Source organism: Zeus faber, assembly GCF_960531495.2.
Source record: "Zeus faber genome assembly, chromosome: 7".
Taxonomy (NCBI): domain Eukaryota; kingdom Metazoa; phylum Chordata; class Actinopteri; order Zeiformes; family Zeidae; genus Zeus; species Zeus faber.
Window position 1 is genome coordinate 35,150,692 of NC_137203.1, and position 72,089 is coordinate 35,222,780.

Below are 72,089 nucleotides of genomic sequence, written 5' to 3' on the forward strand. Positions count from 1 at the left end.
TTCTTTCCTTCAGTCGTTCAATCTTTCTTTCAATCTTTCTTTTTTTCAATCTTTCTTTCAATCTTTCTTTCATCCTTTCTTTCAATCTTTCGTTCAATATTTCTTTCAATCTTTCTTACTTTCAATCTTTCTTTGTTTAAATCTTTCTTTCAATCTTTCTTTCAAACTTTCAATCATTATTTCAATCTTTCATTCTTTCCATCTTTCTTGCAATCTTTCTTTCAATTGTTTAATCTTTCAATGTTTCTTTCATTCTTTCTTTCAGTCTATCAATCTTTTTTTCAATCTTTCTTTCATTCTTTCTTTAAATCTTTCTGTCCGTCATTCTTTCTTTCAGTCTTTCTTTCAATCATTCAATCTTTCAATCTTTCTTTCTTTCAATCTTTCTTTCAATCTTTCTTTCATTCTTTATTTCAATCTTTGTTTCATTTTTTCTTTCAATCTTTCTTTCAATCTTTCTTTCAATCTTTCTTTCAAACTTTAAATCTTTCTTTCAATCTTTCTTTCAAACTTTCAATCTTTATTTCAATCTTTCAATCTTTCTTTCAATCTTTCTTTCAATCTTTCAATCTTTCTTTCATTCTTTTTTTCAATATTTCAATCATTCAATATTTCTTTCATTTTCTTGCAATCTTTCAATCTTTCTTCTATTCTTTCTTTCAATCTTTCTTACTTTCAATCTTTCTTTCAATCTGCCTTTCATTCTTTCTTTCAGTCTCTCAATCTTTCTTTAAATCTTTCTTTCAATCTTTCTTTCAAACTTTCAATCTTTATTTCAAACTTTCAATCTTTATTTCAATCTTTCAATCTTTCAATCTTTCTTTCAATCTTTCAATCTTTCTTTCATTCTTTCTTTCAATATTTCAATCTTTCATTCTTTCTTTCATTCTTTCTTTAAATCTTTCAATCTTTCTTTCATTCTTTATTTCAATCTATCTTACTTTCAATCTTTCTTTCTTTCAATATTTCTTCCAATCGTTCAATCTTTCTTTCATTCTTTCTTTCAATCTTTATTTTGTTATTTCTTTCAATCTTTCTTTCTTTCCATCTTTCTTTCAATCTTTCTTTTATTCTTTCTTTCAATCTTTCTTTTTTCAATCTTTCTTGCAATCTTTCTTTCAATTGTTTAATCGTTCAATCTTTCTTTCATTCTTTCTTTCAATCTTTCTTTCATTCTTTCTTTCAATCTTTCTGTCTGTCAATCTGTCTTTCAGTCTTTCTTTCAATCATTCAATCTTTCAATCTTTCCTTCAATATTTCTTTCTTTCAATCTTTCTTTCAATCTTTCTTTCATTCTTTCCTTCAGTCATTCAATCTTTCTTTCAATCTTTCTTTTTTTCAATCTTTCTTTCAATCTTTCTTTCATCCTTTCTTTCAATCTTTCGTTCAATATTTCTTTCAATCTTTCTTACTTTCAATCTTTCTTTGTTTAAATCTTTCTTTCAATCTTTCTTTCAAACTTTCAATCATTATTTCAATCTTTCATTCTTTCATTCTTTCTTTCAATCTTTCTTTCAATCTTTCAATCTTTTTTTCAATCTTTCTTTCATCCTTTCTTTCAATCTTTCGTTCAATATTTCTTTCAATCTTTCTTACTTTCAATTTTTTCTTTGTTTAAATCTTTCTTTCAATCTTTCTTTCAAACTTTCAATCATTATTTCAATCTTTCATTCTTTCCATCTTTCTTGCGATCTTTCTTTCAATTGTTTAATCTTTCAATGTTTCTTTCATTCTTTCTTTCAGTCTTTCAATCTTTTTTTCAATCTTTCTTTCAATCTTTCTTTCAATCTTTCTGTCCGTCATTCTTTCTTTCAGTCTTTCTTTCAATCATTCAATCTTTTAATCTTTCTTTCTTTCAATCTTTCTTTCAATCTTTCTTTTTAATTCTTTATTTCAATCTTTGTTTCATTCTTTCTTTCAATCTTTCTTTCAATCTTTCTTTCAATATTTCTTTCTTTCTTTAAATCTTTCTTTCAATCTTTCTTTCAAACTTTCAATCATTATTTCAATCTTTCTTTCAATCTTACTTTCAATCTTAAAATCTTTCTTTCATTCTTTCTTTCAATATTTCAATCTTTCAATATTTCTTTCATTCTTTCTTGCAATCTTTCAATCTTTCTTTCATTCTTTCTTTCAATCTTTCTTACTTTCAATCTTTCTTTCAATCTGCCTTTCATTCTTTCTTTCAGTCTTTCAATATTTCTTTAAATCTTTCTTTCAATCTTTCTTTCCAACTTTCAATCTTTATTTCAATATTTCAATCTTTCAATCTTTCGTTCAATCTTTCAATCTATCTTTCATTCTTTCTTTCAATATTTCAATGTTTCAATCTTTCTTTCATTCTTTATTTAAATCTTTCAATCTTTCTTTCATTCTTTCTTTCAATCAATCTTACTTTCAATCTATCTTTCTTTCAATATTTCTTCCAATCGTTCAATCTTTCTTTTGTTATTTCTTTCAATCTTTCTTTCAATATTTCTTTCATTCTTTCTTTCAATCTTTCAATCTTTCTTTCATTCTTTCTTTCAATCTTTCTAACTTTCAATTTTTCTATCTTTCAATATTTCTTCCAATCTTTCAATCTTTCTTTTGTTATTTCTTTCAATCTTTCTTTCTTTCAATCTTTCTTTCATCTATCTTTCAATCTTTCTTTCATTCTTTCTTTCAATCTTTCTTTTTTCAATCTTTCTTGCAATCTTTCTTTCAATTGTTTAATCTATCAATCTTTCTTTCATTCTTTCTTTCAATATTTCAATCTTTCAATCTTTCTTTCATTCTTTCTTTCAATCTTTCAATCTTGCTTTCAATCTTTCTTACTTTCAATTTTTCTATCTTTCAATATTTCTTCCAATCGTTCAATCTTTCTTTCATTATTTCTTTCAATCTTTCTTTCTTTCAATCTTTCTTTCCAACTTTCTTTCAATCTTTCTTTCATTCTTTCTTTCAATATTTCTTTTTTCAATCTTTCTTTCATTCTTTCTTTCAATCTTTCTTTCATTCTTTCTTTCAATCTTTCTGTCTGTCAATCTTTCTTTCAATATTTCTTTCTTTCAATCTTTCTTTCAATCTTTCTTTCATTCTTTCCTTCAGTCGTTCAATCTTTCTTTCAATCTTTCTTTTTTTCAATCTTTCTTTCAATCTTTCTTTCATCCTTTCTTTCAATCTTTCGTTCAATATTTCTTTCAATCTTTCTTACTTTCAATCTTTCTTTGTTTAAATCTTTCTTTCAAACTTTCAATCATTATTTCAATCTTTCATTCTTTCCATCTTTCTTGCAATCTTTCTTTCAATTGTTTAATCTTTCAATGTTTCTTTCATTCTTTCTTTCAGTCTATCATTCTTTATTTAAATCTTTCTGTCCGTCATTCTTTCTTTCAGTCTTTCTTTCAATCATTCAATCTTTCAATCTTTCTTTCTTTCAATCTTTCTTTCAATCTTTCTTTCATTCTTTATTTCAATCTTTGTTTCATTTTTTCTTTCAATCTTTCTTTCAATCTTTCTTTCAATCTTTCTTTCAATCTTTATTTCAATCTTTGTTTCATTCTTTCTTTCAATCTTTCTTTCAATCGTTCTTTCAATCTTTCTTTCTTTCTTTAAATCTTTCTTTCAATCTTTCTTTCAAACTTTCAATCTTTATTTAAATCTTTCTTTCAATCTTTCTTTCAATCTTTCAATCTTTCTTTCATTCTTTCTTTCAATATTTCAATCTTTCAATATTTCTTTCATTCTTCCTTGCAATCTTTCAATCTTTCTTTCATTCTTTCTTTCAATCTTTCTTACTTTCAATCGTTCTTTCAATCTGCCTTTCATCCTTTCTTTCAGTCTTTCAATATTTCTTTAAATCTTTCTTTCAATCTTTCTTTCAAACTTTCAATCTTTATTTCAATATTTCAATCTTTCAATCTTTCGTTCAATCTTTCAATCTATCTTTCATTCTTTCTTTCAATATTTCAATGTTTCAATCTTTCTTTCATTCTTTATTTAAATCTTTCAATCTTTCTTTCATTCTTTCTTTCAATCTATCTTACTTTCAATCTATCTTTCTTTCAATATTTCTTCCAATCGTTCAATCTTTCTTTTGTTATTTCTTTCAATCTTTCTTTCAATATTTCTTTCAATCTTTCTTTCTTTCAATCTTTCTTTCAATCTTTCAATCTTTCTTTCATTATTTCTTTCAATATGTAAATCTTTCAATCTTTCTTTCATTCTTTCCATCTTTCTTGCGATCTTTCTTTCAATTGTTTAATCTTTCAATGTTTCTTTCATTCTTTCCTTCAGTCTTTCAATCTTTCTTTCAATCTTTCTTTCAATATTTCTTTCTTTCAATCTTTCTTTCAATCTTTCTTTCATTCTTTCCTTCAGTCATTCAATCTTTCTTTCAATCTTTCTTTTTTTCAATCTTTCTTTCAATATTTCTTTCATCCTTTCTTTCAATCTTTCGTTCAATATTTCTTTCAATCTTTCTTACTTTCAATCTTTCTTTGTTTAAATCTTTCTTTCAAACTTTCAATCATTATTTCAATCTTTCATTCTTTCAATCTTTCTTTCAATCTTTCTTTCAATCTTTCAATCTTTTTTTCAATCTTTCTTTCATCCTTTCTTTCAATCTTTCGTTCAATATTTCTTTGAATCTTTCTTACTTTCAATCTTTCTTTGTTTAAATCTTTCTTTCAATCTTTCTTTCAAACTTTCAATCATTATTTCAATCTTTCATTCTTTCCATCTTGCTTGCGATCTTTCTTTCAATTGTTTAATCTTTCAATGTTTCTTTCATTCTTTCTTTCAGTCTTTCAATCTTTTTTTCAATCTTTCTTTCAATCTTTCTGTCCGTCATTCTTTCTATCAGTCTTTCTTTCAATCATTCAATCTTTTAATCTTTCTTTCTTTCAATCTTTCTTTCAATCTTTCTTTCATTCTTTATTTCAATCTTTGTTTCATTCTTTCTTTCAATCTTTCTTTCAATCGTTCTTTCAATCTTTCTTTCTTTCTTTAAATCTTTCTTTCAATCTTTCTTTCAAACTTTCAATCATTATTTAAATCTTTATTTCAATCTTACTTTCAATCTTTCAATCTTTCTTTCATTCTTTCTTTCAATATTTCAATCTTTCAATATTTCTTTCATTCTTTCTTGCAATCTTTCAATCTTTCTTTCATTCTTTCTTTCAATCTTTCTTACTTTCAATCGTTCTTTCAATCTGCCTTTCATTCTTTCTTTCAGTCTTTCAATATTTCTTTAAATCTTTCTTTCAATCTTTCTTTCAAACTTTCAATCTTTATTTCAATATTTCAATCTTTCAATCTTTCGTTCAATCTTTCAATCTATCTTTCATTCTTTCTTTCAATATTTCAATGTTTCAATCTTTCTTTCATTCTTTATTTAAATCTTTCAATCTTTCTTTCATTCTTTCTTTCAATCTATCTTACTTTCAATCTATCTTTCTTTCAATATTTCTTCCAATCGTTCAATCTTTCTTTTGTTATTTCTTTCAATCTTTCTTTCAATATTTCTTTCATTCTTTCTTTCAATCTTTCAATCTTTCTTTCATTCTTTCTTTCAATCTTTCTAACTTTCAATTTTTCTATCTTTCAATATTTCTTCCAATCTTTCAATCTTTCTTTTGTTATTTCTTTCAATCTTTCTTTCTTTCAATCTTTCTTTCATCTATCTTTCAATCTTTCTTTCATTCTTTCTTTCAATCTTTCTTTTTTCAATCTTTCTTGCAATCTTTCTTTCAATTGTTTAATCTATCAATCTTTCTTTCATTCTTTCTTTCAATATTTCAATCTTTCAATCTTTCTTTCATTCTTTCTTTCAATCTTTCAATCTTGCTTTCAATCTTTCTTACTTTCAATTTTTCTATCTTTCAATATTTCTTCCAATCGTTCAATCTTTCTTTCATTATTTCTTTCAATCTTTCTTTCTTTCAATCTTTCTTTCCAACTTTCTTTCAATCTTTCTTTCATTCTTTCTTTCAATATTTCTTTTTTCAATCTTTCTTTCATTCTTTCTTTCAATCTTTCTTTCAATCTTTCTTTCATTCTTTCTTTCAATCTTTCTGTCTGTCAATCTTTCTTTCAATATTTCTTTCTTTCAATCTTTCTTTCAATCTTTCTTTCATTCTTTCCTTCAGTCGTTCAATCTTTCTTTCAATCTTTCTTTTTTTCAATCTTTCTTTCAATCTTTCTTTCATCCTTTCTTTCAATCTTTCGTTCAATATTTCTTTCAATCTTTCTTACTTTCAATCTTTCTTTGTTTAAATCTTTCTTTCAAACTTTCAATCATTATTTCAATCTTTCATTCTTTCCATCTTTCTTGCAATCTTTCTTTCAATTGTTTAATCTTTCAATGTTTCTTTCATTCTTTCTTTCAGTCTATCAATCTTTTTTTCAATCTTTCTTTCATTCTTTATTTAAATCTTTCTGTCCGTCATTCTTTCTTTCAGTCTTTCTTTCAATCATTCAATCTTTCAATCTTTCTTTCTTTCAATCTTTCTTTCAATCTTTCTTTCATTCTTTATTTCAATCTTTGTTTCATTTTTTCTTTCAATCTTTCTTTCAATCTTTCTTTCAATCTTTCTTTCAATCTTTATTTCAATCTTTGTTTCATTCTTTCTTTCAATCTTTCTTTCAATCGTTCTTTCAATCTTTCTTTCTTTCTTTAAATCTTTCTTTCAATCTTTCTTTCAAACTTTCAATCATTATTAAAATCTTTCTTTCAATCTTTCTTTCAATCTTTCAATCTTTCTTTCATTCTTTCTTTCAATATTTCAATCTTTCAATATTTCTTTCATTCTTCCTTGCAATCTTTCAATCTTTCTTTCATTCTTTCTTTCAATCTTTCTTACTTTCAATCGTTCTTTCAATCTGCCTTTCATCCTTTCTTTCAGTCTTTCAATATTTCTTTAAATCTTTCTTTCAATCTTTCTTTCAAACTTTCAATCTTTATTTCAATATTTCAATCTTTCAATCTTTCGTTCAATCTTTCAATCTATCTTTCATTCTTTCTTTCAATATTTCAATGTTTCAATCTTTCTTTCATTCTTTATTTAAATCTTTCAATCTTTCTTTCATTCTTTCTTTCAATCTATCTTACTTTCAATCTATCTTTCTTTCAATATTTCTTCCAATCGTTCAATCTTTCTTTTGTTATTTCTTTCAATCTTTCTTTCAATATTTCTTTCAATCTTTCTTTCTTTAAATCTTTCTTTCAATCTTTCTTTCAATCTTTCAATCTTTCTTTCATTATTTCTTTCAATATGTAAATCTTTCAATCTTTCTTTCATTCTTTCCATCTTTCTTGCGATCTTTCTTTCAATTGTTTAATCTTTCAATGTTTCTTTCATTCTTTCCTTCAGTCTTTCAATCTTTCTTTCAATCTTTCTTTCAATATTTCTTTCTTTCAATCTTTCTTTCAATCTTTCTTTCATTCTTTCCTTCAGTCATTCAATCTTTCTTTCAATCTTTCTTTTTTTCAATCTTTCTTTCAATATTTCTTTCATCCTTTCTTTCAATCTTTCGTTCAATATTTCTTTCAATCTTTCTTACTTTCAATCTTTCTTTGTTTAAATCTTTCTTTCAATCTTTCTTTCAAACTTTCAATCATTATTTCAATCTTTCATTCTTTCAATCTTTCTTTCAATCTTTCTTTCAATCTTTCAATCTTTTTTTCAATCTTTCTTTCATCCTTTCTTTCAATCTTTCGTTCAATATTTCTTTGAATCTTTCTTACTTTCAATCTTTCTTTGTTTAAATCTTTCTTTCAATCTTTCTTTCAAACTTTCAATCATTATTTCAATCTTTCATTCTTTCCATCTTGCTTGCGATCTTTCTTTCAATTGTTTAATCTTTCAATGTTTCTTTCATTCTTTCTTTCAGTCTTTCAATCTTTTTTTCAATCTTTCTTTCAATCTTTCTGTCCGTCATTCTTTCTATCAGTCTTTCTTTCAATCATTCAATCTTTTAATCTTTCTTTCTTTCAATCTTTCTTTCAATCTTTCTTTCATTCTTTATTTCAATCTTTGTTTCATTCTTTCTTTCAATCTTTCTTTCAATCGTTCTTTCAATCTTTCTTTCTTTCTTTAAATCTTTCTTTCAATCTTTCTTTCAAACTTTCAATCATTATTTAAATCTTTATTTCAATCTTACTTTCAATCTTTCAATCTTTCTTTCATTCTTTCTTTCAATATTTCAATCTTTCAATATTTCTTTCATTCTTTCTTGCAATCTTTCAATCTTTCTTTCATTCTTTCTTTCAATCTTTCTTACTTTCAATCGTTCTTTCAATCTGCCTTTCATTCTTTCTTTCAGTCTTTCAATATTTCTTTAAATCTTTCTTTCAATCTTTCTTTCAAACTTTCAATCTTTATTTCAATATTTCAATCTTTCAATCTTTCGTTCAATCTTTCAATCTATCTTTCATTCTTTCTTTCAATATTTCAATGTTTCAATCTTTCTTTCATTCTTTATTTAAATCTTTCAATCTTTCTTTCATTCTTTCTTTCAATCTATCTTACTTTCAATCTATCTTTCTTTCAATATTTCTTCCAATCGTTCAATCTTTCTTTTGTTATTTCTTTCAATCTTTCTTTCAATATTTCTTTCAATCTTTCTTTCTTTAAATCTTTCTTTCAATCTTTCTTTCAATCTTTCAATCTTTCTTTCATTATTTCTTTCAATATGTAAATCTTTCAATCTTTCTTTCAATCTTTCTTTCTTTCAATCTTTCTTTCAATCTTTCTTTCATTCTTTCCTTCAGTCTTTCAATCTTTCTTTCAATCTTTCTTTCAATCTTTCTTTTTTTCAATCTTTCTTTCAATCTTTCTTTCATTCTTTCTTTCAATCTTTCTTTCAATCTTTCAATCTTTCTTTCAATATTTCTTTCAATCTTTCTTACTTTCAATCTTTCTTTCTTTAAATCTTTCTTTCAATCTTTCTTTCAAACTTTCAATCATTATTTAAATCTTTCAATCTTTCAATCTTTCTTTCAATATTTCTTTCAATCTTTCTTTCTTTCAATCTTTCTTTCAATATTCCTTCCTTCCTTCTTTCAATCTTTCTTTCAAATTTTCTTTCAATCTTTCTTTTTTCAATCTTTCGTTCAATCTTTCTTTCATTCTTTCTTTCAATCTTTCTTACTTTCAATCTTTCTTTCTTTCATTACTTCTTTCAATCTTTCAATCTTTCTTTCAATCTTTCTTTCATTCTTTCTTTCAGTCTTTCAATCTTTCTTTCAAACTTTCAATCTTTCTTTCAATCTTTCAGTCGTTCATTCTTTCTTTAAATCTTTCTTTAAATCTTTCTTTCAAACATTCAATCTTTCTTTCAATCTTTCAATCTTTCAATCTTTCTTTCAATCTTTCTTTCAATCTTTCAATATTTCTTTCATTCTATCTTTCAATATTTCAATCTTTCAATCTTCTTTTCATTCTTCTTTCAATCTTTCAATCTTTCTTTCATTCTTTCTTTCAATCTTTCTTACTTTCAATTTTTCTATCTTTCAATATTTCTTCCAATCTTTCAATCTTTCTTTTGTTATTTCTTTCAATCTTTCTTTCTTTCAATCTTTCTTTCATCTATCTTTCAATCTTTCTTTAATTCTTTCTTTCAATCTTTCTTTTTTCAATCTTTCTTGCAATCTTTCTTTCAATTGTTTAATCTATCAATCTTTCTTTCATTCTTTCTTTCAATATTTCAATCTTTCAATCTTTCTTTCATTCTTTCTTTCAATCTTTCAATCTTGCTTTCATTCTTTCTTGCTTTCAATTTTTCCATCTTTCAATATTTCTTCCAATCGTTCAATCTTTATTTCATTATTTCTTTCAATCTTTCTTTCTTTCAATCTTTCTTTCCAGCTTTTTTCAATCTTTCTTTCATTCTTTCTTTCAATCTTTCAATATTTCTTTCATTCATTCTTTCAATCTTTCTTTCCAGCTTTTTTCAATCTTTCTTTCATTCTTTCTTTCAATCTTTCAATATTTCTTTCATTCATTCTTTCAATCTTTCTTACTTTCAATTTTTCTATCTTTCATTATTTCTTTCAATCTTTCTTTTGTTATTTCTTTCAATCTTTATTTCTTTCAATCTTGCTTTCCATCTTTCTTGCAATCTTTCTTTCAATTGTTTAATCTTTCAATGTTTCTTTCATTCTTTCTTTCAGTCTTTCAATCTTTTTTTCATACTTTCTTTCATTCTTTCATTCTTTCTTTCAATTGTTCTTTCATTCTTTCTTTCAATCTTTCTTTAAATATTTCAATCTTTCAATCTTTCTTTCAATCTTTCTTTCAATCTTTCAGTCTTTCTTTCATTCTTTCTTTCAATATTTCAATCTTTCAATCTTTCTTTCATTCTTTCTTTCAATCTTTCAATCTTTCTTTCATTCTTTCTTTCAATCTTTCTTACTTTCAATTTTTCTATCTTTCAATATTTCTTCCAATCGTTCAATCTTTCTCTCATTATTTCTTTCAATCTTTCTTTTGTTATTTCTTTCAATCTTTCTTTCTTTCAATCTTTCTATCCATCTTTCTTTCAATCTTTCTTTCATTCTTTCTTTCAATCTTTCTTTCATTATTTCTTTCAGTCTTTCAATCTTTCTTTCAAACTTTCAATCTTTCTTTCAATCTTTCAGTCGTTCAATCTTTCTTTCAATCTTTCTTTCAATCTTTCAATCTTCAATCTTTCAATCTATCTTTCAGTCTTTCAATCTCTCTTTCAAACTTTCAATCTTTCTTTCAATCTTTCAGTCGTTCAATCTTTCTTTCAATCTTTCTTTCAATCTTTCAATCATTCAATCTTTCAATCATTCATTCTTTCAATCTTTCTTTCTTTCAATCTTTCTTTCATTCTTTCCTTCAGTCTTTCAATCTTTCTTTCAATCTTTCTTTCTTTCTTTCTTTCAATCTTTCTTTCAATCTTTCAATCTTTCTTTCAATATTTCTTTCAATCTTTCTTTCTTTGAATCGTTCTTTCAATCTTTCTTTCAAACTTTCAATCTTTATTTCAATCTTTCAATCGTTCAATCTTTCTTTCAATCTTTATTTCAATCTTTCAATCTTTCTTTCATTCTTTCTTTCAATATTTCAATCTTTCTTTCATTCTTTTTTTCAATCTTTCAATCTTTCTTTAATTCTTTCTTTCAATCTTTCTTACTTTCAATTTTTCTATCTTTCAATATTTCTTCCAATCTTTCAATCTTTCTTTTGTTATTCTTTCAATCTTTCTTTCTTTCAATCTTTCTATCCATCTATCTTTCAATCTTTCTTTCATTCTTTCTTTCAATCTTTCTTTTTTCAAACTTTCTTGCAAACTTTCTTTCAATTGTTTAATCTTTCAATCTTTCTTTCATTCTTTCTTTCAGTCTTTCAATCTTTTTTTCATTCTTTCTTTCAATATTTCAATCTTTCAATCTTTCTTTCATTCTTTCTTTCAATCTTTCAATCTTTCTTTCATTCTTTCTTTCAATCTTTCCTACTTTCAATTTTTCTATCTTTCAAAATTTCTCCCAATCGTTCAATCTTTCTTTCATTATTTCTTTCAATCTTTCTTTCATTATTTCTTTCAATCTTTCTTTCTTTCAATCTTTCTTTCCATCTTTCTTTCAATCTTTCTTTCATTCTTTCTTTCAATCTTTCAATCTTTCTTTCATTCTTTCTTTCAATCTTTCAATCTTTCTTTCAATATTTCTTTCAATCTCTATTTCTTTCAATCTTTCTTTCCATCTTTCTTTCCATCTTTCTTTCATTCTTTCCTTCAGTCTTTCAATCTGTCTTTCAATCTTTCTTTCAATCTTTCTTTTTTTCAATCTTTTTTTCAATCTTTCTTTCATTCTTTCTTTCAATCTTTCAATCTTTCTTTCAATCTATCTTTCTTTTTTCAATCTTTCTTTCATTCTTTCTATAAATCTTTCTTTCTTTCAATCTTTCTTTCAGTCTTTCAATCTTTCTTTAAATCTATCTTTCAATCTTTCTTTCAATCTTTCAATCTTTCTTTAAATCTTTCTTTCAATCTTTCTTTCAAACATTCAATCTTTCTTTCAATCTTTCTTTCAATCTTTCAATCTTTCTTTCATTCTTTCTTACAATCTTTTTTTCATTCTTTCTTTCAATCTTTCATTCTTTCTTTCAATATTTCTTTCAATCTTTCTTTAATTCTTTCATTCTTTCTTTCGCACTTTCAATCTTTCTTTCAGTCTTTCAATCTTTCTTTCATTCTTTCTTTCAATCTTTCAATCTTTCAATCTTTCTTTCATTCTATCTTTCAATCTTTCAATCTTTCTTTCAATATTTTTTTCAGTCTTTCAATCTTTCTTTAATTCTTTCTTTCAATCTTTCAATCTTTCAATCTTTCTTTCATTCTATCTTTCAATCTTTCAATCTTTCTTTCAATATTTTTTTCAGTCTTTAATACTTTCAATCTTTTTTTCTTTTAATCTTTCTTTCAATCTTTCACTCATTCTTTCCTTCAGTCTTTCAATCTTTCTTTCAATTTTTCTTTCAATCTTTCTTTCAAACTTTCAATCTTGCTTTCAATCTTTCTTTCAATCGTTCTTATATTCTTTCTTTCAATCTTTCATTCTTTCTTTCAATCTTTCAATCATTCTTTCTTTCATTCTTTCTTTCAGTCTTCCAACCTTTCTTAAAATCTTTCTTTCAATCTTTCTTTCAAGCTTTCTTTCATTCATTCTTTCAGTCTTTCAAACATTCAAATTTTCCTTCATTCCTTCTTTCAATCTTTATTACTTTCAATCTTTCTTTCAATCTTTCAATCTTTCTTTCATTCTTTCATTCTTTCTTTCAATCGTTCTTTCAATCTTTCCTTCGATCTTTCAATCTTTCTTTCATACTTTCATTCTTTCTTCCAATCTTTCTTTCAATCTTTCAATCTTTCTTTCATTCTTTCAATTCTTTCTTTCAACCTTTCAATCTTTCTTTCATTCTTTTTTTTAGTCTTTCAATCTTTCTTTAAATCTTTCTTTCAATCTTTCTTTACAACTTTCAATCTTTCAATCTTTCTTTCATTCTATCTTTCAACCTTTCTTTCAATCTTTCTTTCTTTAAATATTTTGATCTCTCAAACATTCTTTCTTTTTATCAGTCTTTTTTTGTTTCTTTCATTCATTCTTTCAATTTTTCTTACTTTCAATCTTTCTTTTTTTCAATATTTCTTTCAATCTTTTAATCTTTCATTCATTCTTTCATTCTTTCTTTCAATCTTTCATTCTTTCTTTCAATCTTTCAATCTTTCAATCTCTCTTTTAATCTTTCTTTCATTTTTTCTTTCAGTCTTTCAATCTTTCTTTCAATCTTTCTTTCAAACTTTCATTCTTTCTTTCAATCTTTCTTTCAATCTTTCTTTCTTTTTTCAATCTTTCTTTCAATCTTTTTTTTCATTCTTACTTTTAGTCTTTCAATCTTTCTTTAAATCTTTTTTTCTTTAAATCTTTCTTTCTTCAATCTTTCTTTAATTCTTTCTTTCAATCTTTCAATCTTTCAATTTTTCTTTCCATCTTTCTTACTTTCATTCTCTCTTTCTTTCAATATTTCTTTCAATCTTTCAATCTTTCTTTCATTCTTTCTTTCAATCGTTCTTTCATTCTTTCTTTCAATCTTTCATTCTTTCTTTCAATCTTTCAATCTTTTAATCTTTCTTTCATTCTTTTTTTTCATTCTTACTTTTAGTCTTTCAATCTTTCTTTAAATCTTTCATTCTTTAAATCTTTCTTTCTTTTAATCATTCTTTTTTCAATCTTTCTTTCAATCTTTCAATCTTTCGATCTTTCAATCTTTCTTTAATTCTTTTATTCATTCTTCTTTCAGTCTTTCAATCTTTTTTTAAATCTTTCTTTCAATCTTTCAATCTTTCAATTTTTCTTTCATTCTTTCTTTCAATCTTTTTTACTTTCAATCTTTCTTTCAATCTTTCTTACTTTCATTCTCTCTTTCTTTCAATATTCTTTCAATCTTTCAATCTTTCTTTCATTCTTTCATTCTTTCTTTCAATCGTTCTTTTATTCTTTCTTTCAATCTTTCATTCTTTCTTTCAATCGTTCAATCTTTCAATCTTTCTTTCATTCTTTCTTTCAATCTTTCGTTTCAAGCTTTCTTTCAATCGTTCTTACTTTCAATCTTTCTTTCTTTCTTTCAGTATTTCTTTCAATCTTTCAATCTTTCTTTCATTCTTTCTTTCAATCTTTCAATCTTTCAATTTTTCATTCAATCTTTCTTACTTTCATTCTCTCCTTCTTTCAATATTTCTTTCAGTCTTTCAATCTATCTTTCATTCTTTCAATCTTTGATTCTTTCTTTCAATCTTTCAATCTTTCAATCTTGCTTTCATTCTTTTTTTTCATTCTTACTTTTAGTCTTTCAATCTTTCTTTAAATCTTTCATTCTTTAAATCTTTCTTTCTTTCAATCATTCTTTTTTCAATCTTTCTTTCAATCTTTCAATCTTTCAATCTTTCAATCTTTCTTTAATTCTTTTATTCATTCTTTCTTCCAGTCTTTCAATCTTTCTTTAAATCTTTCTTTAAATCTTTCTTTCAATCTTTCAATCTTTCAATTTTTCTTTCATTCTTTCTTTCAATCATTTTTACTTTCAATCTTTCTTTCAATCTTTCTTACTTTCATTCTCTCTTTCTTTCAATATTCTTTCAATCTTTCAATCTTTCTTTCATTCTTTCATTCTTTCTTTCAATCATTCTTTTATTCTTTCTTTCAATCTTTCATTCTTTATTTCAATCTTTCAATCATTCAATCTTTCTTTCATTCCTTCTTTCAATCTTTCAATCTTTCAATCTCTCTTTTAATCTTTCTTTCATTTTTTCTTTCAGTCTTTCAATCTTTCTTTCAATCTTTCTTTCAATCTTTCTTTCAAACTTTCATTCTTTCTTTCAATCTTTCTTTCAATCTTTCTTTCAATCTTTCTTTCAATCTTTCTTTCTTTTTTCAATCTTTCTTTCAATCTTTTTTTTCATTCTTACTTTTAGTCTTTCAATCTTTCTTTAAATCTTTTTTTCTTTAAATCTTTATTTCTTTCAATCTTTCTTTGTTTTTTTCAGTCTTTCTTTCATTTTTTCTTTCAATATTTCATTCTTTCTTACAATCTTTCTTTCATTCTTTCTTTCAATCTTTCTTTCTTTCAATCTTTCAATCTGTCTTTCAATATTTCTTTCAATCTTTCTTTAAGTTTTTCATTTTTTCTTTCAATCTTTCAATCTTTCTTTCATTCATTCTTTCAGTCTTTCAATCTTTCAGTTTTTCCTTCATTCTTTCTTTCAATCTTCATAACTTTCAATCTTTCTTTCAATCTTTTAATCTTTCAATCTCTCTTTCTTTCAATATTTCTTTCAATCTTTCAATTTTTCTTTCATTCTTTCATTCTTTCTTTCAATCGTTATTTCATTCTTTCTTTCAATCTTTCAATCTTTCTTTAAATATTTCTTTCGATCTTTAATACTTTCAATCTTTCTTTCAAACATTCAATCTTTCTTTCAATCTTTCAATCTTTCAATCTTTCTTTCATTCTTTCTTTCAATCTTTCTTACTTTAAATTTTTCTATCTTTCAAAATTTCTTCCAATCGTTCAATCTTTCTTTCATTCTTTCTTTCAATCTTTCTTTTGTTATTTCTTTCAATCTTTATTACTTTCAATCTTTCTTTCAATCTTTCTTATTTTCAATCTCTCTTTCTTTCAATATTTCTTTCAATCTTTCAATCTTTCTTTCATTCTTTCATTCTTTCTTTCAATCTTTCATTCTTTTTTTCAGTCTTTCAACCTTTCTTAAAATCTTTCTTTCAATCTTTCTTTCAAGCTTTCAATCTTTCTTTCAATCTTTCTTTCAATCATTCTTAGTTTCAATCTTTCTTTCTTTCAATATTTCTTTCAATATTTCAATCTTTCTTTCTTACTTTCATTCTTTCTTACAATCTTTCTTTCCTTCTTTCTTTCAATCTTTCTTTCTTTCAATCTTTCAATCTATCTTTAAATATTTCTTTCAATCTTCTTTAAGTTTTTCATTTTTTCATTCAATCTTTCAATCAATCTTTCATTCATTCTTTCAGTATTTCAATCTTTCAGTTTTTCCTTCATTCTTTCTTTCAAACTTCATCACTTTCAATCTTTCTTTCAATCTTTTAATCTTTCAATCTCTTTTTCTTTCAATTTTTCTTTCAATCTTTCAATATTTCTTTCATTCTTTCATTCTTTCTTTCAATCGTTATTTCATTCTTTCTTTCAATCTTTCAATCTTTCTTTAAATATTTCTTTCGATCTTTAATACTTTCAATCTTTCTTTCAAACATTCAATCTTTCTTTCAATCTTTCAATCTTTCTATCATTCTTTCATTTTTTCTTTCAATCGTTCTTTCATTCTTTCTTTCAATCTTTCATTCTTTCTTTCAGTCTTTCAACCTTTCTTAAAATCTTTCTTTCATTCTTTCTTTCAAGCTTTCAGTCTTTCTTTCAATCTTTCTTTCAATCTTTCTTACTTTCAATCTTTCTTTCTTTCAATATTTCTTTCAATCTTTCAATATTTCTTTCTTACTTTCATTCTTTCTTACAATCTTTCTTTCATTCTTTCTTTCAATCTTTCTTTCAATATTTCTTACAATCTTTCTTTAATTCTTTCATTTTTTCTTTCAATCTTTCAATTATTCCTCCATTCTTTCTTTCAATCTTTATTACTTTCAATCTTTCTTTCAATCTTTTAATCTTTCAATCTCTCTTTCTTTCAATATTTCTTTCAATCTTTCATTCTTTCTTACAGTCTTTCAATCTTTCTATAAATCTTTCTTTCAATCGTTCTTACTTTCAATCTTTCTTTCTTTCAGTATTTCTTTCATTCTTTCATTCTTTCTTTCAATCTTTCATTCTTTCTTTCAATATTTCTTTCAATCTTTCTTTAATTCTTTCATTCTTTCTTTCAAACTTTCAATCTTTCTTTCATTCTTACTTTCAGTCTTTCAATTTTCGTTAAATCTTTCTTTCAATCTTTCTTTCAATCTTTCAATCTTTCAATTTTTCTTTTATTCTTTCTTTCAATCTTTATTACTTTCAATCTTTCTTTCAATCTTTCTTACTTTCAAATTCTCTTTCTTTCAATATTTCTTTCAATCTTTCAATCTTTCTTTCAATCTTTCATTCTTTCTTTCAGTCTTTCAACCTTTCCTAAAATCTTTCTTTCAATATTTCATTCTTACTTCAAATCTTTCTTTCATTCTTTATTTCAATCTACATTTCTTTCAATCATTCAATCTTTCTTTCAATACCGAACCATTGTCTCATCAAAGGTGAATGGTTCAGAATGCTGCAGTACATAATATGATGATTAATATGATGAACTATTATGTGCTCCATAAGTGTTTCTCACAGAGTTTTAGGCCCATCTAACATGTATTTTTCGAGTTATGATCATTTTCAGACAGTCATTACTCTGTGTGACAGTGTCAGACAGTTTAAATACTATGATGAACAAGTATGTGCTGCTAAAGTGTTGCTTGTCAAACAGTTTTAGTCCCATACAACATGTATTTGTCGAGTTATGATCATTTTCATCATAGTGTGCACATGTGGGAAAAAACAAATTTTCAACCGATTTAAACGTCGAAAAGGCGAATTGGTTAAACGCTTCAGTCATTACTCTGTGTGACAGTGTCAGACAGTTTGAATACTATGACTAACTAGTCTGTGCTGCTAAAGTGTTGTTTGTCAAACAGTTTTAGTCCCATATAACATGTATTTGTGGAGTTACGATCATTTTCAGAACTTTTGATGGTTTGCTGTCTAGCTGAATTAGAGAAACACCGAACCATTGTCTCTTCAGCGGTGAATGATTCAGAATGGTGCAGTACAGCATAGAAATTTGATTAATTTGATGAACTATTATGTGCTTCTTAAGTTTTTTCTCACAGAGTTCTAGAACCATCTAAAATGTATCTGTGGAGTTATGATCATTTTCAGAACTGTGGACGGTATGCTGTCTAGCTGAATTAGAGAAACACCGAACCATTGTCTCTTCAGAGGTGAATGATTCAGAATGCTGCAGTACAGCATAGAAATGTAATTAATATGATGAACTAGTCTGTGCTGCTAAAGTGTTGTTTGTCAAACAGTTTTAGTCCCATACAACATCTATTTGTCGAGTTATGAGCAGTTTCAGAACTTTGAACGGTTTGCTTTCTAGCTGAATTAGAGAAACACTGAACCATTGTCTCATCAAAGGTGAATGGTTCAGAATGCTGCAGTACAGCATAGAAATTTGATTAATATGATGAACTATTATGTGGTCCATAAGTGTTTCTCACAGAGTTTTAAGCCCATCTAACATGAATTTTTCGAGTTATGATAATTTTCAGAACTTTGGACGGTTTGCTGTCTAACTGAATTAGAGAAACACCGACCCATTGTCTCTTCAGAGGTGAATGATTCAGAATGCTGCAGTACAGCATAGTCATTTAATTAATATGATGAACTATTATGTGCTTCTTAAGTGTTTCTCACAGACTTCTAGACCCATCTAACATTTTTTTGTGGAGTTATGATAATTTTCATCATAGTGTGCACAAGTGGGGAAAAATGCATTTTCAGCCGATTTAAACGTCGAAAAGGCGAATTGGTTAAAAGCTTCAGTCATTACTCTCGGTGACAGTGTCAGACAGTTTAAATACAATGATGAACTAGTATAAGCTGCTAAAGTGTTGTATGTCAAACAGTTTTAGGCCCATATAAAATGCATTTGTCGAGTTATGATCATTTTCATCATAGTGTGCACATGTGGGAAAAAACGCATTTTCAGCCGATTTAAACGTCGAAAAGGCGAATTGGTTAAACGCTTCAGTCATTACTCTGTGTGACAGTGTCAGACAGTTTAAATACTATGATGAACAAGTATGTGCTGCTAAAGTGTTGTTTGTCAAACAGTTTTAGTCCCATACAACATGTATTTGTAGAGTTATGAGCATTTTCAGAACTTTGGACGGTTTGCTGTCTAGCTGAATTAGAGAAACACCGAACCATTGTCTCTTCAGAGGTGAATGGTTCAGAATGGTGCAGTACAGCATAGAAATTTGATCAATTTGATCAATATGATGAACTATTATGTGCTCCATAAGTGTTTCTCACAGAGTTTTAGGCCCATCTAACATGTATTTGTCGAGCTATGAGCATTTTCAGAACTTGGGATGGTTTGCTGTCTAGCTGAATTAGAGAAACACCGAACCATTGTCTCTTCAGAGGTGAATGATTCAGAATGCTGCAGTACAGCATATGAATTTAATTAATTTGATGAACTTTTATGTGCTTCTTCAGTTTTTCTCACAGAGTTCTAGACCCATCTAACATGTATTTGTGGAGTTATGATCATTTTCAGAACTTTGGACGGTTTGCTGTCTAGCTGAATTAGAGAAACACCGAACCATTGTCTCTTCATAAGTGAATGATTCACAATGCTACAGTACAGCATAGAAATTTGATTAATATGATGAACTATTATGAGCCCCATAAGTGTTTCTCACAGAGTTTTAGGCCCATCTAACATGTATTTTTCGAGTTATGATCATTTTCAGAACTTTGGACGGTTTGGTATCTAGCTGAATTAGAGAAACACCGAACCATTGTCTCTTCAGAGGTGAATGATTCAGAATGCTGCAGTACAGCATAGAAATTTAATTAATATGATGAACTAGTCTGTGCTGCTAAAGTGTTGCTTGTCAAACAGTTTTAGTCCCATACAACATGTATTTGTCGAGTTATGAGCATTTTCAGAACTTTGAACGGTTTGCTGTCTAGCTGTGTTAGAGAAACACCGAACCATTGTCTCTTCATAAGTGAATGATTCAGAATGCTGCAGTACAGCATAGAAATTTAATTAAAATGATGAACTATTATGTGCTTCTTAAGTGTTTCTCACGGATTACTATGCCCATCTAACATGTATTTGTGGAGTTATGATCATTTTCAGAACTTTTGACGGTTTGCTGTCTAGCTGAATTAGAGAAACACCGAACCATTGTCTCTTCAGCGGTGAATGATTCAGAATGCTGCAGTACAGCATAGAAATGTAATTAATATGATGAACTATTATGTCCTTCTTAAGTGTTTCTCACAGAGTTCTAGGCCCATCTAATATGTATTTGTTGAGTTATGATCATTTTCATCATAGTGTGCACATGTGGGAAAAAATGCGTTTTCAGCCGATTTAAACGTCGAAAAGGCGATTTGGTTTAAAGCTTCAGTCATTACTCTGTGTGACAGTGTCAGACAGTTTAAATACAATGAATAACTAGTATGTGCTGCTAAAGTGTTGTATGTCAAACAGTTTTAGGCCCATTTAAAATGTATTTGTCGAGGTTTGATCATTTTGATCATAGTGTGCACATGTGGGAAAATACGCATTTTCAGCCGATTTAAACGTCGAAAAGGCGAATTGGTTAAACACTTCAGTCATTACTCTGTGTGACAGTGCCAGACAGTTTAAATACAATAGTGAACTAGTATATGCTGCTAAAGTGTTGTTTGTCAAACAGTTTTAGACCCAAATAAAATGTATTTGTCGAGTTATGATCATTTTCATCATAGTGTGCACATGTGGGAAAAAACGCATTTTCAGCCGATTTAAACGTCGAAAAGGCGAATTGGTTATAAGCTACAGTCATTACTCTGTGTGACAGTGACAGACAGTTTAAAAACAATGATGAACTAGTATATGCTGCTAAAGTGTTGTTGGTCAAACAGTAAAATGTATTTTTCGAGTTATGATCATTTTCAGAACTTTGGACGATTTGCGGTCTAGCTGAATTAGAGAAACACCGAACCTTTGTCTCTTTATAGGTGAATGATTCAGAATGCTGCCGTACACCATTGAAATCTAATATGAGGAACTATTATGTGCTTCTTAAGTGTTTCTCACAGACCTCTAGGCCCATCTAACATGTATTTGTGGAGTTTTGATCACGTCAGAACTTTGGACGGTTTGCTGTCTAGCTGAATTAGAGAAACACTGAACCATTGTCTCATCAAAGGTGAATGGTTCGGAATGCTGCAGTACAGCATAGAAATTTGATTAATATGATGAACTATTATGTGGTCCATAAGTGTTTCTCACAGAGTTTTAAGCCCATCTAACATGAATTTTTCGAGTTATGATAATTTTCAGAACTTTGGACGGTTTGCTGTCTAACTGAATTAGAGAAACACCGACCCATTGTCTCTTCAGAGGTGAATGATTCAGAATGCTGCAGTACAGCATAGAAATTAAATTAATATGATGAACTATTATGTGCTTCTTAAATGTTTCTCACAGATTTCTATGCCCATCTAACATGTATTTGTGGAGTTATGATCATTTTCAGAACTTTTGACGGTTTGCTGTCTAGCTGAATTAGAGAAACACCGAACCATTGTCTCTTCAGAGGTGAATGATTCAGAATGCTGCAGTACAGCATAGAAATTTTATTAATATGATGAACCATTATGTGCTTCTTAAGTGTTTCTCACAGACTTCTAGGCCCATCCCACATGTATTTGTGGAGTTATGATCATTTTCATCATAGTGTGCACATGTGGGAAAAAATGCATTTTCAGCCGATTTAAACGTCGAAAAGGCGAATTGGTTAAAAGCTACAGTCATTACTCTGTGTGACAGTGACAGATAGGAATTATGTAGTTTTTGGGATGTTTTTTGGTGTTGTATATTTTGACGTTCTTCGACCTAGTATTATGTAGTTTTTGGGATATTTTTTGGCGTTGTATTTTTTGACGTTTTTCGACATAGTAATAAATTGTTTTTGGGATATTTCTCAGGGTTGTATATTTTGACGTTTTAGGGACATATTTTGGCGTTGTATATTTTGACGTTTTTCGACATAGTATTATGTCGTTTTTGGGATATTTTTTGGTGTTGTATATTTTGACTTTTTTCGACGTAACAAGTATGTCGTTCTTGGGATTTTTATCTGGGTTGTATATTTTGACGTCTTTGGACATATTTTGGCGTTGTATATTTTGACTTTTTTCGACGTAACAAGTATGTCGTTTTTGGAATATTTATCTGGGTTGTATACTTTGAAGTATTTGTGACATTTTTCGGCGTTGTATATTTTGACATTTTTCGACATAGTATTCTCTAGTTTTTGGGATATTTTTTGGAGTTGTATATTTTGACTTTTTTCGACATAGTATAATATGTAGTTTTTGGGATATTTTTCGGCGTTTTATATTTTGACGTTTTTCGACATGGTATTATGTCATTTTTGGGATATTTTTTGGCGTTGTATATATAGACGTTTTTCGACATAGTGTAATAGGTCGTTTTTGGGATATTTTTTGGCCTTGTATATTTTGACTTTTTTTCGACTTTTTTTGGATGTCGTTTTTGGCTTATTTATCTGAGTTGTATAATTTGAAGTATTTGTGATATTTTTCAGCGTTGTATATTTTTACGTTTTTTGACATAGTATTATGTAGTTTTTGGGATATTTATCTGGGTTGTATATTTTGACGTTTTTCGATATAGTATTATGTCGATTTTGGGATATTTTTTGGCGTTGTATGTTTTGACTTTTTTCTACTTTTTCCGTATGTCGTTTTTGGGATATTTATCTGGGTTGTAAATTTTGAAGTATTTGTGATATTTTTCGGCATGGTATATTTTTTTACGTTTTTTGACATAGTATTATGTAGTTTTTGGGATATTTTTTGGTGTTGTGTATGTTGACTTTTTTCGACATAGTATATTATGTCCTTTTTTGGGATATTTATCTGGGTTGTATATTTTGACGTTTTTGGACATATTTTGGCGCTGTATATTTTGGCTTTTTTCGACATAGTTTAGTATGTCATTTTTGGAATATTTATCTGGGTTGTATATTTTTACGTTATTGTGATATTTTTCGACGTGGTATATTTTGACGTTTTTCGACATAGTATTATGCAGTTTTTGGGATATTTTTTGGCGTTGTATATTTTGACGTTTTTCGACATGGTAATAAATCGTTTTTGGGATTTTTATCTGGGTTGTATATTTTGACGTTTTTGGGACATTTTTTGGCGCTGTATATTTTGACTTTTTTTGACAAATATAGTATGTCGTTTTTGGGATATTTTTCGGCATTTTATATTTTGATGTTTTTCGACATGGTATTATGTCATTTTTGGGATATTTTTTGGCGTTGTATATATAGAAGTTTTTTGACATAGTGTCGTACTTTGGGATACATATGACATACTGGTCGTTTTTGGGATATTTTTTGTTCTTGTATATTTGGACTTTTTTCGACTTTTTTTGGATGTCGTTTTTGGATTATTTATCTGAGTTGTATATTTTGAAGTATTTGTGATATTTTTCAGCGTTGTATATTTTGACGTTTTTCGACATAGTAATATATCGTTTTTGGGATTTTTATCTGGGTTGTATATTTTGACGTTTTTGGGCATAGTATCATGTCATTTTTGGAATATTTATCTGGGTTGTAAATTTTGAAGTATTTGTGATATTTTTCGGCGTTGTATATTTTGACGTTTTTCGACAGAGTATTATGTAGTTTTTGGGATATTTTTTGGTGTTGTATATTTTGACGTTCTTCGACATAGTATTATGTAGTTTTTGGGATATTTTTTGGCGTTGTATTTTTTGACGTTTTTCGACATAGTAATATATTGTTTTTGGGATATTTATCTGGGTTGTATATTGTGACGTTTTTGGGACATATTTTGGCGTTGTATATTTTGACGTTTTTCGACATGTAGTTTTTGGGATATTTTTTGGTGTTGTATATTTTGCCTTTTTTCGACATAACAAGTATGTCGTTCTTGGGATATTTATCTGGGTTGTATATTTTGACGTCTTTGGACATATTTTGGCATTGTATATTTTGACTTTTTTCGACGTAACAAGTATGTCGTTTTTGGAATATTTATCTGGGTTGTATATTTTTACGTTATTGTGATATTTTTCGACGTGGTATATTTTGACGTTTTTCAACATAGTATTATGTCGTTTTTGGGAAATTTTTTCGTGTTGTATATTTGGACGTTTTTTGACATAGTATTATGTCGTTTTTGGGATATTTCTCTGGGTTGTATATTTTGACGTTTTTGGGACATATTTGGCGTTGTATATTTTGACTTTTTTCGACATAGTATAATGTAGTTTCTGGGATATTTTTTGGCGTTGTATATTTTGACGTTTTTCGACATAGTAATATATCGTTTTTGGGATTTTTTTTCTGGGTTGTATATTTTGACGTTTTTGGGACATTTTTTGGTGTTGTATATGTTGACTTTTTTCGACATCGTATATTATGTCGTTTTTTGGGATATTTATCTGGGTTGTATATTTTTACGTTATTGTGATATTTTTCGACGTGGTATATTTTGATGTTTTTCGACATAGTATTATGTAGTTTTTGGGATATTTTTTGGCGTTGTATATTTTGACGTTTTTCGACATAGTTTTATATCGTCTTTGGGATATTACCTGGGTTGTATATTTTGACGTTTTTGGGACATTTTTTGGCGTTGTCTATTTTGACGTTTTTCGACATTTTCCGTAAGTCGTTTTTGGGATATTTATCTGGGTTGAAAATTTTGAAGTATTTGTGATATTTTTCGGCGTTGTATATTTTGAAGTTTTTCGACTCGACAAATACATGTTGTATGGGACTAAAACTGTTTGACAAACAACACTTTAGCAGCATATACTAGTTCACCATTGTATTTAAACTGTCTGACACTGTCACACAGAGTAATGACTGAAGCGTTTAACCAATTCCCCTTTTCGACGTTTAAATCGGCTGAAAATGCGTTTTTTCCCACATGTGCACACAATGATGAAAATGATCCTAACTCCACAAATACATGTGAGATGGGCATAGAAATCTGAGAGAAAAACATAGGAAGCACATAATAGTTCATCATATTAATTAAATTTCTATGCTGTACTGCAGCTTTCTCAATCATTCACCTCTGAAGAGACAATGGTTCGGTGTTTCTCTAATTAAGCTAGACAGCAAACCGTCACAAGTTCTGAAAATGATCATAACTCCAGAAATACATGTTAGATGGGCATAGAAATCTGAGAGAAAAACTTAGGAAGCACATAATAGTTCATCATATTAATTAAATTTCAATGCTGTACTGCAGCATTCTGAATCATTCACCTCTGAAGAGACAATGGTTCGGTGTTTCTCTAATTCAGCTAGACAGCAAACCGTCACAAGTTCTGAAAATAATCATAACTCCAGAAATACATGTTAGATGGGCATAGAAATCTGAGAGAAAAACTTAGGAAGCACATAATAGTTCATCATATTAATTAAATTTCAATGCTGTACTGCAGCATTCTGAATCATTCACCTCTGAAGAGACAATGGTTCGGTGTTTCTCTAATTCAGCTAGACAGCAAACCGTCCAATGTTCTGAAAATGCTCATACCTCGACAAATACATGTTGTATGGGCCTAAAACTGTTTGACAAACAACGCTTTAGCAGCATATACTAGTTCACCATTGTATTTAAACTGTCTGACACTGTCACACAGAGTAATGACTGAAGCGTTTAAGCGATTCCCCTTTTCGACGTTTTAAATCGGCTGAAAATGCGTTTTTTCCCACATGTACACATAATGATGAAAATGATCATAACTCGACAAATACATGTTAGATGGGCCTAAAACTGGTTGACAAACAACACTTTAGCAGCATATACTAGTTCACCATTGTATTTAAACTGTCTGACACTGTCACACAGAGTAATGACTGAAGCGTTTAACCAATTCCCCTTTTCGACGTTTAAATCGGCTGAAAATGCGTTTTTTCCCACATGTGCACACAATGATGAAAATAATCATAACTCGACAAATACATTTTACATGGGCCTAAAACTGTTTGACAAACAACACTTTAGCAGCATATACTAGTTCACCATTGTATTTAAACTGTCTGACACTGTCACACAGAGTAATGACTGAAGCGTTTAACCAATTCCCCTTTTCGACGTTTAAATCGGCTGAAAATGCGTTTTTTCCCACATGTACACATAATGATGAAAATGATCATAACTCGACAAATACATGTTAGATGGGCCTAAAGCTTGTTGACAAACAACACTTTAGCAGCATATACTAGTTCACCATTGTATTTAAACTGTCTGACACTGTCACACAGAGTAATGACTGAAGCGTTTAACCAATTCCCCTTTTCGACGTTTAAATCGCCTGAAAATGCGTTTTTTCCCACATGTGCACACAATGATGAAAATAATCATAACTCGACAAATACATTTTACATGGGCCTAAAACTGTTTGACAAACAACACTTTAGCAGCATATACTAGTTCACCATTGTATTTAAACTGTCTGACACTGTCACACAGAGTAATGACTGAAGCGTTTAACCAATTCCCCTTTTCGACGTTTAAATCGCCTGAAAATGCGTTTTTTCCCACATGTGCACACAATGATGAGAATGATCATAACTCCACAAATACATGTTAGATGGGCCTAGAAATCTGTGAGAAACACTTAAGAAGCACATAATAGTTCATCATATTAATTAAATTTCTATGCTGTACTGCAGCATTCTGAATCATTCACCTCTGAAGAGACAATGATTCGGTGTTTCTCTAATTCAGTTAGACACCAAACCGTCACAAGTTCTGAAAATGATCATAACTCCAGAAATACATGTTAGATGGGCATAGTAATCTGAGAGAAAAACTTAGGAAGCACATAATAGTTCATCATATTAATAAAATTTCTATGCTGTACTGCAGCATTCTGAATCATTCACCTCTGAAGAGACAATGGTTCGGTGTTTCTCTAATTCAGCTAGACAGCAAACCGTCCAATGTTCTGAAAATGCTCATACCTCGACAAATACATGTTGTTTGGGCATTAAACTGTTTGACAAACAACACTTTAGCAGCATATACTAGTTCACCATTGTATTTAAACTGTCTGACACTGTCACACAGAGTTATGACTGAAGCGTTTAACCAATTCCCCTTTTCGACGTTTAAATCGGCTGAAAATGCGTTTTTTCCCACATGTGCACACAATGATGAAAATAATCATAACTCGACAAATACATTTTACATGGGCCTAAAACTGTTTGACAAACAACACTTTAGCAGCATATACTAGTTCACCATTGTATTTAAACTGTCTGACACTGTCACACAGAGTAATGACTGAAGCGTTTAACCAATTCCCCTTTTCGACGTTTAAATCGGCTGAAAATGCGTTTTTTCCCACATGTACACATAATGATGAAAATGATCATAACTCGACAAATACATGTTAGATGGGCCTAAAACTTGTTGACAAACAACACTTTAGCAGCATATACTAGTTCACCATTGTATTTAAACTGTCTGACACTGTCACACAGAGTAATGACTGAAGCGTTTAACCAATTCCCCTTTTCGACGTTTAAATCGCCTGAAAATGCGTTTTTTCCCACGTGTGCACACAATGATGAAAATAATCATAACTCGACAAATACATGTTGTTTGGGCCTAAAACTGTTTGACAAACAACACTTTAGCAGCATATACTAGTTCACCATTGTATTTAAACTGTCTGACACTGTCACACAGAGTAATGACTGAAGCGTTTAACCAGTTCCCCTTTTCGACGTTTAAATCGGCTGAAAATGCGTTTTTTCCCACATGTGCACACAATGATGAGAATGATCATAACTCCACAAATACATGTTAGATGGGCCTAGAAATCTGTGAGAAACACTTAAGAAGCACATAATAGTTCATCATATTAATTAAATTTCTATGCTGTACTGCAGCATTCTGAATCATTCACCTCTGAAGAGACAATGGTTCGGTGTTTCTCTAATTCAGCTAGACAGCAAACCGTCCAATGTTCTGAAAATGCTCATACCTCGACAAATACATGTTGTTTGGGCCTAAAACTGTTTGACAAACAACACTTTAGCAGCATATACTAGTTCACCATTGTATTTAAACTGTCTGACACTGTCACACAGAGTTATGACTGAAGCGTTTAACCAATTCCCCTTTTCGACGTTTAAATCGGCTGAAAATGCGTTTTTTCCCACATGTGCACACAATGATGAAAATGATCATAACTCGACAAATACATTTTACATGGGCCTAAAACTTTTTGACAAACAACACTTTAGCAGCATATACTAGTTCACCATTGTATTTAAACTGTCTGACACTGTCACACAGAGTAATGACTGAAGCGTTTAACCAATTCCCCTTTTCGACGTTTAAATCGGCTGAAAATGCGTTTTTTCCCACATGTGCACACTATGATGAAAATGATCATAACTCCAGAAATACATGTTAGATGGGCATAGAAATCTGAGAGAAAAACTTAGGAAGCACATAATAGTTCATCATATTAATTAAATTTCAATGCTCTACTGCAGCATTCTGAATCATTCACCGCTGAAGAGACAATGGTTCGGTGTTTCTCTAATTCAGCTAGACAGCAAACCGTCCAATGTTCTGAAAATGCTCATACCTCGACAAATACATGTTGTATGGGCCTAAAACTGTTTGACAAACAACGCTTTAGCAGCATATACTAGTTCACCATTGTATTTAAACTGTCTGACACTGTCACACAGAGTAATGACTGAAGCGTTTAAGCAATTCCCCTTTTCGACGTTTAAATCGCCTGAAAATGCGTTTTTTCCCACATGTACACATAATGATGAAAATGATCATAACTCGACAAATACATGTTAGATGGGCCTAAAACTGGTTGACAAACAACACCTTAGCAGCATATACTAGTTCACCATTGTATTTAAACTGTCTGACACTGTCACACAGAGTAATGACTGAAGCGTTTAACCAATTCCCCTTTTCGACGTTTAAATCGGCTGAAAATGCGTTTTTTCCCACATGTGCACACAATGATGAGAATGATCATAACTCCACAAATACATGTTAGATGGGCCTAGAAATCTGTGAGAAACACTTAAGAAGCACATAATAGTTCATCATATTAATTAAATTTCTATGCTGTACTGCAGCATTCTGAATCATTCACCTCTGAAGAGACAATGGTTCGGTGTTTCTCAAATTCAGCTAGACAGCAAACCGTCACAAGTTCTGAAAATGATCATAACCCCAGAAATACATGTTAGATGGGCATAGAAATCTGAGAGAAAAACTTAGGAAGCACATAATAGTTCATCATATTAATACAATTTCAATGCTTTACTGCAGCATTCTGAATCATTCACCTCTGAAGAGACAATGGTTCGGTGTTTCTCTAATTCAGCTAGACAGCAAACCGTCCAATGTTCTGAAAATGCTCATACCTCGACAAATACATGTTGTTTGGGCCTAAAACTGTTTGACAAACAACACTTTAGCAGCATATACTAGTTCACCATTGTATTTAAACTGTCTGACACTGTCACACAGAGTTATGACTGAAGCGTTTAACCAATTCCCCTTTTCGACGTTTAAATCGGCTGAAAATGCGTTTTTTCCCACATGTGCACACAATGATGAAAATGATCATAACTCGACAAATACATTTTACATGGGCCTAAAACTTTTTGACAAACAACACTTTAGCAGCATATACTAGTTCACCATTGTATTTAAACTGTCTGACACTGTCACACAGAGTAATGACTGAAGCGTTTAACCAATTCCCCTTTTCGACGTTTAAATCGGCTGAAAATGCGTTTTTTCCCACATGTGCACACTATGATGAAAATGATCATAACTCCAGAAATACATGTTAGATGGGCATAGAAATCTGAGAGAAAAACTTAGGAAGCACATAATAGTTCATCATATTAATTAAATTTCAATGCTCTACTGCAGCATTCTGAATCATTCACCGCTGAAGAGACAATGGTTCGGTGTTTCTCTAATTCAGCTAGACAGCAAACCGTCCAATGTTCTGAAAATGCTCATACCTCGACAAATACATGTTGTATGGGCCTAAAACTGTTTGACAAACAACGCTTTAGCAGCATATACTAGTTCACCATTGTATTTAAACTGTCTGACACTGTCACACAGAGTAATGACTGAAGCGTTTAAGCAATTCCCCTTTTCGACGTTTAAATCGCCTGAAAATGCGTTTTTTCCCACATGTACACATAATGATGAAAATGATCATAACTCGACAAATACATGTTAGATGGGCCTAAAACTGGTTGACAAACAACACCTTAGCAGCATATACTAGTTCACCATTGTATTTAAACTGTCTGACACTGTCACACAGAGTAATGACTGAAGCGTTTAACCAATTCCCCTTTTCGACGTTTAAATCGGCTGAAAATGCGTTTTTTCCCACATGTGCACACAATGATGAGAATGATCATAACTCCACAAATACATGTTAGATGGGCCTAGAAATCTGTGAGAAACACTTAAGAAGCACATAATAGTTCATCATATTAATTAAATTTCTATGCTGTACTGCAGCATTCTGAATCATTCACCTCTGAAGAGACAATGGTTCGGTGTTTCTCAAATTCAGCTAGACAGCAAACCGTCACAAGTTCTGAAAATGATCATAACCCCAGAAATACATGTTAGATGGGCATAGAAATCTGAGAGAAAAACTTAGGAAGCACATAATAGTTCATCATATTAATACAATTTCAATGCTTTACTGCAGCATTCTGAATCATTCACCTCTGAAGAGACAATGGTTCGGTGTTTCTCTAATTCAGCTAGACAGCAAACCGTCCAATGTTCTGAAAATGCTCATACCTCGACAAATACATGTTGTATGGGCCTAAAACTGTTTGACAAACAACGCTTCAGCAGCATATACTAGTTCACCATTGTATTTAAACTGTCTGACACTGTCACACAGAGTACTGACTGAAGCGTTCAAGCAATTCCCCTTTTCGACGTTTAAATCGGCTGAAAATGCGTTTTTTCCCACATGTACACATAATGATGAAAATGATCATAACTCGACAAATACATGTTAGATGGGCCTAAAACTTGTTGACAAACAACACTTTAGCAGCATATACTAGTTCACCATTGTATTTAAACTGTCTGACACTGTCACACAGAGTAATGACTGAAGCGTTTAACCAATTCCCCTTTTCGACGTTTAAATCGGCTGAAAATGCGTTTTTTCCCACATGTGCACACAATGATGAGAATGATCATAACTCCACAAATACATGTTAGATGGGCCTAGAAATCTGTGAGAAACACTTAAGAAGCACATAATAGTTCATCATATTAATTAAATTTCTATGCTGTACTGCAGCATTCTGAATCATTCACCTCTGAAGAGACAATGGTTCGGTGTTTCTCTAATTCAGTTAGACAGCAAACCGTCACAAGTTCTGAAAATGATCATAACTCCAGAAATACATGTTAGATGGGCATAGAAATCTGAGAGAAAAACTTAGGAAGCACATAATAGTTCATCATATTAATAAAATTTCTATGCTGTACTGCAGCATTCTGAATCATTCACCTCTGAAGGGACAATGGTTCGGTGTTTCTCTAATTCAGCTAGACAGCAAACCGTCCAATGTTCTGAAAATGCTCATACATCGACAAATACATGTTGTATGGGCCTAAAACTGTTTGACAAACAACGCTTTAGCGGCATATACTAGTTCACCATTGTATTTAAACTGCCTGACACTGTCACACAGAGTAATGACTGAAGCGTTTAAGCAATTCCCCTTTTCGACGTTTAAATCGGCTGAAAATGCGTTTTTTCCCACACGTACACATAATGATGAAAATGATCATAACTCGACAAATACATGTTAGATGGGCCTAAAACTGGTTGACAAACAACACTTTAGCAGCATATACTAGTTCACCATTGTATTTAAACTGTCTGACACTGTCACACAGAGTAATGACTGAAGCGTTTAACCAATTCCCTTTTCGACGTTTAAATCGGCTGAAAATGCGTTTTTTCCCACATGTGCACACAATGATGAAAATGATCATAACTCAACAAATACATGTTAGATGGGCCTAGAAATCTGTGAGAAACACTTAAGAAGCACATAATAGTTCATCATATTAATTAAATTTCTATGCTGTACTGCAGCATTCTGAATCATTCACCTCTGAAGAGACAATGGTTCGGTGTTTCTCTAATTCAGTTAGACAGCAAACCGTCACAAGTTCTGAAAATGATCATAACTCCAGAAATACATGTTAGATGGGCATAGAAATCTGAGAGAAAAACTTAGGAAGCACATAATAGTTCATCACATTAATTAAATTTCAATGCTGTACTGCAGCATTCTGAATCATTCACCTCTGAAGAGACAATGGTTCGGTGTTTCTCTATTTCAGCTAGACAGCAAACCGTCCAATGTTCTGAAAATGATCATAACTCGACAAATAAATGTTAGATGGGCCTAAAACTGTTTGACAAACAACACTTTAGCAGCATATACTAGTTCACCATTGTATTTAAACTGTCTGACACTGTCACACAGAGTAATGACTGAAGCGTTTAACCAATTCTCCTTCTCGACGTTTAAATCGGCTGAAAATGCGTTTTTTCCCACATGTGCACATAATGATGAAAATGATCATAACTCGACAAATACATGTTAGATGGGCCTAAAACTGTTTGACAAACAACACTTTAGCAGCATATACCAGTTCACCATTGTATTTAAACTGTTTGACACTGTCACACAGAGTAATGACTGAAGCGTTTAACCAATTCCCCTTTTCGACGTTTAAATCGGCTGAAAATGCGTTTTTTCCCACATGTGCACACAATGATGAAAATGATCATAACTCGACAAATACATTTTACATGGGCCTAAAACTGTTTGACAAACAACACTTTAGCAGCATATACTAGTTCACCATTGTATTTAAACTGTCTGACACTGTCACACAGAGTAATGACTGAAGCGTTTAACCAATTCCCCTTTTCGACGTTTAAATCGGCTGAAAATGCGTTTTTTCCCACATGTGCACACTATGATGAAAATGATCATAACTCCACAAATACATGTTAGATGGGCCTAGAAATCTGTGAGAAACACTTAAGAAGCACATAATAGTTCATCATATTAATTAAATTTCTATGCTGTACTGCAGCATTCTGAATCATTCACCTCTGAAGAGACAATGGTTCGGTGTTTCTCAAATTCAGCTAGACAGCAAACCGTCACAAGTTCTGAAAATGATCATAACCCCAGAAATACATGTTAGATGGGCATAGAAATCTGAGAGAAACACTTAAGAAGCACATAATAGTTCATCATATTAATTAAATTTCTATGCTGTACTGCAGCATTCTGAATCATTCACCTCTGAAGAGACAATGGTTCGGTGTTTCTCTAATTCAGCTAGACAGCAAACCGTCCAATGTTCTGAAAATGCTCATACATCGACAAATACATGTTGTATGGGCCTAAAACTGTTTGACAAACAACGCTTTAGCGGCATATACTAGTTCACCATTGTATTTAAACTGCCTGACACTGTCACACAGAGTAATGACTGAAGCGTTTAAGCAATTCCCCTTTTCGACGTTTAAATCGGCTGAAAATGCGTTTTTTCCCACACGTACACATAATGATGAAAATGATCATAACTCGACAAATACATGTTAGATGGGCCTTAAACTGGTTGACAAACAACACTTTAGCAGCATATACTAGTTCACCATTGTATTTAAACTGTCTGACACTGTCACACAGAGTAAATACTGAAGCGTTTAACCAATTCCCTTTTCGACGTTTAAATCGGCTGAAAATGCGTTTTTTCCCACATGTGCACACAATGATGAAAATGATCATAACTCCACAAATACATGTTAGATGGGCCTAGAAATCTGTGAGAAACACTTAAGAAGCACATAATAGTTCATCATATTAATTAAATTTCTATGCTGTACTGCAGCATTCTGAATCATTCACCTCTGAAGAGACAATGGTTCGGTGTTTCTCAAATTCAGCTAGACAGCAAACCGTCACAAGTTCTGAAAATGATCATAACCCCAGAAATACATGTTAGATGGGCATAGAAATCTGAGAGAAAAACTTAGGAAGCACATAATAGTTCATCATATTAATACAATTTCAATGCTTTACTGCAGCATTCTGAATCATTCACCTCTGAAGAGACAATGGTTCGGTGTTTCTCTAATTCAGCTAGACAGCAAACCGTCCAATGTTCTGAAAATGCTCATACCTCGACAAATACATGTTGTTTGGGCCTAAAACTGTTTGACAAACAACGCTTTAGCAGCATATACTAGTTCACCATTGTATTTAAACTGTCTGACACTGTCACACAGAGTTATGACTGAAGCGTTTAACCAATTCCCCTTTTCGACGTTTAAATCGGCTGAAAATGCGTTTTTTCCCACATGTGCACACAATGATGAAAATGATCATAACTCGACAAATACATTTTACATGGGCCTAAAACTGTTTGACAAACAAAACTTTAGCAGCTTATACTAGTTCACCATTGTATTTAAACTGTCTGACACTGTCACACAGAGTAATGACTGAGGCGTTTAACCAATTCCCCTTTTCGACGTTTAAATCGGCTGAAAATGCGTTTTTTCCCACATGTGCACACAATGATGAAAATGATCATAACTCCACAAATACATGTTAGATGGGCCTAGAAATCTGTGAGAAACACTTAAGAAGCACATAATAGTTCATCATATTAATTAAATTTCTATGCTGTACTGCAGCATTCTGAATCATTCACCTCTGAAGAGACAATGGTTCGGTGTTTCTCTAATTCAGTTAGACAGCAAACCGTCACAAGTTCTGAAAATGATCATAACTCCAGAAATACATGTTAGATGGGCATAGAAATCTGAGAGAAAAACTTAGGAAGCACATAATAGTTCATCACATTAATTAAATTTCAATGCTGTACTGCAGCATTCTGAATCATTCAACTCTGAAGAGACAATGGTTCGGTGTTTCTCTAATTCAGCTTGACAGCAAACCGTCCAATGTTCTGAAAATTATCATAACTCGACAAATACATGTTAGATGGGCCTAAAACTGTTTGACAAACAACACTTTAGCAGCATATACTAGTTCACCATTGTATTTAAACTGTCTGACACTGTCACACAGAGTAATGACTGAAGCGTTTAACCAATTCCCCTTTTCGACGTTTAAATCGGCTGAAAATGCGTTTTTTCCCACATGTGCACACAATGATGAGAATGATCATAACTCCACAAATACATGTTAGATGGGCCTAGAAATCTGTGAGAAACACTTAAGAAGCACATAATAGTTCATCATATTAATTAAATTTCTATGCTGTACTGCAGCATTCTGAATCATTCACCTCTGAAGAGACAATGGTTCGGTGTTTCTCTAATTCAGTTAGACAGCAAACCGTCACAAGTTCTGAAAATGATCATAACTCCAGAAATACATGTTAGATGGGCATAGAAATCTGAGAGAAAAACTTAGGAAGCACATAATAGTTCATCACATTAATTAAATTTCAATGCTGTACTGCAGCATTCTGAATCATTCACCTCTGAAGAGACAATGGTTCGGTGTTTCTCTAATTCAGCTAGACAGCAAACCGTCCAATGTTCTGAAAATGATCATAACTCGACAAATACATGTTAGATGGGCCTAAAACTGTTTGACAAACAACACTTTAGCAGCATATACTAGTTCACCATTGTATTTAAACTGTCTGACACTGTCACACAGAGTAATGACTGAAGCGTTTAACCAATTCTCCTTCTCGACGTTTAAATCGGCTGAAAATGCGTTTTTTCCCACATGTGCACATAATGATGAAAATGATCATAACTCGACAAATACATGTTAGATGGGCCTAAAACTGTTTGACAAACAACACTTTAGCAGCATATACCAGTTCACCATTGTATTTAAACTGTTTGACACTGTCACACAGAGTAATGACTGAAGCGTTTAACCAATTCCCCTTTTCGACGTTTAAATCGGCTGAAAATGCGTTTTTTCCCACATGTGCACACAATGATGAAAATGATCATAACTCCACAAATACATGTTAGATGGGCCTAGAAATCTGTGAGAAACACTTAAGAAGCACATAATAGTTCATCATATTAATTAAATTTCTATGCTGTACTGCAGCATTCTGAATCATTCACCTCTGAAGAGACAATGGTTCGGTGTTTCTCTAATTCAGTTAGACAGCAAACCGTCACAAGTTCTGAAAATGATCATAACTCCAGAAATACATGTTAGATGGGCATAGAAATCTGAGAGAAAAACTTAGGAAGCACATAATAGTTCATCACATTAATTAAATTTCAATGCTGTACTGCAGCATTCTGAATCATTCAACTCTGAAGAGACAATGGTTCGGTGTTTCTCTAATTCAGCTAGACAGCAAACCGTCCAATGTTCTGAAAATTATCATAACTCGACAAATACATGTTAGATGGGCCTAAAACTGTTTGACAAACAACACTTTAGCAGCATATACTAGTTCACCATTGTATTTAAACTTTCTGACACTGTCACACAGAGTAATGACTGAAGCGTTTAACCAATTCCCCTTTTCGACGTTTAAATCGGCTGAAAATGCGTTTTTTCCCACATGTGCACACAATGATGAAAATAATCATAACTCGACAAATACATTTTACATGGGCCTAAAACTGTTTGACAAACAACACTTTAGCAGCATATACTAGTTCACCATTGTATTTAAACTGTCTGACACTGTCACACAGAGTAATGACTGAAGCGTTTAACCAATTCCCCTTTTCGACGTTTAAATCGGCTGAAAATGCGTTTTTTCCCACATGTGCACACAATGATGAGAATGATCATAACTCCACAAATACATGTTAGATGGGCCTAGAAATCTGTGAGAAACACTTAAGAAGCACATAATAGTTCATCATATTAATTAAATTTCTATGCTGTACTGCAGCATTCTGAATCATTCACCTCTGAAGAGACAATGGTTCGGTGTTTCTCTAATTCAGTTAGACAGCAAACCGTCACAAGTTCTGAAAATGATCATAACTCCAGAAATACATGTTAGATGGGCATAGAAATCTGAGAGAAAAACTTAGGAAGCACATAATAGTTCATCACATTAATTAAATTTCAATGCTGTACTGCAGCATTCTGAATCATTCACCTCTGAAGAGACAATGGTTCGGTGTTTCTCTAATTCAGCTAGACAGCAAACCGTCCAATGTTCTGAAAATGATCATAACTCGACAAATACATGTTAGATGGGCCTAAAACTGTTTGACAAACAACACTTTAGCAGCATATACTAGTTCACCATTGTATTTAAACTGTCTGACACTGTCACACAGAGTAATGACTGAAGCGTTTAACCAACTCTCCTTCTCGACGTTTAAATCGGCTGAAAATGCGTTTTTTCCCACATGTGCACATAATGATGAAAATGATCATAACTCGACAAATACATGTTAGATGGGCCTAAAACTGTTTGACAAACAACACTTTAGCAGCATATACCAGTTCACCATTGTATTTAAACTGTTTGACACTGTCACACAGAGTAATGACTGAAGCGTTTAACCAATTCCCCTTTTCGACGTTTAAATCGACTGAAAATGCGTTTTTTTCCCACATGTGCACACAATGATGAAAATGATCATAACTCCACAAATACATGTTAGATGGGCCTAGAAATCTGTGAGAAACACTTAAGAAGCACATAATAGTTCATCATATTAATTAAATTTCTATGCTGTACTACAGCATTCTGAATCATTCACCTCTGAAGAGACAATGGTTCGGTGTTTCTCTAATTCAGTTAGACAGCAAACCGTCACAAGTTCTGAAAATGATCATAACTCCAGAAATACATGTTAGATGGGCATAGAAATCTGAGAGAAAAACTTAGGAAGCACATAATAGTTCATCATATTAATAAAATTTCTATGCTGTACTGCAGCATTCTGAATTATTCACCTCTGAAGAGACAATGGTTCGGTGTTTCTCTAATTCAGCTAGACAGCAAACCGTCCAATGTTCTGAAAATGCTCATACCTCGACAAATACATGTTGTATGGGCCTAAAACTGGTTGACAAACAACGCTTTAGCAGCATATACTAGTTCACCATTGTATTTAAACTGTCTGACACTGTCACACAGAGTTATGACTGAAGCGTTTAACCAATTCCCCTTTTCGACGTTTAAATCGGCTGAAAATGCGTTTTTTCCCACATGTACACATAATGATGAAAATGATCATAACTCGACAAATACATGTTAGATGGGCCTAAAACTGGTTGACAAACAACACTTTAGCAGCATATACTAGTTCACCATTGTATTTAAACTGTCTGACACTGTCACACAGAGTAATGACTGAAGCGTTTAACCAATTCCCCTTTTCGACGTTTAAATCGGCTGAAAATGCGTTTTTTCCCACATGTGCACACAATGATGAAAATAATCATAACTCGACAAATACATTGTACATGGGCCTAAAACTGTTTGACAAACAACACTTTAGCAGCATATACTAGTTCACCATAGTATTTAAACTGTCTGACACTGTCACACAGAGTAATGACTGAAGCGTTTAACCAATTCCCCTTTTCGACGTTTAAATCGGCTGAAAATGCGTTTTTTCCCACATGTGCACACAATGATGAAAATGATCATAACTCCACAAATACATGTTAGATGGGCCTAGAAATCTGTGAGAAACACTTAAGAAGCACATAATAGTTAATCATATTAATTAAATTTCTATGCTGTACTGCAGCATTCTGAATCATTCACCTCTGAAGAGACAATGGTTCGGTGTTTCTCTAATTCAGCTAGACAGCAAACCGTCAAAAGTTCTGAAAATGATCATAACTCCACAAATACATGTTAGATGGGCATAGAAATCTGAGAGAAACACTTAGGAAGCACATAATAGTTCATCATATTAATTAAATTTCTATGCTGTACAGCAGCATTCTGAATCATTCACCTCTGAAGAGACAATGGTTCGGTGTTTCTCTAATTCAGCTAGACAGCAAACCGTCCAATGTTATGAAAATGCTCATACCTCGACAAATACATTTTATATGGGCCTAAAACTGGTTGACAAACAACACTTTAGCAGCACGTACTAGTTAATCATTGTATTTAAACTGTCTGACACTGTCACACAGAGTAATGACTGAAGTGTTTAACCAATACGCCTTTTCGACGTTTAAATCGGCTGAAAATGCGTTTTTTTCCACATGTGCACACTATGATGAAAATGATCATAACTCGACAAATACATTTTCTATGGGACTAAAACTGTTTGATAAACAACACTTTAGCAGCACATACTAGTTCATCATTGTATTTAAACTGTCTGATACTGTCACACAGAGTAATGACTGAAGCGTTTAACCAATTCGCCTTTTCGACGTTTAAATCGGCTGAAAATGCGTTTTTTCCCTCATGTGCACACTATGATGAAAATGATCATAACTCAACAAATACATTTTTTTTTTTTAATATAAAAATACAGAATCATCAACAGTAACAATTATGCCAAGAAAACATTTTTAAACACTTGGGAAATACATGTTTTCCCTTTTTCTCCCTTCTCTATCCTATCAGAATGCGAAGGAGAGAGAGTGGCATTCAGTTTCCTGGAGTAGGGTAGGTTGTTGCATAAATTGGATTACAAAAAGGTCTTTGTTTCCTCCATTTAGCAACAATAGGTGGGCCTTTAGTGAGTTTCCAAAGAGGCTTTGTATGCTTACGTCTCTACCCTCATATAGTGCCAAGTTCCTTCTTGTCCATGTTGCGCGCCTGGCAAATGCCAGCACAGTGTTTATCAGTAAGTTTACCGTTGGGCTCATTGTTTTGGGGGGGGGGGCAAACATGTAGGCCCAGTCCCATGTAAGCCCTGTTAGTCTCCTAAGGCCACAATGTTCCACCAGTAGGCTCTTGACCCTCTCCCTATAGTTTGTGAGGGCCGTGCACCTAAGGAACAGGTGCTCAATGTCTTCTGCTTCTTCCATGCAGACCACACACTCCCTTTTGTGCAAGTCTTTGTGTTATTGATGCAGGATGATGCCAGTAAAAATCCTCCTGTGCCTTATCTTGAAATCCAGGTGGAAGATGGCTGATGTGGCAAAAGGGATTTCCATGTTGTTCCATATATTTCTAATTGAATAGCCAGGAAATATCCTTGACCAGGCCTTTTCTGAAGCTGGAATTGTCACAATCTTTGAAATGAGTAATCTATACCAGTCTCTGGTTTTCACTGATTGGATGGTGGGGAATTTTCCTCTAAGGCACAGGAGGAAGTTCAGGGCATCATCCTGCACCTTGGTTCCTTTCTCTTTGAGCATGCCTCGCCACTCAGGTAGTAGGCTTTGATCAAATTTTTCCCCGAAAGAGACAATCAGTTTTTCCCTGTATTGCACCTTCCATCTGTCTAATTCCCATAGTACATTCCCTATATCAAAGTTCCCTTTGTGGTCGGTCACCTGTCCCACTCTTGTTAGGCCTGCTGCCGTTAAGTGACTGCTGACGAGGTTTCTCCCATTATAGGTGAAGCATGGATTCGAGAGGAAAGGTAACTGCAGCACATGCTCTTTTTTACTGCACTCGGGTCTGAGGTGGGGGAGTATCCTTCCCCATGCCTCCAGCACCTCCTGGTAGAAGCCCGGCAGGCCACTGTAAGTTTTTCTGGGGTAGTGGGTACAGAGATTGTATTTGCTCCTCTCCCCAAACTCCGCCAGGTAGCCTGCGAGTGCGTCCTCCCAGGGATACTGCCTGGTCGAATCCAAGAATTTCCCTATCAATTTAACCCTCAGTGCGTCTCTTTTGGCACCAATGTCAATCAGCCCTAATCCCCCCTCCCGTTTATTAGCAATTAACGTCCTGTGGGCGAACATATTTCCCTTACCCTTCCAAAGAAAGGAGGAGATCTCACCGTTCAATGAATTTAGTGCCCAATCGGGCAGCTCACAGGTTCCCAAAGCATGATTTATTTTTGACAGCACTAGGGCATTAGATACTATTACCTTTCCTTTTAGACTAAGCCCCCTCGCCCTCCACAGGTTCAAGGTACACTGTATTTTAATTATCACACTCTTCCATGTTTTATCTCTTGCTTCACTCTCGTCTTTCCCAATGTACACACCCCAGATTTCTCTGCACCCTGTGGTCTCTTTAAGGCCCCATTTGTTTATCGTTTTTTGATTCTTACCGCAGAACATTATTGCAGATTTTTCTTTATTGATTCTTGCGCCAGAGGCTTTCTCATAGGCCCCTAGGTGTTTGAAGACATGGTCTATGCTGTCACCATCCGAGACCATGATATTAATGTCGTCTGCATATTGGACTATTTTGGTTTTGCTGCCATTTGGCGTTAAGATACCTTTTATATTTTTGTCTTTCAGTATTAGGAGTGCGAGGGGTTCTGCGACCAGGGTGTATAGCAGAGCTGAGAGGGGGCATCCCTGTCTCACCGACCTCTCGATCCGAATGTCCCTGGTGAGAAGTCCGTTGCATTTCACCCTGCTACTCGCACTTCGATATAAAACCTTGATCCAATCGATGAACTTTGCTCCGAAGCCGAACTTTTCCATTACGGACCAGAGGAACGGATGCTCAACCCTGTCAAAAGCTTTTTCTAGGTCTACTCCAAGCAGCAGGCCCCTCTGCATAGTCATTGTTTTTACTGTATCCCTAATTGTATTGATGGAGTCTGTAATATCTCTGCCTGGGATACTGTAAGTTTGCGTATTGCTGATGATTGAGCCTATTACTGCTTTAAGTCTATTAGCCAGAATTTTTGCCAGAATCTTATAATCTGAATTGAGTAGGCTAATTGGCCTATAGTTTTTCAGTTGGTTCCGGCATCCTTTATTCTTAAATACAATTGTGATGATACCTTTTGTGAGGGAGTCCGGAGTTGTCTGGTTTACTCTAATACTAGTGTAAAGTTTTAGCAGCAAGGGGGCCAGCTGGGCTTTGAAGCACTGGTAGAACTCTGTCGAGATTCCGTCTGGGCCTGGGCTTTTGTTCTTATTTTGTCCATCTATTGCCAGTTCTACTTCCGCTAATGTGATTACCGTGTCGCACTCTTCTTTGTCGATGTGATTGATTTCCCTATCAATACATTCCAGTATTTCTTTAGTCTGTTTTGGATTGGAGCTGTTACTAGTAAAGAGGTTCTCGTAATACCTATGTATTTCGTCCAGTATGTCTTCCTGCTCAGCTATTATTTCCCCCTTACTATTTTCAATCTGACCCATTCTGGCTTTGTTTTGTTTTTGTTTTTCTAGGCCAAGGAAAAAAGCTGTACATTTCTCCCCATCTGTGATATTTTTAAATCTACTTCTAACAGCTGCTCCTATGCATCTTTTCTTTTCAAAAGAGTGAAGTTTAGCTTCATATTCTTCAAATTTTGCACAACTTCTGTCAGGGTTATGGTCAAGTAATGTAATTTCTTTTGCGAGGAGGTGCCTTAATGTTCTCTCCTCCATTCCTTCCCGCCATCCTTTCTCTTTACTATAATTTATACAGGCTCTCTTAATTCGTCTTTTTACATCGTCCCATGATTTAATGTAGTTTTCTTCTACAGCTAATTCATCTGTTATATTGCTCAGTAGATTCCTTGTCTTTTTTTTTAAGGTTTGGTCCTCAAGGAGACTGGCATTGAAGCACCAGATGCCCCCACCTCTGGGCCTTCCATCGTCCCCTAATTGCCAGTATAAAGATGCGTGATCGCTCCAGCTATTGAACTCATATTTAATTTTGTTAATGTCCCTGATAATGCTGGAGGAAGCCAGACAGAGATCGATTCTGGACTGTTTGAGGACCCCCTTTACAATCTGCCTTCTCGAGAAGTCCCGCTTCAAAGGGTTTGAGATTCTCCACATTTCTACTAGGTTATGGTGATTTATCAAATTCATTAGGGTTGTTCGACTGGCGTCACTCTTGAAGGTATTGTTTACTGACACGTCCATTTTTGTTAGAGCCACATTAAAGTCTCCAGTTATTATTACATTGTTTCCGTACCATTTCTTTAATTTAATGAAAAACTGCTTTCTATGATTTTCATTGTTTGGTGCATATATGTTAATTATTCTATATCGTTGTTTATTAAGTGAAAAATCTACAATTAATACTCTGCCTTGATCGTCTTTGTATATCTCTTCAGCACTCATGCCTGAAGCAATCTTAGATATGATTGCTACCCCGCATGATCTTGCTGACCCGTGGTTTGAAAATACCTGCTTGTTTCTCTGGTTCGCCACATAGTCGTGATGCTCCTGGTCCCACCAAGTTTCTTGCAGGCAGACTACATCTGAGTTCAAAGTTTGCAGTACAGAATCTATTTTCGATTTTGTGCGTAGGCCGTTAGCATTTAGAGAAGTGAAGCTAATCATTAGAGTCACACTGAGAAGAGAGTATGATTTCGACATTTAGTTATTAACTCTGTCTTTGTTTCTCTTGCTTCTCCTTCTCATCTGCTTTTCACTTAGCCTTTTCCCAATTCTGTTCATATGAGACAAGTCTATCTCGGATTCGGCCTCACTTGCACTTGAGATCGGATTATCAAGAGGCAGTCGCTGGAGGGGCTGGGACTGAGATGATGACCTATTCATCATTCCCATCTCAGATGCAGGATCTCTGATTTGCTTCAGCAGCAGCGGGGTAGGAGCGGGGGTGGGGCCCACTCCCAAGGCTAGCACCTCCCCTCCCACCTCCGCCTTCAGCCTCGCTCCTCGTCTCGCTCCGCTCTCCTCGTCAGAGCCGGAGCTCAGATCTAGCCTCACCTTGCTTGCTTGGTTCATACTACCCGCCACTGCAGGTTGAGTTTCATCCCTCACATCCGCCTGCCCTGTCTCAGTCTCCATTTTATTTTCATCCTCGCTATGCAGTTCGCCTTGCCTATCGGTTGAAGCGGCCGTCGTGACCAGCGGAGCGCCGCCGTCCTCCTCGCTCTTATTGCAGTCACATTCATTCCAAGTGTTATGACACAGGTCACATTTCTTGGCACTTTTGCACTCTCTCGCAAAGTGTCCTTGCAATCCACATTTGCGACAGAAGAACTCCGGACATTCCCGTAGGATATGTCCAGGCTGTATACAGAGGCGGCAGACCTTTGATTGTCTATCGTGAATGACGCGGAAGTACTCTGGCCCTATGGCAGTGTGAAACTTTGCAGAGTATGGAAGACTCTGAACTAATTTATTGAATTTTACTCTCATAAACCGTGTACCGTCCGCAATACGGGTTCCTGGCCACATTCTGCGCTTAATCGGCGAGGTGGCCGACACGCCCCAACCATGTAGCTTCCCCAGTATTTCGTCGTCAGTAATATAAGCCGGGAGGTTGAGGAAGGAAACGACCATCTCGTCATTCCTCAATTCTCTGGCTATTATTCTTACCTCTCCAATCTTGAATCCCTCCAGCAGGCGATCTTTCCCTCTTTGGTGACTCATTGTAAGTTCGTATCGTCGATCTCCGGTGGTGCGGCAAGCTAGTAAACCGCCGCAGAGCTCTCGCACGTTCTTCATCAATTCCGTCGTCGTATGGCGATGTGTGGCGATAGTGGCGCCGCCCCTAGCGGTCGCCTGCGCCGGCGCTCCGGTTACTTTCTTACTCTTTAGTATTTTTTTCCTTTTTTTATCACGATGTTCGCCAGAAAAACATCAACAATTAACTCATACGGCCGCGATGCACTCATGGATATAAAAATTTCCCTAAACGAACAACTTTGGGACTTTTTATCCGTGGGAGCAGAGTGGCCGGCGGAAATCCTACGCGGGAACACTCGCAACAACAACAAAAATGGAGTCGCTGTTCCACGAGCCGGCCCACGGAGGAAGCACCGAGGTAAACGAGGCGGCATTCGGGTCAGAATGAGGACGCAACCTTACCGTCCACCTCTGCCAAGCATCCTTCTTGCTAACGTCCAGTCCCTGGAGAACAAGATGGATGAACTTCGAGCGAGGATTCAATTCCAGCGTGACACGAGGAACTGTTGCGTCCTCTGCCTGACGGAAACATGGCTGACCCCACTGGTGCCGGATGAAGCCATACGTCCAGCCGAGGCCTTCTCCGTGTTCCGCGGCGACAGAACGGGAGAGTCGGGGAAATCCAAAGGTGGAGGCGTCTGCCTAATGGTAAACAACCGCTGGTGTAATGCCAACAACACCAAATTCCTCTCCCACTCCTGCTCGCCGAACCTGGAACAGCTGACCATACTATGCCGTCCATTTTATCTCCCCCGGGAATTCAGCACGGTCATCATTACAGCCGTTTATATCCCACCGCAAGCGGACACCGACGCAGCTCTGTCGGTTCTGCACGATGTGTTGTGCGGATTTCAGAACAGACATCCCGACGCGGCTGTGGTGGTGACTGGGGACTTTAACAGGGCCAACCTGAAAAAAGTTCTGCCGAATTTCCACCAACACATCACGTGTGCCACCAGGGGAGACAGAACTCTGGACCATTGTTACACTCCTTACAAGAACGGATACAAGCCCGTGTCGCTTCCTGCTTTCGGGAAATCAGATCACGCCGCGATCTCGCTGCTTCCTGTTTACAGGCCTCTGATCGCGCGGGATCTGGTGATGACGAGGGAAGTGAAGCGGTGGACGGACCAATCAGAGGCTGCGCTTCAGGACGCTCTGACTGACGTAGACTGGGACGTGTTCCAAGCGAGCTCAAGTGACGTCAGCGAGTTTACGGAGGTTGTAGTGAGTTTTGTGGCTACGCTCGCGGATGAAATCGTTCCCACGGTGAAAGTTCGGATATTTCCAAACCAGAAACCATGGGTTGATAAATCCATCCGCTGCGCTCTGAATGCGCGCACGGCCGCTTACAACGACGGACTTGTATCTGGCAACATGGACAATTACAAAGCGGCGTCGTACAATCTGCGGAGGGCGGTGAGGGACGCCAAACGGACGTACAGAGACACCGTGGAGCTGCAGATGGAGCGGGGGGACACAAGACGCTTGTGGGAGGGGCTGCGAACAATAACAAACTACAAGAGCAGCTCCTCCCCAGCCACGAGTGTGGACGCCTCCCTGGCCAACCAACTGAACTCCTTTTATGCGCGGTTCGAGTCCGGCAGCAGCACCGCTAGCTCGCCGGCTAATTGGAGTTACACCGCTGGGGACGAGCGCGCACTCTCAGTGTCCGTGCACGAGGTCAGGAGGGCTCTGATGCGTGTCAACACCAGGAAAGCTGCGGGTCCAGATGGCATATCTGGACGAGTACTGAAGACCTGTGCTAACCAGCTAGCTCCGGTGGTCACCACAATATTCAACATCTCCCTGGCTGAATCAGTGGTCCCGTCCTGTTTCAAGAGGTCCACCGTCGTTCCTGTCCCGAAGATCGCCTCTCCAACCTGCCTGAATGACTACCGTCCGGTGGCCCTCACCTCGGTGGTCATGAAGTGTTTCGAGAGGCTGATTAAGGATTACATCTGCGCCTCCCTCCCCCGCACCTTGGACCCGTTGCAGTTCGCGTACCGGCAGAACAGATCCCCGATGACGCGGTCTCCCAGGTACTGCACACCACGCTCACGCACCTGGATGGCAAGAAGGGGGCCTATGTGAGAATGCTGTTCATTGATTATAGTTCAGCTTTCAACACCATAGTCCCCACCAGACTGGCTGTCAAGTTGTTGGAGCTAGGATTGAATGCTCCGCTGTGCACCTGGATCCTGGACTTCCTCACAGGCCGCCCCCAGGTGGTCAAGGTGGGGAAGTACATGTCAAGCTCCCTCACCCTGAATACAGGATCCCCCCAGGGCTGCGTCCTCAGCCCCCTACTGTACTCCCTGTACACACATGACTGTGTGGCCAGGTCCAGCTCCAACACCATCATCAAGTTTGCTGACGACACCGTGGTCGTGGGCCTGATCACCGACTGCGATGAGAAGGCCTACCGCGAGGAGGTGGCTGACCTGTCACTCTGGTGCCAGGACAACAGCCTCCACCTGAACGTCAGCAAAACCAAGGAGCTGATTGTGGACTTAAGGCGTGGATCACAATCGAGGACGCACGCGCCCTTGTGGATTAATGGGACTTCTGTCGATAGGGTGAGCAGCTTCAGATATCTGGGAGTCCACATCACAGAGGACTTAACATGGACTGTTCATACAGACACTCTGGTGAGAAAGGCGAGGCAGCGTCTCTACCACCTCAGGCAGCTGAGGAAATTCCGGGTCTCGGTGAGGATCCTCAAGTCCTTCTACTCTGGAGCAGTGGAGAGCATCCTGACAGGCAACATCACTGCCTGGTTTGGGAACTGTACTGCCCAGGACAGGCGGGCCCTGCAGAGGGTGGTGCGTTCAGCTGAACGTACCACTGGAACTACCCTCCCCCCCTTGCAGGAGTTATACACCAGGAGGTGTAGTAGCAGAGCCCGTAGGATCATGAAGGATCCTCATCACCCCAACAACGGACTGTTTCAGCTGCTGCGGTCAGGCAAGCGCCTCCGCAGTCACGCAGCGAGAACAGAGAGACTGAGACGGAGTTTCTTCCCTCAAGCCATCAGAACTGTCAACGCTGACCTCACCAGGGGTCCTAACTGAGCCATGCACTAGGCTCCACTACCTACTGTACTGTATGAAGCATACTGTACCGCATACTGTATCACTGTTCAGGGTTGTTCGTGATGCCGTATTGCTGCGCCGTACTGTTGTATACTGTGCTGTATTATCCAAAACACTACCTCACACTATTCACATTCACATGCCACTTTAATTCACATGCCACTTTAAATGCACATATCTGTATATACATACCCATATTCCTTCAACCTATTCCATTTTATTTCAATTTATTTTTTATTGTATTTTATTCTATATATTTTTTATCTTATTCTATAAGTATTCCACTTACTGTATTACGTTTTAGGAGTCAGTTAGTCGGTCTATTAGAAAGGAATTTTCTACTTTTTATTTTATTTTATTTTTGTACTTTTTCCTAGGACTTATTGTGTGCTATCACATGCATTACATTTCACTGCATAAATGTATGGAAGTATGTATATGTATGTGACAAATAAAAAATCTTGAATCTTGAATCTTGAATCTTGTAATACTTTCCTCCCCTTGCAGGTCCACACAGACTGTAAGCTCTTTTCCATAGCTTCTGTCTGCTTCGCCGCCACCTTTTGGTGCGTTTGCTTCTTCATTCAGCCGTACGTGATCCATTTTCCCGGTCGCAGAGTTTGTTTCAATGTGATCGGTCATCGCACACCCCAAGAAAAAGGGTGGTTGGGGTGTGTGGGGGGGGGGACCCCCCACGCACTGAAAACAACCACTGCTGGAGGATCAGTCACATAAAAATGAAAAAGATTCCGTAAAGACGTTCTGGAGTCCGGAAAAAACTCCCTTCCGTGTTCCACCCGCGGTGTTCCACTTCCTGGTGTTGTCGGATGCCAGTCGCGCATGCGCACTGGTTGACAAACAACACTTTAGCCGCACATACTAGTTATTCATTGTATTTAAACTGTCTGACACTGTCACACAGAGTAATGACTGAAGCGTTTAACCAATTCGCCTTTTCGACGTTTAAATCGGCTGAAAATGCGTTTTTTCCCACATGTGCACACTATGATGAAAATGATCATAACTCGACAAATACATTTTCTATGGGCCTAAAACTGTTTGCCAACAACACTTTAGCAGCATATACTAGTTCATCATTGTATTTAAACTGTCTGTCACTGTCACACAGAGTAATGACTGAAGCGTTTAACCAATTCGCCTTTTCGACGTTTAAATCGGCTGAAAATACGTTTTTTCCCACCAGTGCACACTATGATGAAAATGATCATAACTCAACAAATACATTTTAAATGGGCCTAAAACTGTTTGACATACAACACTTTAGCAGCACATACTAGTTATTCATTGTATTGAAACTGTCTGACTCTGTCACTCAAAGTAATGACTTAAGCTTTTGACCAATTCTCCTTTTCGACGTTTAAATCGGCTGAAAATGCATTTTTTCCCACATGTGCACACTATGATGAAAATGATCATAACTCGACAAATACATTTTACATGGGCCTAAAACTGTTTGACAAACAACACTTTAGCAGCATATACTAGTTCACCATTGTATTTAAACTGTCTGACTCTGTCACTCAAAGTAATGACTAAAGCTTTTGACCAATTCTCCTTTTCGACGTTTAAATCGGCTGAAAATGCATTTTTTCCCACATGTGCACACTATGATGAAAATGATCATAACTCCACAAATACATGTTAGATGGGCCTAGAATTCTGTGAGAAACACTTAAGAAGGACATAATAGTTCATCATATTAATTAAATTTCAATGCTGTACTGCAGCATTCTGAATCATTCACCTCTGAAGAGACAATGGTTCGGTGTTTCTCTAAATCAGCTAGACAGCAAACCGTCCAATGTTCTGAAAATGCTCATACGTCGACAAATACATGTTGTATGGGCCTAAAACTTTAGCAGCATATACTAGTTCACCATTGTATTTAAACTGTCTGTCACTGTCACACAGAGTAATGACTGAAGCGTTTAACCAATTCGCCTTTTCGACGTTTAAATCGGCTGAAAATGCGTTTTTTCCCACCAGTGCACACTATGATGAAAATGATCATAACTCAACAAATACATTTTAAATGGGCCTAAAACTGTTTGACATACAACACTTTAGCAGCACATACTAGTTATTCATTGTATTTAAACTGTCTGACTCTGTCACTCAAAGTAATGACTAAAGCTTTTGACCAATTCTCCTTTTCGACGTTTAAATCGGCTGAAAATGCATTTTTTCCCACATGTGCACACTATGATGAAAATGATCATAACTCGACAAATACATTTTACATGGGCCTAAAACTGTTTGACAAACAACACTTTAGCAGCATATACTAGTTCACCATTGTATTTAAACTGTCTGACTCTGTCACTCAAAGTAATGACTAAAGCTTTTGACCAATTCTCCTTTTCGACGTTTAAATCGGCTGAAAATGCATTTTTTCCCACATGTGCACACTATGATGAAAATGATCATAACTCCACAAATACATGTTAGATGGGCCTAGAATTCTGTGAGAAACACTTAAGAAGGACATAATAGTTCATCATATTAATTAAATTTCAATGCTGTACTGCAGCATTCTGAATCATTCACCTCTGAAGAGACAATGGTTCGGTGTTTCTCTAAATCAGCTAGACAGCAAACCGTCCAATGTTCTGAAAATGCTCATACGTCGACAAATACATGTTGTATGGGCCTAAAACTTTAGCAGCATATACTAGTTCACCATTGTATTTAAACTGTCTGACACTGTCGCACAGAGTACTGACTGAAGTGTTTAACCAATACGCCTTTTCGACGTTTAAATCGGCTGAAAATGCGTTTTTTCCCACATGTGCACACTATGATGAAAATGATCATAACTCAACAAATACATTTTAAATGGGCCTAAAACTGTTTGACATACAACACTTTAGCAGCACATACTAGTTATTCATTGTATTTAAACTGTCTGACACTGTCACATAGAGTAATGACTGAAGCGTTCAACCGATTCGCCTTTTCGAAGTTTAAATCGGCTGAAAATGCGTTTTTTCTCACGTGTAGACTTTGATGAAAATTATCAGAACTCGAAAAATACATTTTATTTGGGCCTAAAACTGGTTGACAAACAAGACTTTAGCAGCACATACTAGTTTATCATTGTATTTAAACTGTCTGACACTGTCACATAGAGTAATGACTGAAGTGTTTAACTGTTCCGCCAAATCGACGTTTAAATCGACTGAAAATGCGTTTTTTCCCACGTGTAGACTTTGATGAAAATTATCTGAACTCGAAAAATACATTTTATATGGGCCTAAAACTGGTTGACAAACAAGACGTTAGCAGCACATACTAGTTCATCATTGTATTTAAACTGACTGACACTGTCACATAGAGTAATGACTGAAGCGTTTAACCGTTCCGCCAAATCGACGTTTAAATCGACTGAAAATGCGTTTTTTCCCACGTGTAGACATTGATGAAAATTATCAGAACTCGAAAAACACATTTTATATGGGCCTAAAACTGGTTGACAAACAAGACTTTAGCAGCACATACTAGTTTATCATTGTATTTAAACTGTCTTTGAGAAAGACTTAAGAAGCACATAATAGTTCCTCATATTCATTAAAGTTATATGGTGTACTGCAGCATTCTAAATCATGCGCCTACAAAGAGACAATGGTTCGGTGTTTCTCTAATTCAGCTAGACAGCAAACGGTCCAAAGTTCGGAAAATGATCATAACTCGAAAAATACATTTTATATGGGCCTAAAACTGGTTGACAAACAACACATTAGCAGCACATACTAGTTTATCATTGTATTTACACTTTCTGACACTGTCACATAGAGTAATGACTGAAGCGTTCAACCGATTCGCCTTTTCGACGTTTAAATCGGCTGAAAATGCGTTTTTTCTCACGTGTAGACTTTGATGAAAGTTATCAGAACTCGAAAAATACATTTTATATGGGCCAATAACTGGTTGACAAACAAGACTTTAGCAGCACATACTAGTTTATCATTGTATTTAAACTGTCTGACACTGTCACATAGAGTAATGACTGAAGTGTTTAACTGTTCCGCCAAATCGACGTTTAAATCGACTGAAAATGCGTTTTTTCCCACATGTGTAGACTTTGATGAAAATTATCTGAACTCGAAAAATACATTTTATATGGGCCTAAAACTGGTTGACAAACAAGACGTTAGCAGCACATACTAGTTCATCATTGTATTTAAACTGACTGACACTGTCACATAGAGTAATGACTGAAGCGTTTAACCGTTCCGCCAAATCGACGTTTAAATCGACTGAAAATGCGTTTTTTCCCACGTGTAGACATTGATGAAAATTATCAGAACTCGAAAAATACATTTTATATGGGCCTAAAACTGGTTGACAAACAAGACTTTAGCAGCACATACTAGTTTATCATTGTATTTAAACTGTCTTTGAGAAAGACTTAAGAAGCACATAATTGTTCCTCATATTAATTAAAGTTATATGGTGTACTGCAGCATTCAAAATCATGCACCTACAAAGAGACAATTGTTCGGTGTTTCTCTAATTCAGCTAGACAGCAAATCGTCCAAAGTTCTGAAAATGATCATAACTCGAAAAATACATTTTATATGGGCCTAAAACTGTTTGACAAACAACACTTTAGCAGCACATACTAGTTTATCATTGTATTAAAACTGTCTGACACTGTCACATAGAGTAATGACTGAAGCGTTTAACCGTTCCGCCAAATCGACGTTAAAATCGGCTGAAAATGCGTTTTTTCCCACGTGTAGACTTTGATGAAAATTATCAGAACTCGAAAAATACATTTTATATGGGCCTAAAACTGTTTGACAAACAACACTTTAGCAGCAAATACAATCGACCATTGTATTTAAACTGTCTGACACTGTCACATAGAGTAATGACTGAAGCGTTTAACCGTTCCACCAAATCGACGTTAAAATCGGCTGAAAATGCATTTTTTCCCACATGTGTAGACTTTGATGAAAATTATCAGAACTCGAGAAATACATTTTATATGGGCCTAAAACTGGTTGACAAACAACACTTTAGCAGCACATACTAGTTTATCATTGTATTTAAACTGTCTTTGAGAAAGACTTAAGAAGCAAAATAATTGTTCCTCATATTAATTAAAGTTATATGGTGTACTGCAGCATTCTGAATCATTCACCTACAAAGAGACAATGGTTCGGTGTTTCTCTAATTCAGCTCGACAGCAAATCGTCCAAAGTTCTGAAAATGATCATAACTCCACAAATACATGTTAGATGGGCCTAGAACTCTGTGAGAAACACTTAAGAAGCACATAATAGTTCATCATATTAATTAAAGTTCTATGCTGTATTGCAGTATACTGAATCATGCACCTACAAAGAGACAATTGTTCGGTGTTTCTCTAATTCAGGTAGACAGCAAATCGTCCAAAGTTCTGAAAATGATCATAACTCGAAAAATACATTTTATATGGGCCTAAAACTGGTTGACAAACAACACACAGCAAATCGTCCAAAGTTCTGAAAATGATCATAACTCGAAAAATACATTTTATATGGGCCTAAAACTGTTTGACAAAGAACACTTTAGCAGCACATACTAGTTTATCATTGTATTTAAACTGTCTGACACTGTCACATAGAGTAATGACTGAAGCGTTTAACCGTTCCGCCAAATCGACGTTAAAATCGGCCGAAAATGCGTTTTTTCCCACGTGTAGACTTTGATGAAAATTATCATAACTCGAAAAATACATTTTATATGGGCCTAAAACTGGTTGACAGACAAGACATAAGCAGCACATACTAGTTCATCATTGTATTTAAACTGTCTTTGAGAAAGACTTAAGAAGCAAAATAATTGTTCCTCATATTAATTAAAGTTATATGGTGTACTGCAGCATTCTGAATCATTCACCTACAAAGAGACAATGGTTCGGTGTTTCTCTAATTCAGCTAGACAGCAAATCGTCCAAAGTTCTGAAAATGATCAGAACTCGAAAAATACATTTTATATGGGCCTAAAACTGGTTGACAAACAACACTTTAGCAGCACATACTAGTTCATCATTGTATTTAAACTGTCTGACACTGTCACATGGAGTAATGACTGAAGCGTTTAACCGATTCGCCTTTTCGACGTTAAAATCGACTGAAAATGCGTTTTTTCCCACGTGTAGACTTTGATGAAAATGATCAGAACTCGAAAAATACATTTTATATGGGCCTAAAACTGGTTGACAAACAAGACTTTAGCAGCACATACTAGTTTATCATTGTATTTAAACTGTCTTTGAGAAAGACTTAAGAAGCACATAGTAGTTCCTCATATTCATTAAAGTTATATGGTGTACTGCAGCATTCTAAATCATGCGCCTACAAAGAGACAATGGTTCGGTGTTTCTCTAATTCAGCTAGACAGCAAACGGTCCAAAGTTCGGAAAATGATCATAACTCGAAAAATACATTTTATATGGGCCTAAAACTGGTTGGCAAACAACACATTAGCAGCACATACTAGTTTATCATTGTATTTACACTTTCTGACACTGTCACATAGAGTAATGACTGAAGCGTTTAACCGATTCGCCTTTTCGACGTTTAAATCGGCTGAAAATGCGTTTTTTCTCACGTGTAGACTTTGATGAAAATTATCAGAACTCGAAAAATACATTTTATTTGGGCCTAAAACTGGTTGACAAACAAGACTTTAGCAGCACATACTAGTTTATCATTGTATTTAAACTGACTGACACTGTCACATAGAGTAATGACTGAAGCGTTTAACCGTTCCGCCAAATCGACGTTTAAATCGACTGAAAATGCGTTTTTTCCCACGTGTAGACATTGATGAAAATTATCAGAACTCGAAAAATACATTTTATATGGGCCTAAAACTGGTTGACAAACAAGACTTTAGCTGCACATACTAGTTTATCATTGTATTTAAACTGTCTTTGAGAAAGACTTAAGAAGCAAAATAATTGTTCCTCATATTAATTAAAGTTATATGGTGTACTGCAGCATTCTGAATCATTCACCTACAAAGAGACAATGGTTCGGTGTTTCTCTAATTCAGCTCGACAGCAAACGGTCCAAAGTTCGGAAAATGATCATAACTCGAAAAATACATTTTATATGGGCCTAAAACTGGTTGGCAAACAACACTTTAGCAGCACATACTAGTTCATCATTGTATTTAAACTGTCTGACACTGTCACATGGAGTAATGACTGAAGCGTTTAACCGATTCGCATTTTCGACGTTTAAATCGACTGAAAATGCGTTTTTTCCCACATGTGTAGACTTTGATGAAAATGATCAGAACTCGAAAAACACATTTTATATGGGCCTAAAACTGGTTGACAAACAAGACTTTAGCAGCACATACTAGTTTATCATTGTATTTAAACTGTCTTTGAGAAAGACTTAAGAAGCACATAATAGTTCCTCATATTCATTAAAGTTATATGGTGTACTGCAGCATTCTAAATCATGCGCCTACAAAGAGACAATGGTTCGGTGTTTCTCTAATTCAGCTAGACAGCAAACGGTCCAAAGTTCGGAAAATGATCATAACTCGAAAAATACATTTTATATGGGCCTAAAACTGGTTGGCAAACAACACATTAGCAGCACATACTAGTTTATCATTGTATTTACACTTTCTGACACTGTCACATAGAGTAATGACTGAAGCGTTCAACCGATTCGCCTTTTCGACGTTTAAATCGGCTGAAAATGCGTTTTTTCTCACGTGTAGACTTTGATGAAAATTATCAGAACTCGAAAAATACATTTTATTTGGGCCTAAAACTGGTTGACAAACAAGACTTTAGCAGCACATACTAGTTTATCATTGTATTTAAACTGACTGACACTGTCACATAGAGTAATGACTGAAGCGTTTAACCGTTCCGCCAAATCGACGTTTAAATCGACTGAAAATGCGTTTTTTCCCACGTGTAGACATTGATGAAAATTATCAGAACTTGAAAAATACATTTTATCTGGGCCTAAAACTGGTTGACAAACAAGACTTTAGCTGCACATACTAGTTTATCATTGTATTTAAACTGTCTTTGAGAAAGACTTAAGAAGCAAAATAATTGTTCCTCATATTAATTAAAGTTATATGGTGTACTGCAGCATTCTGAATCATTCACCTACAAAGAGACAATGGTTCGGTGTTTCTCTAATTCAGCTCGACAGCAAATCGTCCAAAGTTCTGAAAATGATCATAACTCCACAAATACATGTTAGATGGGCCTAGAACTCTGTGAGAAACACTTAAGAAGCACATAATAGTTCATCATATTAATTAAATTTCTATGCTGTACTGCAGTATACTGAATCATGCACCTACAAAGAAACAATTGTTCGGTGTTTCTCTAATTCAGCTAGACAGCAAATCGTCCAAGGTTCTGAAAATGATCATAACTCGAAAAATACATTTTATAATGTCCTAAAACTGGCTGACAAACAACACTTTAGCAGCACATACTAGTGTATCATTGTATTTAAACTGTCTGACACTGTCACATAGAGTAATGACTGAAGCGTTTAACCGTTCCACCAAATCGACGTTAAAATCGGCTGAAAATGCATTTTTTCCCACATGTGTAGACTTTGATGAAAATTATCAGAACTCGAAAAATACATTTTATATGGGCCTAAAACTGGTTGACAAACAAGACATAAGCAGCACATACTAGTTCATCATTGTATTTAAACTGTCTTTGAGAAAGACTTAAGAAGCAAAATAATTGTTCCTCATATCAATTAAAGTTATATGGTGTACTGCAGCATTCTGAATCATTCACCTACAAAGAGACAATGGTTCGGTGTTTCTCTAATTCAGCTCGACAGCAAATCGTCCAAAGTTCTGAAAATGATCATAACTCCACAAATACATGTTAGATGGGCCTAGAACTCTGTGAGAAACACTTAAGAAGCACATAATAGTTCATCATATTAATTAAATTTCTATGCTGTACTGCAGTATTCTGAATCATGCGCCTACAAAGAGACAATGGTTCGGTGTTTCTCTAATTCAGCTAGACAGCAAACGGTCCAAAGTTCGGAAAATGATCATAACTCGAAAAATACATTTTATTTGGGCCTAAAACTGGTTGACAAACAAGACTTTAGCAGCACATACTAGTTTATCATTGTATTTAAACTGTCTGACACTGTCACATAGAGTAATGACTGAAGTGTTTAACCATTCCGCCAAATCGACGTTTAAATCGACTGAAAATGCGTTTTTTCCCACGTGTAGACTTTGATGAAAATTATCTGAACTCGAAAAATACATTTTATATGGGCCTAAAACTGGTTGACAAACAAGACTTTAGCAGCACATACTAGTTCATCATTGTATTTAAACTGACTGACACTGTCACATAGAGTAATGACTGAAGCGTTTAACCGTTCCGCCAAATCGACGTTTAAATCGACTGAAAATGCGTTTTTTCCCACGTGTAGACATTAGTGAAAATTATCATAACTCAAAAAATACACTTTATATGGGCCTAAAACTGGTTGACAAACAAGACTTTAGCTGCACATACTAGTTTATCATTGTATTTAAACTGTCTTTGAGAAAGACTTAAGAAGCACATAATTGTTCCTCATATTAATTAAAGTTATATGGTGTACTGCAGCATTCAAAATCATGCACCTACAAAGAGACAATTGTTCGGTGTTTCTCTAATTCAGCTAGACAGCAAATCGTCCAAAGTTCTGAAAATGATCATAACTCGAAAAATACATTTTATATGGACCTAAAACTGTTTGACAAACAACACTTTAGCAGCACATACTAGTTTATCATTGTATTTAAACTGTCTGACACTGTCACATAGAGTAATGACTGAAGCGTTTAACCGTTCCGCCAAATCGACGTTAAAATCGGCTGAAAATGCGTTTTTTCCCACGTGTAGACTTTGATGAAAATTATCAGAACTCGAAAAATACATTTTATATGGGCCTAAAACTGTTTGACAAACAACACTTTAGCAGCACATACTAGTTGATCATTGTATTTAAACTGTCTGACACTGTCACATAGAGTAATGACTGAAGCGTTTAACCGTTCCACCAAATCGACGTTAAAATCGGCTTAAAATGCATTTTTTCCCACATGTGTAGACTTTGATGAAAATTATCAGAACTCGAAAAATACATTTTATATGGACCTAAAACTGGTTGTCAAACAACACTTTAGCAGCACATACTAGTTCATCATTGTATTTAAACTGTATGACACTGTCACATGGAGTAATGACTGAAGCGTTTAACCGATTCGCCTTTTCGACGTTTCAATCGACTGAAAATGCTTTTTTCCCCACATGTGTAGACTTTGATGAAAATTATCAGAACTCGAAAAATACATTTTATATGGGCCTAAAACTGGTTGACAAACAAGACTTTAGCAGCACATACTAGTTTATCATTGTATTTAAACTGTCTGACACTGTCACATAGAGTAATGACTGAAGCGCTTAACCGTTCCGCCAAATCGACGTTAAAATCGGCTGAAAATGCGTTTTTTCCCACGTGTAGACTTTGATGAAAATTATCAGAACTCGAAAAATACATTTTATATGGGCCTAAAACTGGTTGACAAACAAGACTTTAGTAGCACATACTAGTTTATCATTGTATTTAAACTGTCTGACACTGTCACAGAGTAATGGCTGAAGCGTTTAACCGATCCGCCTTTTCGACGTTTAAATCGGCTGAAAATGCGTTTTTTCCCACATGTGTAGACTTTGATGAAAATTATCATAACTCGAAAAATACATTTTATATGGGCCTAAAACTGGTTGACAAACAACACTTTAGCAGCACATACTAGTTTATCATTGTATTTAAACTGTCTTTGCGAAAGACATAAGAAGCACATAATTGTTCCTCATATTAATTAAAGTTATATGGTGTACTGCAGCATTCTAAATCATGCACCTACAAAGAGGCAATGGTTCAGTGTTTCTCAAATTCAGCTAGACAGCAAATCGTCCAAATTTCTGAAAATGATCATAACTCGAAAAATACATTTTATATTGGCCTAAAACTGGTTGACAAACAACACTTTAGCAGCACATACTAGTTCATCATTGTATTTAAACTGTCTGACACTGTCACATGGAGTAATGACTTAAGCGTTTGACCGATTCGCCTTTTCGACGTTTAAATCGACTGAAAATGCGTTTTTTCCCACATGTGTAGACTTTGATGAAAATTATCAGAACTCGAAAAATACATTTTATATGGGCCTAAAACTGGTTGACAAACAAGACTTTAGCAGCACATACTAGTTTATCATTGTATTTAAACTGTCTTTGAGAAAGACATAAGAAGCACATAATAGTTCCTCATATTCATTAAAGTTATATGGTGTACTGCAGCATTCTAAATCATGCGCCTACAAACAGACAATGGTTCGGTGTTTCTCTAATTCAGCTAGACAGCAAACGATCCAAAGTTCTGAAAATGATCATAACTCGAAAAATACATTTTATATGGGCCTAAAACTGGTTGACAAACAACACTTTAGCAGCACATACTAGTTTATCATTGTATTTAAACTGTCTGACACTGTCACATAGAGTAATGACTGAAGCGTTTAACCGTTCCGCCAAATCGACGTTTAAATCGGCTGAAAATGCGTTTTTTCCCACATGTGTAGACTTTGATGAAAATGATCATAACTCGAGAAATACATTTTATATGGGCCTAAAACTGGTTGACAAACAACACTTTAGCAGCACATACTAGTTTATCATTGTATTTAAACTGTCTTTGAGAAAGACTTAAGCACATAATTGTTCCTCATATTAATTAAAATTATATGGTGTACTGCAGCATTCTGAATCATTCACCTATAAAGAGACATTGGTTCGGTGTTTCTCTAATTCAGCAAGGCAGCAAACCGTCCAAAATTCTGAAAATACTCATAACTCGAAAAATACATTTTATATGAGCCTAAAACTCGTTGACAGACAACACTTTAGCAGCACATACTAGTTCATCATAGTATTTAAACTGTCTGACACTGTCGCACAGAGTAATGACTGTAGCGTTTAACCGATCCGCCTTTTCGGCGTTTAAATCGGCTGAAAATGCGTTTTTTCCCACATGTGCAGACGTTGATAAAAATAATCATTACTCGAAAAATAAATGTTAGAAGGACCTACAACTGTTTGACAAACAACACTTTAGCAGCACATACTAGTTCATCATAGTATTTAAACTGCCTGACACTGTCACACAGAGTAATGACTGTAGCGTTTAACCGATCCGCCTTTTCGACGTTTAAATGGGCTGAAAATGCGTTTTTTAACTCGACAAATACATGTTTGACCTTTTGTCTGATCCTGCCACACAGAGTAATTCGTGGAGATTTTATTTTTTATTTATTTATTTTCAACCCATCCTGTCAGCATGCTGGGCATACAACAAAGAGTATTTGCATGCCATTGCATCTAGGACAGAGTTAGTCCGCAAGTGTAGCTCAAGTTCTCCACCTGCAATGCAACACTTTATTAATTCTTAAATCATCAAGAACTGCTGCAATAATTCTGTCCAGTGGATGACCTGTAGGATGACAAGAGCACAGTTTTTGGTCAAAGAGAACCACCACCAACCCCCCTCTTTGGAAAACTATTTATCATGTTTGGGTCTATAAACAACTGATCACTACCCCAAGAGGGAGAGAATCATGGCCGGTGAGACAATTAAACATAGAACCTGAAAACATTTACACAAAAAAATTAACATTGGACGACAACATGTAATGAAAAACAGTTGATTAGGTCCAGGAAAACTGGAATGACAAATGGTCACCTGGCCTCTTCCTGTCATAGTTATGGCAGTAAATGAGGGAGAAAAGGAGAGTAATGCAACCAGAAGGCTGCTGGGGTGCATTCAAAGAAGGTGTGGTGGTGTGTGCATGTGTGTGTGTGTGTGATAGGACCGCCTGTCTGTCCATCCCGGAAAACCCCAGTGCTAAATGTGTACTGTTGCCTATTGCAGTCAAAATTGCGGGGTTGGGGATGCAAGTCCTTCAGGCAAGTCGACCCTGAATCACTCACACCCCTCCTGCCCCGCAGACCCTGGTCTGGTGGAGTGTTGCTTGGAGTAGGATTCGTGTGCGAGTGTATGCATTCTAAGCCAATATGAGTCGGATTAACATTTCGTAACGGACGAGAAGCACGCTGGGGCAGGAGCGTGACAGGCAAGATGGCAGCTGCCCGCTGCATCCCCACCTATATAGCTTGCACCCCACCCATCCCGCAAGCCCTAGGCCTATTGTGTGGTGTATTTGTGAATATAAGTTTTGGCACTGGGAGAGATAGGCGAATCGCGACCAGATCGATGCAGGGGCGCGGCGCCCAAACACACAACCACGCCCCACACCAACACAGTGTGGGGCGCACATACAAGCTTTTAACCTAACCGCCTTTTCAGCATTTTAAATCGTCTGACAATACGTTATCTTCTATCTTCTCTCATCTATCCTCCTTTCCCTCATGAAAATGAGGGAGTGGATGAAGGTAGAGTGTACAGCTCGATCCGGCGTAGTAAGTTGAGTAAGTAAAGGACGTTTATGAAAATGAAAGATGAAGTTGGTTAAAACCCATCCCCCCATCCCCAATTGGTTAAAACCAATTAGGATTTTTATTGGAAGAAAACAAAGAAAATAAAAGGAGTTTATTCCAAAAAATGGGTGGAGCTATGCCCCATAAATTCAGATGTGCCGAGGAGCTAACTTCATTCTGAACCTACAGAAGACCCTGACACAAAGTAGGAACACAAGACACCTCTAAATACTTACCTATTAAACGTAACCTTTTATTTTTTTTTTATAATTTACCATACCAACCTTGACATGGCATAATTGCATGAAGCATTAGTAAATTGGTCATTCAAAATTAATGTTTAGCAAAACTCTTAACATAAATCATTCTAAATTAATGCTTAGCAAAACTCTTTGCCTACCCACAATCGAGCATAACCCAAATTGAACTCCAATTGGCTATGGGACACACTCCGAGGCTTGATCAACCACGGGAGGGCCTTCCTCAGGCGAGGGTGTCTAGTGATAATGGTCAAACACCCCATGGTCCTGGGGTCCACTACTGATGATGTGTCCCAAAAATTCAGACCCAATCCTGATACAGAAATACAGTTTCAAAACTGATTTAAAAGCCAGATTAAAAAAATCAGTTCCAATACAAACACAGAAATACAGTTAAAAACCAACTTAAAAGCCATACTAAAAAATTTAGATGCAACCAAAACACGGTTGTTCTGCCTCCCGGTGCGCCCCCCGCGCAGTCAGTATTGCAACATCATAACATTTGGATGATAGTATAATAATATAATAGTAAAATCAGAACAGGCATAAACAGATCAAGGCACACTCAGCCAATCTGATCATGTCCCAGACCCGGATTAACATCTCTTCCATCAGCCTCTTCACTGCCCTTGAGAAAGCACAATTTGTGAGATAATTCATGTTATTGTTGTATGTATACAATGTGGGAGCTATGACAACGTATTAACACGTTATCTACATCTGCATAGAGATTGATCGTTTATCTGCATATTTCTCTACTGTTCCACAGTTTTACACCGCTTTCATTAACGATACCAAAAGTGCGCTCCTGTCTCTGGGTACTTATTGCAAGAGTGTTTAGCTCGCTGTATAGCCAAGTACAGCTACATGTGGTGAGGGCTTAAGAGTAAAAAGATTGGCCTCACCTCAAGGCATTGCTGAGAGCAATGATGTCAGAACACCCAGGGCCCACGGAACCCTCAGACCCCTCGGAAGGCTGAGGCTCCACAGAACTCGTGGGCCCAAACAGACAGCCAGGCTTGGAGGAACAGGCAAAAGGCCTGGACCGCAGTGGCAGTACAACTTTGAGTGCGCAAAGCGGGCTTGGCAACGCATCCAGCAGGTCCTTCAAGTCGGCCAACAAGGCCATTAAGTCGGGCCAATAAGACCCTTAAATTAGCCAGCAGGTCTATCAAGTCCAGAAGGTGAAACGTCAGTGCAATCACAGTGGCATGCGCTAGAGCCGCAGTTGCACGTATGTAGGCTGTGAGAGAAAAATGCACATGATCAACTATTTGAATGAGGTTTTACATGTTTTATACAGGACAACAGCCTTTTGTATGTTACTTAGTTATAAAACTCATTGTCTATGGGTTTTTATGAGTCACTCAGAGTTAATATAAAGAGACAAAAAAATTGTCTGTGTGTGTCTGTGTGTAAAAACTGTCTAAAACATTTCAGTTGTAGTATTGGAAAAACCAGACCACATTCCATCCTTCACTTAACCTTGTGTGGAGATAAGGATAAGGACAAGAGGGACTTAAAAGAGCGTTGTGTGTTTGTTTTATGGTACAGTAGGATTGTGTCTGTGACCGAAGTTTGACTGTTAAATCACTGTTTGGGGGAACACCCAGGGATATGACTGAGGATCAGAGTTGTAAATGACACCTGACACACAACCTCTCTTTGGTATAAAGCCCTCTTCGTCAGTAATAGGGGTAGACTGATCAGAACACTGCTTTGAAGCATGACGGTATCTTTCTCTTTATTTTGCAGAATAAATATCTTTAATACTCTCAGTTTTGTTTTCCTGTAGCGGGCAGATTAACCTCACCGACCACCTAGGATAATTTATCCAACAATCTGGCGACGATGATGAGACTCTCTTCATGTCCAGGTTGTGTGCCCAGCGGCAGTCAGAGACCGGCCGTAAGATATCCAACAAGGAGTCGTCTGGACAGGTCCAGCAAAGGCAACACAAGATTCCCGAAAAGTGAAGGTGACGACTCACTGAGATATTGTTCCGATCAGGGAAGATCTGAGTAAGCTTAAAGATTGAATCAATCTAGAGCAGGGGTCGGGAACCTATGGCTCGCGAGCCAATTACGACTCTTTTGATGACGGTATATGGCTCGCATACAATTTTGAGCTAAAATTTTTCATCACAATTAACAAGTAATAAATTATTATTCTGTGTCATTTTAAAGTAAAACAGGTAAGAGAAATTACAACTTGAAAATAAAATTCAAAATATAAATGTGGCGGACAAAGTAGTCAAGCACCGGCTGCGGACAACATAAAGACTCCGGGGCGCCATTTACTCGGCGCCCTGCCCCTACCGGGTCTCTGCTCAGGCGCAACTTGTGGAAGTCTCTGCCCACAGGTAAGGGCTTAGGGAAGGAGATGGCTGTGGTGCGCCGACATGGCGAAAGTTTTACTGTTCATTTCAACTTGCGGCACGCAGGCCACAATTATATGTATCACTGAGGATCATTATAATAATTGTGGATAATAATGATCCTCTTGGGAGCAGGAGGAATGGCGTTCCACTGCTGGACTGCTTACGAGCCCATGCGCCGATCCCCTCTGTAAGACAGACAAACATTAAGAAAACTCCCTGCCTCGAGTCGGACCAATCAGCTGAACAAAAGTGGACAGAAGTCGAAAAAACTTCAATATGTATGTGACAAATAATCTCTTGAACTTGAACTTGAACTTGAAACTGAAGACCAGCTGATTCTTAAAACTTGGAACGAGCGTCCCGTCACACAGCACACAATGCAGCGTGTGAGTAATGCCGTATTGACCATGTTTGGCTTTACAAATGCATGTGAGCAGTCTTTCTCGCATCTGAGAAACATTAAGACCATCCTACGCTTAAGTTTAACTGATGGAAGCCTCAACGCCTGCATTAAGCTTAACCTCACAACGTATGATCCAGACTAGAAGGCCATCAGCAAAACGAAGGAGCACCAGAAGTTGCATTAATGGTAAAAAGTATTTCATTTATTATTGGTTAGCTACAGTATAAGAACAATATTATGAAGAAGAATAAAGAGAAATGTATTATATAGAGGGCTTTTTTAAGTACTCAGAGATGTGTTGTACATTAAAAATGTATGCCTTACTTATGAAGTAGCCAATTTTGCATTGATCAAGAGAATCGTGGTTTTTGTCTGTTTATTTGCTTTATGTTATCCAATAATAAAATCGACATTATTAAATACATGATTATTATAGATTATTCTTGACCCATCCTAGCAAAAGCGTTGAATGAATGAATCCTTGGGTGATTGAAATGGTGTTTGAGGCGTGTGACCGCCTGGCCGATGGATCACTCTGGAGCACGTATGGATGAGATGAGTTCGGAGACATTTTATCAGTGTCTCGGGGTATGTTTAGCTACATGGCTGATGAAAATCGCGATTAAAAACAAGCAAATGTATAAATGTGAGATACAGTAAGCATAGTATGTGTGTTGTACACAACATGTCAAACTAGTTTCCCACATGAGTCCTTGGTTTAAAAGTAGCGTTATAATCTAAATATCTGGTAGGATTTCTGGAAAGGATACTGTAAGGCTTTAAATTTATTTGAAAAAAATATAACAAGGCGAGAGAGCTGTAAAGTTAGTTGACAGGCTGAAATGATTATGGAAGTTGATGTGAAAGACAATGAAAGTGGGAAAGTTAGCAAATGATGCATTTGGGATTCTTTGTTAAGGATGGAAGTTGGAGCAAAGAGAGTTGTAAAAGTCATTTTAGTAAAATATTGGTTCAGCAGAGGAAGCTAGCTAACTTATGAGTTAACCCGGACTAACTTCCGGGTGCGCCGTAGTATGGACACACCGGCTCTGCATTCAACTCTTAGTTTTGTGTTTATTACTATTTGTATTGTTCTTATTTTTGCATGCAGTGCACTGTCGCTATTACAATATGAACGACAAGCACTCCTGGACGTCTGTTCGACACCTCATACGGACTTTTTCGCAACTTACCGGAGTACGTACTAAGATCTCTTTGTCCTGCCGCCACTGTGTTTACCAATACGCCGACGGAGGAGAAAGACAAGAGGAAAACCTGCCGGAATTCTATGCAGATCTCGGAGGAGATACTAAAAAAGTGAATAGGTTTGATCTTGAGTGTGTAAAGTTTTGTGATTTTTCGAGTTTCTTAAGGCCCCAAAAGTCAGGTCACCACTTCAATTCAACACAGTGCCATGCCCACATTGTGTGACGAAAACCCAATGTTTTAATAAATTTAATCCCCAAAGTGTCTTGTAGACACTTGCGAACTTTGAAGTCGATCTGATGAATCCCCTAGGAGTTTGCGCACATTAAATCCAATATGGCCACCTTCCTGTTGGTTGGGTGTCGGTCATGGCGGCAATATAATTTTTTTTGAGTCTAGTGATGTTACATTAATATACCCAATTTCATGTTAAAAAGTGAATAGGTTTGATGTTTTGAAATTTTCAACAGGGCGTGTCCGGTCATTTTGCCATGCCCAAGCACGGAACCCATAGAATATCAATTGCCACACTGGGACTGACGAGTGCACAAAGTTTCGTGAATTTCCAAGTATCTTTTGGAACATGAAATTGAACGTGTTGCCACGCCCACACCGTGTGCCAAAAAATATATATATTTTGATAATGTTAAGCTGTGAAGGTGTCTTGTAGACACTCGTCAAGTTTGAAGCCGATCCGATAAATCGCCAAGGAGGAGTTTCGCTAAAGTACAAAACATAAATATGACTAAAAAGTCAGGAAAATTAAAAATGGCCGACTTCCTGTTGGGTTTTGTGAGAAAAAAAAAAAAAAATATATATATACATATACTATAACTATTACGTACTACATATAACTATACTACTATAACTATAACATTACAGATTGAACTAATCCTCGATAGCAAAACTATATGTGTGTATACTACAGTATACATTACATAAATTTATTCATGTACATTACTATCATTCATATAGTGGGTAATTATGAAATACAGTTTTATTGATCAGTCAGAGCCAAAATTAAAACATGTCTAAAGACACTGGGTGTAACTACGCAACCAGTTAGAAACCGGCACTGAAACGGTTAATCTGGCGCACACACAGCGGGGAGTCTGAAACTAGATACTCGGGAGATGGGAAATAACAAAGGCGGGACCGCCTCGCAAAGGGGGGTCTGTCGTTTGTAACAAAGTGACGAGGAAACAAAGTTTCTGCAGACTCCTGGGTGAAATGTATGCTAGATGAGACACGCAGCTTAGGACTAACCACGTCGACGTAAAACGTTTTTTATTTTTTGGTAGATTCTCAAACCGTCCTATAAACTCTCCGTAGCTCAAAGTTCCAGTTTCATCCCATCATTCCGGATTTGGAAATTTTGAACACAACAAATTGGTGACCCCGACGTGATCCCATTACAAGACTGCAGAGGAGTTCCGAAAGCCTGAACGGTTGCGATACTTCCATGGGTACCCGCTAAAAGGTGAGCAGAGCCATTTCATGAAGTCTGCATAGATTAGATAGGAATATTTTAGGTGGAAGTGTTGTACTGTTTAAGGCTGGACGAACAACTTTGTGGTTTTGGGGATGTATTGTTGAATGATGCATGAATAATTAAAAAAAAAAAAAAAAAATTAGTCATTTAGCAGACGCTTTTATCCAAAGCGACTTACAATTGTTCAAACACCGACGGACGCAGCCATCAGGAGCAATTAGGGGTTAAGTGTCTTGCTCAAGGACACTACAGCATGCTAGCAGGAGGAGCCTGGGATCGAACCAGCAACCTTTAGATCACTAGACCACCAGCTCTACCGCCTGAGCTACCATCCCCATCCCCATCCCCTGAGCTACCATCCCCATCCCCATCCCCATTATTTAACAATAATAATTGTTAAATATTGTGGAGAGGAGAAATTGGATTGTTTGATGAGAACGGTAGTAAGGTAAGTTAAGGGAACGGGTTAGGAAACCCCCCTTCGAAGCGGCTGTGTGTTTAAATTGCGTAGTAATTCCACGTAACGTTTGGGCCCGTGTGTAGAGAATACATCCAGTATGCCTAAACTGAGCGACGTTTTGGTGATGAACAATGTTTAACTCGTGAAGTAATTCCGAATCCCGTTTAGGCCCGGTTGTTGAAAAGACCTCCGAAATGCCTAAACTAAGTGATGTCTGGCGATGAAAAATGTTAAACTCAGCCTTCAGAAGGGTAGTCGATAGTCGGTAATTTCATTTAAGGGTGAAAGGCCCAGAATCATTTTTAAAGTAAAAAGGAAGCCAAGCATTTAGGGGTTAAAGGCCCGGTTCTTAGAGAAACCAAATATTAAAGGGTTAAAGGCCCAATTCACGTGACTTAGCGTAAAATTGTATTGCCGGCTGTGTGAGTGAGAGTGTGCGCAACGAGGTACCTTGTGTGTGTGGAAAGAGAGGTACCATGCGTGTGTGTGAATGTGAGAGAGACCGCGGGCGTGTGTGTGTTTGAGACAGTCTTTGTGTTTAAGAGAGTGTGTGTTTGATAGAGTCTGTGCATGTGTGCTAGAGGTTTTGTGTGTGTATGTGTATGAACAACCTCCTCAAATTGCCCTAGATAAAAGGGCAATATATAAAAAAAAAATACAAATAAAAAAAAAAGTTGACCTGTAATAACCTAAAAGACCACTAGTGGCGTAGCTGCACCAGAAACACATTGAGATCCGAACATTTGAGGTTTCCCCCTCCCACTTCTTCCCATGTCTTTTGTTCTCCTGCCATTCAAAAACATAATGGAAAAGACCCCATCCCCCAGACCCGGCACCAGTGAGATTCGTATTGAAGCTGTAGCTGAGCTCAAGAACAGAACAGAGCCAAAGTTCCATGCTTGAGAAACTTGGAAATTCCATAAATATGAACAAAAATGGATCAAAGCAGGGTGGTGGTCGAAAGACACTACCCCGACAGCAGAAAACCGCACCAAGGTGATAGAGGAAGAAAAAAGACTGCTGGCTGAAGCAGGAGTGGATGCAAAAAACAACCCTGGATTAATGGGGGCTTGAAAGCGCAAGTTAAACAAGCAGCGTGCACAATGGGCGCTGGTTCAGCACATAATGACGGCATGGATTCGAGCGGAAATGATTGTCGAACGTCGCAATAAAATCAGAAATGCCGCAACCAAGGCAGTGGTAGAAGCCCAGAAGGAACCCTACCCCCCACAAGAAGACAAGTTACCACCCCTCCCCGAACCCATCCCCCAAGGTCACACCCCACTCCAACCACACACCACCCCATCCCTCTACCCCTCCCTGCTGGCCGATGAAGAAACACATCGGCACCCCCCCTCTCCGTACAACCCTAAGACCGAGCACACACCTGAAGCAACAGCGCCCCCTGTGCTGAGCAACCAGAAAATAGCCACCCCACCCCCGCCAGAAATACAAGCACCCGTATTAGTAATGGAAGGCCCGATCCAAATCCATTTCCGAGTACAGCCCTCCCCAAAGCCATCTGACAGTGAGAACAAGGACAATGATCAGACATCGCCCCCTAACGATCAAACAGACACAAAGAGTTTCTCTCCTCTAATACAGAGAACGACGAATGCACTTGCCAGTCCTACAAACCACAAAAAGACATCAAGAAAGGAAAAAGAAATGTACCACAAGGGTTAGCCACGCAACTGTCACACTGACTGGACAATGTGGCCCACTACCAGAGGATGCCAGCACAACCCATGTTCATCTCATAGCACCTCCTGCAGACGCTACAGCCAAACAACAACCCAAAGAAAAACAAAAGACCCGAAGCCAGCCCACACCTTCACCTACCCCTGTAGTCCCCAAATACACCTTTAAGAAAACAAAACAAAGACACCCCACCCCCTCCGCTCCTGGGAAGAAGAACCCATGTCAGACCACGAGACTAAGACAAAAAAGTGGTCATTCAAAAACAGTGGCAGCTCCCGGGGAGAGTACACAAACGACAACAGAAGAAAAGGAACCCTTATAGCATCATCCAAAAGCCAGGCCAGAAGATCGTCAGCAATAGGGATAGTTACCCGCTCGAAAATTAGACAACGAGAGGAGGAACAAAAGCAGTCCGCCAAAAGAGAAACATTTGTTCCCTGGTACCACCGCGACATGCAGGCCCTCAAAGGCAACCTATCAGCGTTGGACAAAGGAGCTGCAGCATGGATCCGAATCTTCGAAAACCACACAGCGGCTGACACACTAGCCCTAAGAGATGTGCGAGCCATTCTCCGCGCCACAGCAGGAAACATCACCCTGACCTCCCTGGAAAGAGAAGTTAGAACCCTCACCATGGCACACGAGCACCCATTCGACCACATGCGAAATGACATATGGACAGCCATGAGAGAAACCTGGCCGACCAGACGCAACACAGTGGCCCTGGCAGGCCTGAGATTTAAAAATGGGGAAGAACCACACGCCTATCTCACATGAGCAAAGGAGCTCTGGAGTGATAGCACTGTAGAACGTCATGACCCCTGCCTAGTGGGTCTCCCCATGTACATGCAGATGCCAAATGCCAAAATGGCCTCCCAGGAGATGTCAGGCTGTAGCTCGCAGACACAGTTTGACTGTCAGACATGACCGAGAGACAGTGGGAGAGCCATCTCATCCATCACCTGGAAAGACACATCAAAAAGCAAGAAGACGAATTCCTGGAGAAAGATTCCATACAAACCAGACTACTAAAAATGCAGGTAAAAAAACTGGAAGATGAAGTCAATACGGACAAAAAGAAGAAAGCAACTGTGCAAGCAGTAGTCACCACCCCTGAAGCACAGGCCCCGCCCCAAACCGCGCCACTACAATGGACAGGACCACAGCCCCTAACTGTAACCCCCGCCTACCCACCAGCCCAGCACCTACCCCAATGGCAGCAGGCCTGGACTCCCTATGAATATCCCCAGCGGCAGTATCCCGGGGCCCCCGCACCCTCATACCCCCAAGGCCCCCCCCAATGGCAGCAACTGAGAGGGAGAGGACAATTCCAATCCTCTAGAGGATGGGGAGGACCCGAGAAAACTACAGGATGTTTCATCTGTGGCCAAAGTGACCACTGGGCAAGGGAATGCCCCCAGAACCAACAACCCCAGCAATTATATAGAGGATCCTACCGCCCCCCTCAGAGAGGAAGAGGAGCTTCCTCGAGAGGAAAGGGAGGACCCCGCATGGACACCCCGCCATGGCATGGAGCATAGAGGCGCCCAGGGGACATGGAAGTGGTGGTACAGACAAAAATAAATGCCGAACCAGTAGTGCCATGTACAATCCAAGGAATCACTGTCAATCCAAGGAATTACTGTCACTGTCACTGTCACGTGTCTTGCTTGAAGAACCTGGCCGCCAACATACTACGTACTACATACAACTATCCACTCGGAAATTACGGACTGTTGGATTCTCTGGGACGACACAAGTCCAACCCTTCACCGCACCCCTCCCTACCAAGATAGGTCCTCACAAAGTCAGACACCAATACCTCTACTCACCAAGCTGCCCCACCAACCTAATGGGAAGGGACCTTCTCCGAAGAACAGGGGCATCTGTGATATGTAACCTCCACGGTCTGGAAGTTAGTTTCTCTGAGCCAAAAGAAGAGCTAATACCCCTCGAACGTATACTCGTCTTAGGTGGAACTCCTGATACCACCCCCGACCCCACACTCACCGGCTGGTGGAATTTTGTAAACCTACCAACTCTGGAAAAAGTCGATGCTGGACCCGTACACTGCACTCTCTGTTTCACACGCCACCGTGATGACATCTATGACGAAGGCTGGGAAGCGAAAAAGGAGGGACGACAAGAACGACTCCAGACAACAGACTTCTATCTGGGCCACGAAGGAGTTGCAGCAGCGGTCCGCCTGACACCAGACCAACAATCCTGGTATCTACTTCACGACACCGCAGTTCCACATGTGACCCTAGCCGTAGAAGCCAACCATGCAGCCAAACAATTGGGCCCCATGGTCAAAAGAGCCCTCGCCAACCCACCTGGGTCCCCACAACGAACCCCCTGTTGCAACACACGCCAGACAAATCGGTTTGGAGAATAGGACACAACAGCTACGAACAAGGCATATATGAAAGAAATGTCCTGGAAAGAACTTATCAAGGAAGCATCGAAGAACAACCCCTGGCAGCAGAAATGTTCGCCCAACTACCGCCAACCCTCTGGACCACCGGCCCCTATCACGTTGGCTGCACACCACACCACAATATACACATCAAAGTGAAAGCCCACGCTGTGCCCATTTGGCAAGGTCAGTACAAGGTCAAGCCCGAGGCAGCTGCTCGAATAGACTCCAGCATTGAAGGCCTCTTACAAGCAGGAGTTCTACGACCAGCGGATTCACCGTGGAACACACAAATTCTACCAGTACCCAAGGCTGGAGGACACTCATGGCGCCTGGTCCACGATCTGCGACGTATCAACCAGGTGGTCCAACCCATTACTGAAAAAGTGCCCAACCCCCATGTCGCCCTGCATGCAGGCTCCCCCAGTCATCAATTTTTCACCGTCATCGACCTGGCCAACGCATTTTTTTGCCTCCCCTTGGCCAAAGAAAGTCAAGATATGTTTGCATTCACATTTAAAAAATGCTCTTAGACCTACACAAGAATGCTACGAGGATTCACATGCACGCCAACCATATTCAACGCCTGCCTGAAGGCAGATCTCAAGGAACTCCTACTCATCCAGTATGTCG